At 40.3% G+C, this 72,089-nt stretch overlaps 1 protein-coding gene across 1 annotated transcript; it reads right to left on the bottom strand.

Moving 5' to 3' along the window:
- Nucleotides 1-39,169: 39,169 nt before the first annotated feature.
- Nucleotides 39,170-44,414, bottom strand: IFNG (interferon gamma). Its single transcript, XM_047787150.1, has 4 exons — nucleotides 44,198-44,414; nucleotides 42,983-43,051; nucleotides 42,705-42,887; nucleotides 39,170-39,887 (listed from the first exon to the last, which is right to left on the bottom strand). Exons 1-4 carry the CDS (start codon nucleotides 44,309-44,311, stop codon nucleotides 39,753-39,755), a joined length of 501 nt encoding a protein of 166 aa, XP_047643106.1. The 5' UTR covers nucleotides 44,312-44,414; the 3' UTR covers nucleotides 39,170-39,752.
- Nucleotides 44,415-72,089: the final 27,675 nt, after the last annotated feature.

The following is a 72,089-nucleotide window of genomic DNA, read 5'->3' on the forward strand; positions in this document are numbered from 1 at the left end:
GACTTCTTCTTTGTGTATGCATGGAGAAAGAGAGATCCCTGGTACCTCTTCTTAAAATGGTACTAATCCCATCAGACCAGAGCCCCACCCTTATGACCTCATCTAGCCCTACTTGATAAAAGACAAAGATAAATGAATAAAAGTTTCTATTTCCTCCCAAAGGCCCTATCTCCAAATACTATCACATTGAGGGTAAGGCTTCAAATGTGAGTTTGGGGGACACAAACATTTAATCTATAATATGCATGAGGCACATATGCCATCTTGTTCTTCTGGCCACTCTATATACATATTTTAAGAATACAAAATTCAGGAGTTCCCGTCGTGGAGCAGTGGTTAACGAATCCGACTAGGAACCATGAGGTTGCGGGTTCGGGCCCTGCCCTTGCTCAGTGGGTTAACGATCCGGCGTTGCCGTGAGCTGTGGTGTAGGTTGCAGACGCGGCTCGGATCCCGAGTTGCTGTGGCTCTGTCGTAGGCCGGTGGCTGCAGCTCCAATTAGACCCCTAGCCTGGGAACCTCCATATGCCGAGGGAGCGGCCCAAGAAATAGCAACAACAACAACAACAACAAAAAAGACAAAAAAAAAAAAGAATACAAAATCCAAGGTCCAAATAATTTAGACTGCTGTAAACATGTGTATATGTAAGTGTCTAGTCCATTTCCTTCAAATAATCTAATAAACACTGATTAAATGATGAATACTGTATATTTAAAATTTTGCAGGTGTCACACCAGAGAACCACAGAAGTGAAATTTTGCTCCAGGTCAAAAATCTGGTTGGTGACAAGGTCAGGCCTGCTGATTACTAGTCCAGAGCTTTTCCAAATAAACCATACCATCCCTCACTGGCATGAATGCATTGCTACACATCAGTCATCAGAACATACTATAATCTTGGGTCACATCGAAGTTTGAAAGGTAAACCCTAGGCTCTATACTACTGATCTCTGATAGTCTAACAGCTTACTCTTAGCTAAGAAAGAGGTCAAGAAAATGAACCCTATCCCATGATGCTACAGAGGGCTACACTGTCAGACGCACCCAGTGCAACTGAAGAGGGCTTTGAGCAAGTTCCTCAGAACTAATTAAGAACTCACAGCTGCTGCTGGAAGGTCCAGGAACAAGTTTGTTTTGAGTAGAATGGGACACATTCCCATTTTGAGTAGAATGGGAAACTTTGGAACTTTGCCCAAGTTCCAAAGAACCCAGAAGCCACTTTAAATGGAGACAGACAACAGACTCAATGGAAGCAGCCTGGTACTGGAAAAAGTTCCTGAGAGCCTCTGACACAAAAAGACTGATGGCATCTTCCAAGGGCTTGCAAAAGGCATGGGCAAGATTCAGAAATGAGCCAGAGTAGCAGCAGCAGATGACTGGTCAGGCTAGCAACCTAAGAACCTTGGCCTCGGTATTTTCTATTAGAGCACTTACCACAACTGCACTTTATTACTTATGTAATTATAATGGTGGAAGTCTGTCTTCTCAGCTAGATTATAACACTGTGAAGTCAGCAGTGGTTTCCATTATTTTCAATTTTTTTCTCCAGCACCTAGATTAGTATCTGATCTATTGTAACTCCTCAATAAACGGTGTTCATCTGAGGAAAAGGAATATCAACTACCTTTGCTAATGTCTTTGGAATGAAGACTGCACAAGGCATGGAGGCTAGAAAGAGGAAAGAGAAACTTAGTCTTTCATTACATTTTTCCTGGAGCAATTTGTCTCAAAATACAACGAAGTTGGAAGCCCTGAAATGGGTAAAACCTTGAATAACAGTAATACGAAACTCTAATTTACAACTTTATGGATCTTTATTCTTCTCAAGTAATATCAGATACTTATTATCATTTGGTTTTCATTATATAGCTGTACCTATTTTAAGATGAAGAGCTGAGCCTCAGGGAGATTATAACTTGCCCTGAATCACAAATCTAATTTCAAATGGAAATTTCACAATTCCACATCCAGTATTCTTCCACCTTCAACTACATTAAAATCAAAAATATTAGAAATGCTGATGTCTGAAATAAATGGAGGAAATAACCATTTTAAAATCAGAAAGCTCTTCTGTCTCCTAAACTAGAGATTTGAATTTATCTTTGTGGCAGACAGTTCCCTTGTTCTGAGAAAAGAAGCAAAACAAAACAAAACAAAACACTTTAGAGGGGCAGTATGATTACACAAATAGGGAGCAAATTCACCCTTCCTGCGAAAGAATAGAGTTCAGCGAAACATCCCTAAGGCCATATAATCTTTGTTCACTCTGTATTTACTAACTAGCGCTTGTGTGCTGGTCTTTGTTTAGAAAGAGACATCATGGACACATAATAATGCCACCTGAGAGTGTCCTCTAACAAATCTTTTTCCCTGTGAATTATGTCTCAGAGAGTGAAATGGTTTCCTCCCCAGTTAGCATCTTGTCTGCTCTATTTAATCTATATCCTCTTTGCAAGGTGGGGTATGTTGATGTTTGAGTTCTTTGTAGGAGCTGGGGTGTTGGGAGAAAGAGACCCACATGAGGAAGGGCAAGCTTGAACCTCCCTTCCTGTGGTATTGAAGGAAAGACCATGGAAAGGATACTGAAAATGTCTGGGGCCACGTGACCCAGGCAAGTGGGCAGAGTCCCACTGATAACTTTATTTAAGAAGGGTCCAGAGATTAAAAAGCATTAATGTCTTATTTGGGTGTTCTGATGATCTGGGGGAGCTAGAGGTTAAAACCTACACCCTGGCAAGATGAGATAGGATTTGTCCTTAAGTAAACTGTTACAGACAGACATTAATTCCAGTACAGAGAGTGTGACTGGGGTGATGGGCTCTAGATAGAACGTGGGGAAGTCTTTTTCCTATCTCCAGGGCCCGGGGGAAATCTGCAGTATTTCTGATGCTTGGGACCTTCCTTTAGGTAGGTGATGGAGAAGAGCTGGTCTCTGCTAGGTAGAGGCCAACTGGAAGCTAAGCAGTTTTGAGGGCTAAAGAAAAGCCATAGCTAGAAGTGATTTAAATTTTACCATTTATATATCTAATCATCTGTATCATAGGGAATCATGGAAGGGCTTGCCTAACAGTTCAGACAGGCTGGCAAACAGGAAAGCAGGGGTCAGGAAAAGAGAGGAGGATGGTCCCCAAGAGGTGACAGGTGAGATCAGAGCATTCAGGGCCAGAGAGTTCATGACTGCAGAGAGGAAGACAAGGTACCTAGTGGGGAAGGGGGAGGGTTGAGACGCCTCTCAGTGTAATAAAAAATGGTTTAGGCAGGGGGCATTAATTTCTAGCATCTGGGCCAAAGGAGGAGAGAGGGTTCATACTTTTATAATTTAGGCAGTTGGAATATTTTTCAAAATTAAAAAGACATCTCTATTTTGGGATCATACTAGTGAGGCCTCAGACATACGGGGTAAAGTCCTCTACCCCTAATAGCCACACCCTTCAGACTGCACAAGAGCAACAGGCCCATTGAAAATGGATTCCAATAACTCTGAGACAGGGTCAACAAAAGACCTTACTCATGATTAAATGTCATGTCTGAAATATTAAATTATGCCATTGGAGTAATTCACTTACTCTCAACTGTCTCTCCTGCTTAACTATTCTCTCCATGCCCCAGGACTCTCTGACAGGCTCTGTCTTAAAGAAACTCTGAGTCTTACCAGTACCAAGACCCAGCCTAGCCCACAGCAGCTCACATAGACCTGCTTCTCCCTCCCAGAGCAAGAGGTGACCTAAGCATCCCTGAACAGGGATCAACCACCTAAAAGAATGAAAGGGACTCATCTATCCATCATACGTAAAAAGACTGTAGTCCCTTCCTCATACTCCCAATTTAATCACAACTTAGTGTACATTTTCACAGTAAATGGACAAACTTTCATCTTTTCATCTTCTATTTTGTACATAGAAAATATCAGGAATGGGTATAGAAATCACATTTGCTGAACATTAAGAACAGTCTGTGTATTTCTATTCAAATGGCACTAACCCCTTCATAGCTTTCTAATTAAGGGCACAGACTTGAATCAGACCCCAGTCTGAATGTCATGTTCCACAGATGCCCTAGTATCCTCAGGATAGTTAGTTACTTCTTATCCCTAAGCCTCAGCTGCCCTGATTGCAAAGTGGACATAACAGCCCCTGCCTCAGACCGTGGTTGTAAGGAGTGACTTACTTACTACCTGTAAACACTTAGGAAAACCACCTGGCACCCCGTGATAAGTACTCAGTAAACATTACTCAGTATACATTTCTAAAATACTGTTTAATTCAGATGCTAATGCCTGGGGCATCTCAAAAGACAGACTTAGAAAATAACTAGTTAGATTCTAAAGAGCACCTTAACTGCGTTTTTGACTTCATTGCTTGCCACTTCCATTTATTGCTTTTTTGGTGGCAGGTTGGAAAATCGACCACAGTGCACTCTAACACCTACGCCCTAGAAGCTCTCTAAATCAGATGTTCTTAAATGAGTCAGCATACACCCAAGCACCTTGGTCACTCATCTGATATACGCAAGCTGCAGGATTCCAAGCAGACTCTCCGGCTGCTGCTCCAGTAAACATCTGCTGGCAGCCTGACAAGGATGCATTGGTGGGGGGAGGGGTACACAGATAGGCCCCTCCCCAGGATTTAGGATTTGTCATGTACAGGAACTGAGCTGGTGGCTGCATGGTTCCTGTGTCTGCTACAAAATAAGCTGAAGAGGCAAGGGTGGTGCAAGAATAGTTTTGCCCAAGCTGCCTGGAGGAAGCATCTTCTGCCCACATTCCGCCGCGCTGTAACCAGCGCTCCAGGTCCCACAGCTTCATGACCGCTAACTTTACACAATTGGCTAAGCTTTATGTAGAACTATTTCTCTCTGCTCCTCCCCATGTTTTTCTCTTTGAGTAACTGAACATGACATTTAGTAAAATCAGAGACGATATCTGACGAAAATGCTGGGAAGGCTGTGGGAAAAACTGGATGGGAAATCAGAAGATCTGACTTACATTCCTTGGGCATGTTGCTTACCTCCTTGCACCTCAGTCTTTGCACTAGTAAAGAGAAAATAGGAAATAGCCCATCTACCTCGCAGCGCTCAATTTCATGGTCCTTTGAAATGCTAAAAACAAAACTCCAGTGCTAAATAAAATGCAAAATTTCAATTAATGGAATACTCAGGCAAGAAAGCACCTTTGTTTTCAAATTAAGTCTGTTTTTAGCCCTTCATCAAAATTTTCCTAAAATACATTCACCCACTAAATAAGTACATTATTATGAAAATTTTTACTTTGAGAATTTAGGATGCTGAAGTCAATCAAAGACATTAAAAAGCACATGTCCGTTGATTTGTAGTCATTTCCAATTTCAAAACAAAATTCTTAAAGAAAAAACCTCTGTGAAGTTGGTTTCCAGTTAGAGTTTATATGCTGGATAATAAAGTTTTGCTTTGTTTTTCCGGAATGAGACTGAACTGAACTGAATTCTTTTTTTTTTTTTTTTTTGGCTGCTACTGCAGCATATGGAAGTTCCCCAGGCAGGGAACAACCCACACTACAGCAGTGACCCAAGCCTCTGCAGTGACAACACCAGATCCTTAACTTGCTGCTCCACAAGAGGTTGTTTTCCATGCACGAAGGTTGCAAATAAAGGCGGACCTCAATCTCCAGTCACTGATCACTAAGGGAGAGGTCCGGGAAGCTCAAAAAGTAGGGTACTAGGCATGACTATAAAGTGAATAGTGATGAAACTGGGTTTCAGAATGAGTTTATAAAATTTGACTTTAACAAGGTGTTTTTTTGAAAGGAATGGATGTTAAGGACCTGCATTAGGTTTTTAAAAAATTTCTGTCCACATCTTAGAGAGAAAGACCATGGCTTGCCTAGGTTTAAAAGAGAGAGAGGCTAGTTGACCATGCCTAAAATGAGCCACCAATACATGTAATGTTCTTGACAAAAAGCGGCTTTTCCCTAGCCGGACCAGCCTACTGCCCTGGATTACCACAGCTTGAAGAGCCCAGACAAACCAGATCTTTCTCTTTTTCAATTCTCTATTCAGCACACTGCTATCTAAGTTCTGTACAGCCACCTCCCCCCAACATCTCTAAAATTGTGACTGCCAAAGGTCACCCAGTGACTACAAATTGTCGAATCAGTGGACTCGTTTCCAGTCTTAGGACTCGTCTGGTTTCACATTTGACATCATTGACCACACCCTCACCCTCTTCCTTTGGCTTCTGTGATGATGCTCTCTTGTTTCTCCTGACACCGTGCCACCCACTGTCAGCCTCCCCTTCTCTTTCTGTTCTTCAGTGTTACCTGTAAATGAAGGTTCTAGTCTTTATCCCTTTCCTCTCACTCTACACATACTACCAAGTGATCTCAACTACTCCCATGACTTCAACTACCTCCTGGAGGATAAAAAACAAAAAAAAACAAAAAACAAAAAAAAAAACCATTATTCTAGTCCAGATGCTGAGCACCAAACCTAATATATCCAACTGCATCCTAGAGACCCATGCCTGCATCTTCCCACTTCTCCAGCTCTCCCATCTTGCTTCCTGTTCCTATACTCATATCTTGCTAAACAGCACCACCATCCATCCACTGGCCTAAATCAGAGAATTGAAGACCTCTTCAGATTCTCCCTATCCCTTAGCTACTACGCTGAATCAGAGACAAAAACTCTGCACCTCAGTTTATTTTCCATCACCTCTTTATCTCGTTCCCTCACTTTGTTCTATGATTTATGGAGAGATGGAGGCATCTTTGGTTCTTATGCCCTGAGGTCCAGAAAGATCATCTCTTTGACTGGCCGTCTCAAAAAATACACCATTCAAAGTCTCTGAATTTCATGAAAAATTTCAACTTCCTATATATTACTCTAGAAAAAAAGATTCTGATCAAAACTACTTGTAAAGACTGTAAGACTAATGCAGATAGGGAAAGAATAAAGAATAACTCCAATTCCTTGATTTTTAAAGTATCCTGTAGGAACCAATATTAAGAACTTCTCAAAAACAAAAGAAAAATGGCCATTATTTATTCTTTTTTTTTTTCCACAAAAATTCATTGACTCTTTTTTTTTGTGTGTGTGTTACTTGTTCTTCTGAGTGTAAGCTAGCCAAGCTGTAGTGGGCTGGGAAACAGATGATAAACAGCTAAACAAAGGAAATGTCAGATAGTAGTAAATGCTACTACAGAGTATAACAGAGTATAGCAGCGCTCAGTGCTATACAGAGCATAATAGAGAGTGACTTAGAAGCTACTTTAGACTGAGTAGTCACGAAACATATTTCTAAGGGAACACCATATAAACTGAGAATTGAATTATAAAAAGGAGGCAGCCATGGGAGGATGAGAAGGAAGAGCATTCCCTGCCAAGAAAACAGTCTGTGCAAAGGTCTGAAGGCACAAATAAGCTGGGCCAGTTGGAGAAATGAAAAAAGGAATGTATCATTGGAATGCCATGAACCAGGGATAGAGTTGGGTCACATATGACAGATATCTAAATAAACTTAAAAATAATCTTACAGGGGAGTTTTTACTATTCTCACCTCAAAGGTAAGGAAATGGTAGTTAAGAGACTTCATGCAGTGAAAAAGGAAGACCAGATTTTCCTTGGTGGTGTGTCTGATTCCAAAATGTGTTTCTTTCTCATGGAAAATGATTCAAGTAAACTCAAGATGTGTGAAATTCTGGAAATTTTCCATATTAGCCTAGCCTCAAATTCTGCCCCAATTTTGGCCCTTCATTGTAACAGTAACTGGTTTCTCCTGATCTTTTTATAAATAAAGAAGGGTTTTAAAAGACCTCTCATATTCAACAAAATCATAGAACATGAAACTTGGGAATCCCGAGGTTTTTTACTTTTTTAAAAACAAATTTGTGGGGAGTTCCCATTGTGGCTCAGTGGTTAACGAATACAACTAGGAACCATGAGGTTGCGGGTTCGATCCCTGGCCTTGCTCAGTGGGTTAAGGATCCAGCGTTGCCCTGAGCTGTGGTGTAGGTTGCAGACGCAGCTCGGATCCTGAGTTGCTATGGCTGTGGCATAGGCAGGCGGCTACAGCTCCAATTCGACTTCTAGCCTGGGAACCTCCATATGTTCTAAAAACAGAACTACCATATGATTCAGCAATTACACTCCAGGGTATATATCCAGAAAAAAAAAGACACGAATTAGAAAAGATACATGTACCCAATTTCCAAACAGCACTGTTTACAACAGCCAAGACATGGGTCCAACCCACGTACCCAATGACAGACACCTGGATTAAGAAGATATGATTTTACATATACAGTGGAATATTACTCAGCCATGAAAAGGAATAAAATACTGCCATTTGTAGCAACATGGATGGACCTAGAGAATATTATGCTTAGTGAAATAAATTAGAGAAACAAATACTGTATAATATCACTTCTATGCATAATCTTAAATACAATAACAAATGCATGTTAATACAAAAAAAAAATAGACTCACAGATATAGAAAATAAACTTGTGGTTACCAAAAGAGGGGTGAAAGGAGGAAAAGATAAATAACAGATGTGAGATGAACTGATACAGACTTCTATATATAAAATAGATAAGCAATAAGGGTATACTGTACAGTACATATAGTTTATACCTATTATCTTGTAATAACCTATAATGGAATATAATCTGCAAAAAATACAGAATCATTATGTTGTACACCTGAAACTAACACAATACTATAAATCAACTATACTTCAATTTTTTAAAAAAAAAAGGAATTTGAGGCAAAAAAAAAAGAAATAGAACATTATCAACAAGATAAAGCTTTTTAAATTCTCTTCTCCACTTCTACTTTTTCCTTCCCAGCAGAGGTAATCATTATTTTCAATCTGGTATTTGTTACTCCATGTATGTTTTCATGCTTTTACTCATTTATATATACTTTTTCTCAAATAGAAGAATAACTGAAGTGGAATAATTGACAAGCTGGTGAAAGGGAAATGAAGGCTAGTGGAAGAATGTGAAGCTGCTGGGAGTCCCAGAAGTTGAGGAAATAAGCACCATCTAGGAGGCACTTTCTCCATAAAGACCACACTGGGTGTTCCCATGAAATGTTAAAATTGTGCATTGTGAAACTCTCATACATTGCTGGTGAGAATGCAAAACACAGCCACTTCAGTAAACAGTTTGAGCAGTTTCTTACAAAGTTAAATGCACACTGACCCTATCATCCAACAAGTCACTCTCAGGGACCTATCTAGGAAAAACAAATACTTATGTTCCCACAAAATCTGTGTGCAGGGATCTATATCAGCTTTATTCATAACCATCCAATATTGGAAACAATCCAAAGATTCTTTACTGATGAATGGATAAACAAGCTGTGGTACATACACTTAATAGAACTGCATTTAGCAATAAAAAGCAATGAACTATTGATTTCACATAACAACATGGATAAATCTTAAATACATTTTGCTCAGTGAAAGAAACCAAGATTAAAAGGCTACATACTCACAATTCCACTTTTATATTGCTCTGAAACTACAGGGATGGAAACAGATAAATGGTTGCCAGGCATTAAAAAGTAAGGGAAGGGTCTGACTAAGAAAGGACAACAAAGGGAATGTGGGGAGTAATGAACTAGAATGGAAATGTGGTAGAGGACACACAACTCTGCGCATTTGCCAAAAATCACAGAACTGCACATCACTGAGAATAAATTTTGCCCTCCATAAACTAAAAACAATCAATCAGGATATGGGGAAAAACAGAAAGCAGACTGTTTGTATTACAAATGAGTAACATAACCGCAGTAAGGAGGATGGAGTAAAAAGAAGCTGATCTAATTAACTTTGGAAAACAGCATTTTGACTAGATACTGTAAGACCTAAAAAAAAAAAACAATAAAAATCAAACATTGTACTCTAATTGATAAGTTTGTTCCTCACAAGGGTATGGGTTTTTAATTCTAAAACTACTTTATTTGTATATTACTTTTGAACATAAACACACTGCAGATAATGAAAGGAAGATTTCTCGCCATTGTAGAGAAAAGTTAGAAATAAGGAAAGTGTCAAAGCTAGAATATGACTCATAGTATTATTTTTAATATATATTCAGATAGACAGATACAGAAATATATATGCATGCCTATGCATGAGTAAGTATACCTACATATTTCCTATATCTATTCACTGAGAGAAACTAGAAACAGTGATGTCTCAGTAGCAATCAGCATACCTAGCCTACTTGGTCTCAATACATCATTCTTCAAGACAAGGGGTGAAACCCTAGTTGATTCCAATGCTGGTACAGAGAAAAGTGTAAATGATATTGGAACATTACTTGGTAAAGAAGTGGTAAAAAAATCTAATTAAATTAATACAAAAAAAAACATATTGAAGGGACATAGCAGGAGACAACTTGAAAGAGCTCCCAACGAACAAAGTTAAAACAACAGCAACCAAATAAATGATTCTGAATTACAACCCAAGCAATAAAAAGCATTCATAAATCTATACTGATATTACCATATAACTAAATCAATAAATAAATGGAGGAGAAGGGACAATTCTTCTGTAGAGAAGAATTTTAAGTAATAATTAATTAACAAAGAAGGAATAAGAACATCACTAGAAATAAAGCATCACTAGAATATCATGGTAATAATTATCACAGGCAACTTCCACTGATAGAAGGCAAAATAAGTAAATCATGAAAGCACCACATGACAGTTTTAACATGAAGAGAAATCAATACAACAACTTTGAAAGTTTAAATAACTATTAAAGCACTTAAAAGATCATTAATAATGTTACTAACTTTCCTTGACACATACTATATTTGAGCCACCATACTAAGCACTTTACATGTGTTAATTCATGTAATCCTCCCAGCAATTTTACCCCATTTAACAAATGAGAAAGAGATTAGATAGCTTTCCCAAACTCACACGGTTAGTAAATGATGCATCTGTAATTTAAAGCCAGAACTTAGATGATAGATAACTGATAGATGATATTAAATATTATACATATATGTGAGATAAAGTATAGATATAGTTTTGTAATATATCTATACCTAACCTTGTTATGAACTGTAGTCAAGCAAAATAACATTGACCCCACAAAGAAAATACCAGGTGCTGAAATACAAAGGATGACAATGAGGAAATACTGGAACATCACACCTGGCTAGAGTTTTGTCTTTATTTTCTTTGAATGGAGAAAATGTTGGGACCAGTGAGGTGATGTGGGAAAAACTGAAAACTATGTTTTTTTACAAAAGTGAGAGCAGCAAGTGTGCCTTTTATCTGGCAGGGGGACCCAAATGCTTTGTTTTGAAGGTGGCCATCCTTTTTGGCAGATTAGAAGTAAACTAGAAGTCTCAGAGTGGTCAAGCAGCATAGCAGAGAAGAAAACGGAGGCTTACAAAAAGATCTCTACTCTCCCCTGAGGTTTCTGGGAAGTGTGGCAGTAGGAGCCGCAGCTACCATCGATTACACCGGCCTCTGAGCCATCCATTTGCGTGAGTTGCCGTCCTGATAAAATATTTCTTGCCTAATATCTTCAGAGTAAGAAGATGCCCTTCTGAGTTGCATTTAGTAAAAATAAGCTCAGTTTGGAGATGAAAGAGGAGTCACAACTTAAAATTTCATTTCGAACACATTTTGTTTTCTAAAAAGGCCATACTAATTTTATTTCACACACAATGGCATTGACTGCTTTTTTTTTAAGAAATTATTTTAATCTCTTTAGGTGTAATAATGGAATTGTGGTTATGTTACAGAAAGATATCTTGTATTTTAAAGATACATATTTATAATTAAATGACATTGTTTCTGAGATTTGTGTCAAAGTATCATGGGAGGGAGGATGGGAAAGAGTACAGATGAAACAAGACTAGCTGTGCGCTGATTATTGTTGAAGCAGAATAATGAGGTCATGAGCGCTCAAAATACCATAGCATCTATGTCTGCAAATATTTGAAAGCTTTTATAATAAAAAGCTTTTAAGAAAGAATACAGATTTGTCTATTATAACTGGGCGTAAGTGATATCAAAGACACCTCCAATCACACTCCAAAAACAACAGTACTTGCAGGGAAAAGATGAGGTAGAGGGACCACTGAGAGACCACTGGGAGCCATGCCACCTTGAAACCGGAGCGCCAAGGAATCTGCAACAATCCCATTAAACACGGCAACACCACTTTTTTAACGTTACATAGTCATAAACAAAGAAATATGAGGTAAAGATATTTCTCACCTTGAAAAATAATGAAAAGAAATTTGTTGCCAGGGCGCCATAAGGGAGAGTTGACGCGCTGTGAGGTGGTGGGAAACTGGACCGGGAGGGCGAGAACTGGGCAACAGCGCATGCGCTCGCAAGATGGCAGCCCTGCCGAGCTGCGCCTAGAAGAGGTGGGCGGTGAAGCGCACATCGCTCCTTCCACTGAGAGCGACACTGCGCGGGTGAGAAGCTCGCTGCGCTGGGCCACGGCCATACCGTGCGCTGAGCTGGTGGGGAAAAGCATGGATCTATTGGACTGGATTGTGGATAAACCAACACAACTTGCCAGAAACACTATATTATGTTACCCCCGCAATATAACAAACCAGCATTAGAAAAAGATGTCTTACGTAAGCAAACACGGTGTTAACTTAAAGGAATATTGTAAAATTTAATATCTTACCTTAGACGCACCTCTTTTCTCAGTAACTATTTTCTAGTCCAATCGATTTTTCATGTATTTTAAAATAATATCTTCCTATGGAAATAAAAGTTCTAACAGCACAGAAAGACAAAACATAGAGAAAAGTCTCCCTGTCTTGGGTCCCCTAATTCACACCTAGTTTCATACCCCAAAGAAAACCATTTAAATGATTTGTTTTCTAGTCGTTATGATTTTTTTTATAATTCTTAATAAGTGCTCATTATTTTTTTGGCCATGCCCACTGCATCCAGATGTTCCCCGGGGCACAGAATCAAACCCACTGCCATAGCAGTGAGAACTGCCAGATCCTTAACCCACCGAACCACAAGCGAAGTTCTAAATGCTCATTTTTCTGATTCATCTCATTGATCCATCACCTTCAAACAGAAATTATGAACTCCTTGATATGTGAAGATGTCTATCCACTTTTGCTCCCTCCTCCTCCCAATTTTTCTTACTTATTTCTACTTCTTTAATTGTTCATATTGATAGTTTTAAACTATATATCTATTTCTTGATCCATATTTAACTCTCATTTGTAAAATAAGATAATGTAACATCAACTCACCTTGCTCTCCTCCACTATCCAACCTCTGTTATCTATGCTCTATTTTTACATTGTCGAAGGTTATAAGATTTACAATCTGTTCTCTACAATAAGCCAGTTTTTCAGTGGTTAGTCCATGGGTTTATTCCAATTCATGTTCAAAATATTATAATCAACTCAACAAATAATAGGATTGGACTCAAAGAAGAACTGTTAACTCTGAGCAACTAAATATGAACCACTTGATGAATAAAGCTCATATTAGTTCTCTCCTTATAGCTCTGTAACTGCTCAATTTTGGTTTTCTTCATATTAAGCAATGATTTCTTTCGCACAACATTTTATTTGTATTGGAATGTCTAATCTTTCTTTTTCCTCTAATTTCCTGATCTTATTGTTTATTATAGAAAATCCACTCTCTTCTTGAAGTTGTTCTCTCACAGCCTATCACTTCCCGTTCAGTAACTTATCTCTAGCCTGCTGTACAACTGCAAATCTGGAATTTTATTATTTTCATGGCACTCTTGGTTAAATTCCCAGTTTATTGGATCCTATGCCTGTGTTTTCCCCAGGTTTCTGTTTTACTTTGTTAGAGTTTATCTCAAATAATGTTTTACAGAAAGGCTGTGTAGAATGTAAATTTTCTGGAGTTCCCGTCTTGGCTCAGCGGAAACGAATCCGACTAGGAACCATGAGGTTGCAGGTTCGATCCCTGGCCTTGTTCAGTGGATTAAGGATCTGGTGTTGCCATGAGCTGTGGTATAGGTCTCAGATGCAGCTCCCATCCAGCGTTGCTGTGGCTCTGGCTTAGGCTGGCGGCTACAGCTCCATCCAATTTGACCCCTATCTTGGGAACCTCCATATGCTGCTAGTGCAGCCCTAAAAAGCAAAAAGAAAAAAAAATAATGTAAATTTTCTGAGATCTAGGAAAACTGATACCACCATTTCATTACCCTAACTCCACAAGGCAGTCATTGTCTGAAAAGGTATACAATTCTATGCTTAAAAATTATCTTTCACAACTTCATGTCTTCTGGCTGATGAGCACTCTGATGCCAATCTGATTCTCATTCCCTTATAGTGACTTTTTTTAATTTCTAGAAGTTATACAATCTTTCTTTTATCATAGATTTCCTGAAATCTCATGTATGTCTACATGTAGGATTTTTAAATTCATAATACTAGCAACTCAGTGGGTTATTTTAATACAGAAATACATCAGATGTTGCCAACATTCTTACATTATTTCTTTAGTAATTGCTTTCTCTCTAATTTTGCTCTTTACTCATCAGGAAATCTTATTAAATTTATGCTGGACTTCCTAGATTACCCTTCTAGTTCTTTTAACTTTATTTCATCTTTTCTATCTTGTCATTTTGCATGGGAGATTTCCTTGAACTTCTGGTACCTCTTTGACTTTATTTTTAATTTCAGCATTTAAATTAATTAAATTTTATAAATACAATTTTATAATTTTTTGGAAATTTTATAAATATATCTTATGCTGATCTGAGGGTACTAATTAAAAATGTATAAAGTTTTTTTTTTTCTGGCGCATGGAGTCAGTTCTTCTATTTGATCGACTTGATTTTTGTTTGTATTCCTGACTTCCTCAAATAATTGACAATTCTTCATGTATTTTCAAATGTACGACTGGGGAACCAGGTTGATTAATATAAGAAGTTGGCATGTGTTTCTATCTAGGTGCCAACACTTTATTTACTCAGAAGTCTTTCCCCTTGAATTTGCCAGCTCCAAATGCTTTGTATGAGGGCAGGAGTATCCCCCAACTGCCTTTAACTTAGGTGCCCTGGCTGAGAGCCAGCCTGAACACTCCTCAACCCTAAATGTCATCTCCTACCCTACCATCCCGACCTCTCACACAGGTTATTTGACATAATATTCCCCATATATATTCAGCAAAGGGATAAACCTTCTCACCATATATGTGATGGGTAGAGGCTGATTTGTGCTATGTTCTCGTTGCAGCCTTCAATTACAATCTTTGATTTCTATCTCCCTCCCATTCCTCTTCTTTGTAAGTGCCAGGGGCAAACTTCTACCACCTACACAGTATCCTTTCTTGTGTTCTGGGCTGCATCTCTTTTGATCCGATTTATCTCATTATGATTCTACCTCCTAACATCAGTACCTTGTGAAAATCTCACATCTGATTTTTTCTCACTTTATCAGTGTTGTCATGAATTTATTCACCCTCATTCTTCCTGCAGGAAGGTAAATGTGGTGATGGGTCAGAACCAAAAGCTCACATCTTTTCCTCTATCTTCTGAGTATTCCCATGAAAAAGGTGTTGGACTGCTGCACCCTGGAAAACTACAAGCCTTGTAGTTGCCCATCCTTGAGACCAAAGAGAGAGCTGGAGACCAGCAGGGGATGTTGAGAAATCAAGAAAACAGCCGTCTTGAGTAGCCTGGTCATATATCAGCTAAATCGCAAAGGAACAATCTCACATTCTAAACTTCCATTATAAGAAAGAGCACATGTAAAAACAGAATCTGTTCCATGGTCAAGTAGCCTAATCTACTTCTTAACTGAGGGAAGATGGGAACATCATAGTTTTAACTGGCAAGAGTTCAAAATGAAGGTCACCAAAGCTAACAGCTCCATCAACATTATTTAGAATATGGAATGAGCAGAGAGATCAGTATAGCATCTGTAGAATACCAGAACGAAGAAGTTCAGCAGAGGTTTAGACTTCAGCATCTTCAAAACAGAATCCGAAGCAGATTGTCCTGGTGTAGGACAAGATTTCCTAACAGAAACATCAAAAGCAAGCACAGATTTCATGCAGTGGGAAGGGGTGACATGTTAGAGTGGAAGAAAGGAGCATTCACTGGGGCACAGTGAACAAGGGAGAAGACAGCAATAGAGGAGATCGTTGAGGCGGGGAGAGGGTCAGAGCCTGGGAGTCCCTGATAAACCACAGTAAAGAATTCTGATTGCATTTAAAGTGCAATGGAAGTCTACTAAGTGTTAGGCAGGGGGAGTGACATGATCTGATTTGTAAAAGTCCCTCTGGCTGCTATATACTGTAAGCCACAGGGGAAGTCCCCCCTTGGCTGCTGTATTTAAAAAAAAAAAATGGCTTGCGGTGGGTAAAGGAAGGCTGGGTGAGAAAAGGGTGGGTGCAGAGGCAGGGACATTGGTATAATAGTCCAGGGGAAAGACGATGGTGGCTTGGATAAGAGAATGGTCATGGAGATAAAGAGAGGTAGACAGTTTAAGAATGCATTTTGTCGGTAGAAAGAGTCAGACCTGCTCATGGACACAGTAACAGTAATTAGTAAAAAGGAGGAATTAAGAATGATACAGTGTTGACCTGTTTGAACACAAGCTGGTTGTGGTATCCTAGGAGAGGCCCGGTTTGTTTTCATTGTACACTACTCTACGAATGGAGCTCTTGAAACATAATAAAAATCTTCATTTTTACAAATGTAAAAAAAAAAAAAGAAAAAGAAAAAGAAAAGAAAAAAAAGAATGATACAGTGCTCCCGTCGTGGCTCATTGGTAACAAACCCAACTAGTATCTGTGAGGATGCAGGTTCGATCTCTGGCCTCACTCAGTGGGTTAAGGATCCGGCATTGCTGTGAGCTGTGGTGTAGGTCACAGCTCATATCCGCTGCTCCAATTCGACCCCTGGCCTGGGAACTTCCATGTCGCTGGTGCAGACCTAGGAAAAAAAAAAAAAAGAATGATACTTAGATTTCCGTCTAGGTGAACTTGACAGAAAGTGGTGCCATTTGCTACAATGGGGGTACAAAGAGTAATAGAATCCAAGATTCTATTTCAGACATGGCAAGTCTAAAATATCTGTTAGACATCCAAGGGAAGACGTGAAGTAGGCTACTGTCTTACGAATCTGGGACTCTTAAGAAAGGTGAGGCTAGAGAAATAAACCTAGAGTTATCCACACAAAAGAAGTCATGTCAGAAATCTGAATTTTTTACCTTGAAATTAACAAAAGGTTCCAGCTGTTGGCAATGACAAGGTTAAGTTGTGCGCATAGGGGTATGTGACTGAGACATTGTGAAGGTCAAGAGCATCAGGAGAGAGAAAGTTACAGAATGAGGCAATGAGAAATAAAGAGGATCCCCACCTAGTTCTCCTCCAGGCTCGAAGATTGGGGGCTTTTGAAACAGTGTCAGGAAAGAGGTATCAGCAGAAAGCCAGGTTTCAGTTCAAAAGCAGGAGAACATTCACAGAAGAGGCTGAAGATACAGGGCATGTTTTTAATGACTCACCTCGGGTTTCAAGGAGCACAGAGAATGGCCTTCAGGAGGGGAAGGATGGGACACAGAGTAAGAAACAAGAAGAGGATCCCAGAGACTTACAGAGATGAGAGACCGAGAGTTGAGATGTACTGAAAAACCAGGAAAGATATCATGATTTGTCTTTATAACTTAGCCATAAAAAAAATGAAATTCTGCCATTTGCAGCAACTTGAATGGACCCAGAGAGTATTACGCTGAGTGAAAGAAATCAGACATAGAACAACAAAAATGTTATCATTCATCTGCGGATCCTAAAAAAATAAAACAAACGTGTGAATATAATAAAACAGAAACAGCTGCACAGATGTAGAGAGCAAACTAGAGGTGACCAGTGGTGAGAGGGAAGGAGGAGGGGGAAGACAGAAGTAGAGGATTAAGAGACACAAACTACTGTGTAGAAAATAAAGAGGTGTGGAAAAAAATAAAAATCATTTTTAAAAAATTGACAGAGGAGTTCCCATTGTGGCATAGCAGAAATGAATCCAGCTAGGAACAATGAGGTGGCAGGTTCGATCCCTGACCTTGCTCAGTGGGTTAAGGATCCAGCTGTGGTGTAGGTCGCAGACTCGGCTCAGACTGGTGTTGTGGTGGCTGTGGCATAGGTTGGCAGCTACAGCTCCGACTAGACCCCTAGCCTGGGAACCTCCATATGCCACGGGGGTGGCTCAGAAAAGACAAAAAGACAAAAAAAAAAAAAAAGAACACTGTAAACCAACTATAATGGAAAAAAATAAAAATCATTAAAAAATAAAATAAAGAGGTGACAAGGATATAACATACAGACCAGGGAAATATAGCTATTATTTAGTAATATCTTTAAATGGAATATAAACTATAAAAATATCAAATCAGCCAGTTGTACAACTGAAACGAACATTGTAAACCAACAATTCTTCAGTTTTAGAAAAGAGAAAGCCTTGCCCAAATGTCTTATCTAGCCTCTTAGCAGTTTCTATTGATTAAAAAGTCCAAGAAGCCAAGTCGGCAACGTTTCAAAGATAACATTGGTGCTGTACAACTGTTTTACAAGGAAGAACTGGTTCGAGAAGAAATGTTGTGGTCCTTTATCTCCTGGAAGAAAGCAGGAATAACTGTTTTTACCATACGAATTTATGGCATCTCTGTCATTCTTGCAGGCCTTTGTTGTCTTTTATCGAAAAATGATAATCATGCTGCTACCATCAACTCTTAGAGTAACAGGGGAGGAAAAGATTCCTTAGGGGAAAAGGAGTTGGTTGAGACAGGCTGGATGACAATGATTTGTGACTGTATTATTTAGGTATTTGTCTTTTGTCTTTTTATCACCACACCTGCAGCATATGGAGGTTCCCAGGCTAGGGGTCTAATCAGAGCTGTAGCCTCCGGCCTACACCAGAGCCACAGCAATGCCAGATCCGAGCCGCGTCTGCAACCTGCACCACAGCTCACAGCAACGCTGGATCCTTGACCTACGGAGCAAGGCCAGGGATGTGAACCTGCAACCTCACGGTTCTTAGTAGGATTCGCTTCTGCTGCACCAAGATGGGAACTCTGATTTGTGAATGAAAGAAGCAGATAATAAAATGCAGTTCTCCTAGGACGTTATTCCATAGCACTTGAACTATCAATGAACTTTGTAGGAGCCTTTCAATTTAGGTTTTGCTTTTAAAAGTAGAAAGCCTTCCCATTAAATTAAGTGTTCCTTCAGGGCAGAAATCACCTGTTAGAAGACTCAGTCTCATCAGTGCCTGTAAGAGGGCTTGGTTATGTAGGTGCTCGATAAACTTCGTTGAATGACTGAAAAGCTAATTCATTGTCTTAGAGGCCTAAATCTAGTTGTGGGGATGGTGGCAAGGATTGGGGTTGATGGAATTGAATCTGTGAAAGTTCCCAAAGGATTACATCTTTGTGGTGGGATTGCCCTGGGTTATGTCCCTCGTAAAAAAATTTTTTTTTCTAAAATGACATTTTCTTGAATCCACAATGGGATGTTTGTTGAATTTCTTCCCTACATATTATGTGGTATAAGAAACAGATGAGAAATTGTTTCTGTCCTCACAAAACTGATAATCCATTTGAGAGAGAAAATAGAGGCTAGCACAAGATAGCATAAAACAAAATGCATTTCAAACCAGGCATTTCGTTCAAAAGGCCTGCCATAAACACCTCACAGCTTAGCATGGGAGCCGACTCATCAGTCACTGATGCCCTGCAATTGATGGGAGGTGCAAAAATATTCCCACTTCCTACTAAAGGGCATGAAGCTCCCCCCGCCCCCCGCTTAGTATTTGACTATTTTAGAATATCTTTGACACTCAGGAGTATTCTTTGAAAACATCGGCATCCCTAGGATAAGTCCTTCAAAGGCCTTCATTTAATCCGGCTCCTTAGGAAAAAAGTGCCCCTCAGATTTCTTCCAGCTGGGTGAGCCAGGTGGGGTATCACAAGGAAAAGCTGTTGCTGGGAGAAGGGAGGAGGGTGTGTGCTGGGCCCAAGGCCTTGTGGACAGAGGAGGGCAGGCCTAAGGGAACTGGCACGCTCGGAATCCTGGAGAGACAAAGGGCTTTGAGGTCCAGAACAGGTCGGGGGGTAGAAAAAGAGACTCAAAAAGAGGAAGTGAATACACACAGAGTACATGCTTCCTACTTTTCCCAAAGCTCTGGTTCTCACCCAGGTTCAGCTTCCCTCTGAAGCTGTCTGTGCAAACCTACGAGGCCAGCTCAAGACGCCTGTGATCACTTCTCCTATTCAGTGTCGTGCCAATGTCTGTTTCATTAATGCACCTGTTGTTCCTGGGCCCTTTCCAGACTCTTGGATGGCAACACCACAGGAACGAATATCACTTCCACAAGACTCTTAGACCAGCAAAACTTTTTATTAAAAGAGCTCTCTTGTACACAAGGGAGAAGTGGTGGTGGAGGGGGAGTGCCAGCTCCTTGTGTAGAAGGGGCAAGTTGCTTTTGGAAGAAAGTTGAGGGTGTCTCATAATCACTGATAATTTCCAGAAATCGTCAAACTTCTTTATCAGCAGCAGGCTCCATGGTGGCTGTCTGGAATAGGAAGTGCTTCTGTAAGGGGAAAGGAATGCATGAGAATTTTGTGCCAGATAGAACCAGAACAGATAAGGCTGAATTTCTCCACTTGTGGCGACTAGGTATACTCATTAGTGTAACAGTTAATCTTTTATTCCTGCAAACCTGCTTTTCCTTCTCTGGGACTCAGCCCCCAGGGCCATTGTTCTTTTTTTTTTTCTTTTTAGGGCCACGCGCACAACATGTGGAAGTTCCCTAGGCGAGGGGTCGAATCGGAGCTGTAGATGCCAGCCTACGCCATAACCACAGCAACTCCAGATCCCAGCCACATCTGCAACCTACGCCTCAGCTTGTGGCAATGCTGGATCCTTAACCCACTGATTGAGGCCAGGGATTGAACATGTATACTCATGGATACTAGCCAGGTTCTTGACCCACTGAGCCACAACGGGAACTCCAGGGCCATTGTTCTTTAGCTTACAAGGCCTGTTTGTCTAAGGTGGTTCCCTGGTCTTTTCCAAAATGGTTGTGGTCTTCTCTTCCTGTCTCACTGTGACGCATATGCTCAGTGCTTTTTCTGTTTTTCTTCTGATTTTAGTTAGAACCAGGAGCCCATGATGGCTGTGGGACTCTTCTCCATTGCTCTTTAAATTGTCCTTCGTTCATCTTATTAAATCTTCTCCATGGCAGCTCCCATCGTGGTGCAGCGGAAACAAATCCATCTAGGAACCATCAGGTTGCAGGTTCGATCCCTGGCCTTGCTCAGTGGGTTAAAGATCCCGCATTGCCATGAGCTGTGGAGTAGGTCGCAGACACAGCTCAGATCTGGCATTGCTGTGGCTTGTGGGGTAGGCAGGCAGCTATAGCTCCAATTAGACCCCTAGCCTGGGAACCTCCATACACCGAGGGTGCAGCCCTAAAAAGCAAAACAGCAACAACAAAAAACTTCTCCAGAGTTCCCGTCATGGCGCAGTAGTTAACGAATCCGACTAGGAACCATGAGGTTGCAGGTTCAATCCCTGGCCTTGCTCAGTGGGTTAAAGATCCGGCGTTGCCGTGAGCTGTGGTGCAGGCTGCAGACGCAGCTCAGATCCTGCGTTGCTGTGGCTCTGGTGTAGGCTGGCGGCTACAGCTCTGATTCGACCCCTAGCCTGGGAACCTCCATATGCCGCGGAAGCGGCTCAAGAAAAGGCAAAAAGACAAAAAAAAAAAAAAAAAAAAAAACTTCTCCATGAATTGCATTGATTCCTTTCCTGCTGCTGTGGCTGCTGCAACATTTGGCCAAGCTGCTTCCTCTCATCACTTCAGAGGTGGTGCCAGGGAGCCACAGGACCCAGGACTGAGGGGGAGGGCTGTGTGGAGGGCACATCCCAGCACAGTAAAAGGCTACTGGCCCTAGCCCTGCAGAGCCCCTCTGCTCACAACTCCTACCTGGGCTAAAGGCTTCTCTGCTATGTAGCATTTCCTCTTCCTCGAGTGTACTTCCAGGATTTGCTGCCCAGACACAATCCCTCAGCAGGTGCCAGAATCCTCCAGTTCCTGAGAGTTTCTTTTTCTTTCCTAAAAAAAATTCTGCTGGAGAGCATGAATTCTGGAGCCAGGCTCCCTGGATTTGAGCCACTTCAGTCTAGTAAGTGGATCACTCTGCCACTTACTAGCTGAGTGATCTTGGGCCTCAGTTTCCTCATCTGTAAAAGGGGAATAGTAATAACACCCCCTCTTTGAGCTACTTATGAGGAGTTTAGCACCATTTCTGGCACATATTTAGGCACAAAATCAATGTTTGCTACTAAGTCCAATTAATTATCCAATCAACAAGTGTTAATTAAGAAGCTATTTTGTGCCCAAAATGGGACAGAAATAACACCCTCCTCTAAAATGAAAAACGGTAATGATGAAAGAATGACTTTCCCTTATAGGTGCTTATTTTGTGCCAGCCACTGTGCTAAGGATTTTTAGGGACTTGCATTATCTTCTTCACTCTTCCAAACCGGGAAAGAGCTGGGGGCATAAATGCATTCCTAGCAACCCCATTTTTTTTTTTTTTTTTGGCCGTGCCAGTGGCATGCAATAGTTCCCAGGCCAGGGACTGAACATGTACCACAGCAGTAACTAGAGCCACGGCAGTAACACCTGATCCTTAACCCACTGAGCCACCAGGGAACTCTGTTAGCATCCCCATTTTATAGACGCTTTACATAAAGTCCCACCTGCTCCTCCTTCACTACAGCCTCCCCCAGAGCTGGGAGCCATCTATTCCAACCAACCATACCATCCTACCCGCCCCTCTCTCCTGTCCGGTGCTGTACCTAGAGCATCCTAGTCTCTCTTTTACTTATTCTCGAATTTTCTACCAGCCTGCTTTCCTGTCTCCCCCACCTCTCCCATCTAATAAATCTAGACATGGCCTCTCATTTCACTTCTGAAAAGCCATTTCCTGTCATCTTTTCAAAGACTACCTCTTTCCCACTGACTGTCACTAGCGAGGAGCAGAAAGCAAACATGTAACCCTCCTCATCAGCAGAATCTGGAGATGGCGTCGCCTCCAGCCACACCTGAAGTCCCTGCCTTACTGGGAGCAAGTCCCTTCATGTTTTGCCATTTGGGGTGTTAACTGTTTTGGCGAATCGGTTTTTAACACCAACATTCTGGTCTAGTCTGTGAGAGAGGAAAAAGATGAAAATAAATATGTTTTCACATTGTAAGGTAGAAAACCCAGTCTGCGGTTTCCCTGGCAGTGTTACGCCATTGAGAACATCAAGCCATTCAGCCCTACGGGCTGCAATTTTCCTTATTTGCTAACCTGGTGTTCAACATTTAAAAAAAAAAAGTAAAAAACCAGTTTCCTTAGTCGCATTTGATTTTGATTTTACTGAAACTCATGTGGTTAAAAACATTCTTAGACTAATAGCTATGTGACCTTTAAGATATTTGGCAGGGAAAAAAAAAAAAAAACTCATGAAAATAATAGAGCCTTGTTTCCCTACCCAGTCTCTCCTCACTTCAGAAAAGGACACCTTGGAAACAATCCTTTTCCTCAGTGTGCCTTGGAATCTTCTCTTAGTCCCTCTTGTCTCCCCTTTGCACTTCAAAAGGGACTCTGAGTCACTGTTCCATCAAGGAAAAGGTGGTCGCTGGTCAATAAATAATTCTCTAGGTTTCAGAGCTGAACTGGTTGTTTTTGGGTCGCCCCATCTGAGCTGTTGGGCAATGGGGGTGAAACAGCAGCCCTGCAGCAGCAAAACGTACCTTTTTTTTCTTTTCTTTTCTTTTTTGGCCCTCCCATGACATATGGAGTTCCTGGCTAGGGATCAGATCCAAGTCACAGTTTCAACCTAAGCGACCGCTGCGCCAGTGCCAGATCCTTGACACACCATGCCAGGCCAAGGATCAAACTTGCCTCCCAGTGCTCCCAGGATGCCACAGATCCCATTGTGCCACAGTGGGAACTCCAAGACTTATCTTTAAAAGCTGCAAAATTATACTTAAACAGAAATCAAGCTAGAATTCACTGAGACAGTTCATTTCTCTCTGATACGCACATAGGTTGAAAATCTTGTAACTTGAAGTCCTTGGAAATGTGCCAAGTCCCAGTGTCAAGACCACTGTCTGAAAGTGGTCTTGCACTTCAAAAGGGCCCAACCATTTTGGGAGGTTGTGGTTGTTCGCTGATTCGTGGTACTTTCTTCGTTTTTGCTGCCTCCTCTGAGTTGGTATTTTCAGCTTTTCTGATTCATCTGTAGAAGGCTTGAGTCAGGAATTAAAGCAGAAAAAGAACTCAAGGAAACAAAATCATTGCTCTTAACTACATCATAACAAACTTCCTTTACTGATGTTATTCTATAAATTGATCAGTGTCTCAGTGTCCTGTTCTCATATAGACATGGGCAGCCTTGCAGACTGATAGGACTTTGGGATCTGGCCTATTCAGTTCTGTCCAATTCAACCCCAGTGCATTAGCCTAAAGAAACTGATGATGGGGATTTCCTGACTCCTGAGCCAAAGTTTCCAGTGTGTCATTTTCCAATGATGAAGCATTTTCTACTCTAGTCATGGTTCTTCAACTTAATGATAAAAACAAAAATAGCTGAGAATCAATTACCCCAGATTTCTGGTGTCCCCCAGCTCACACAATATCAGTTACTCAGATTCATGATTCTTATTCCCCTGATGTTTTCAGTGCCTTGTACTGCAATGTATATTACTCAGTGTATAATGCTGTCAAATAAATGAAAAAAAAAAAAAACGAAATGGAAAATGCATGTAATGGTCTGGCAAACCCGTTGGAGGATTAATCACACATCATTGATTAGAAACGAGAGAAAGGCAAGGATGCAAAGTATGGTTTCATACATGCACAGATCTGAAAGGCTCTTTAAATTTTAGTTAGTTCAATGGTTCTAAGGCTAAATGAGTGGTACCCACCCCCCTCCACCAAAGTAATTTTAGAAATGTAAAGGGGAACACTGCTTGTCACAATAATTCCAGGGGTTCTATTAGAATATCATGGGTGGAGAGGCTAAGAATGCTAGAAGTCTTGGAATACATGAGACAATTCTGTGCAATGAATTGCCTTATGTCCCATGCAACTTACATTCATTCTCTCCCTTAATTTATACAGTGACCCTATGGGGACTCTTTTATTTCCATCCAATAAATTATTCTGGAGGCTAATCCCTCCTAAATGCTTGAAAGTCTCTATCCCTAGACTTGATTGTTCTGCTTCAACTTATCCAGACATTATTCCTCTTTCAATTCCTTTTGCTTGTTCCTATCCCGATGGGTCATGTGAAGATCCATTCTAGAGACCCTCACTGAAACATCAAAGAAGATTCACAACCTAATGTAGTAGGAAATCATTTTGGTCACCAGAAATCTCCTAGAAAGGCTCAAAGATTGATCACTCATATTTTTCTTTTTTTAAAGAGATTCTAAAAATTGAGATGTATTTGACATATTATTTTCAAGTGGAAAGAAATATTCTTGGTAAAGTCTGAGAAAATTCCTTGAAAGTTCATACAAAGCTCACAGTTGTGTTAAGGTAATTTAGAGCCAACCTTACCTGGGATCCACCTCCAGGAACTTTCTTTCAAACTTCTTTTTAAATCACAAGGTAAAACCTTGTGAGACACAAAAGATTCATTTCTTTTTCTTCTACCAACTTAAAACATTTCAGTTTTGTTTACTGCATGTATATGTGAACAAATAGTCAGTGCCTTGGTAGGTTTTCTTTTCTTTGAGAATGATGGGGTTGAATCACTGAGTAAGCAATAAGCCTGAAGATAAATTGTTTTCATGAGAGCATATGTATTAGGACAAATAGTGAGTTCTATTTGGTTTAACCAGGAAATAACTGTGCTCTTTTAATAGCTTACAGTGGAAAAGTTTTCCCATTCCCCAGGTTTTTGGAAGTTGCATGGTGTCAGGGTGCTTAATGAAACCCTATGGTCAAGTATAAGTGTTGTAAAACTACATAAATTTGAAAAAGAGCAATAAAAATGGAATCCACTCACCCACATACATCTTAATGACCAAACACTGTCATTAAACTGAACTGGGCAATTGCTATGTTGGTGATTAGTAGAAAACTCCCATTGAATTGATTGGTCCTCTTCTCACCCCCTCACGAGATGTGAGCTGGATTAGGGCCCCCCCCCCTTTTTTTTAACTTATAGACCAAAGAGTTTGCTTTTCCCTTGAATCAGCTTACTTCACTTTCCCACGTTTGAAGTCTGTTTCTGCTGAGACCTCTTTGTTTATTTTATGTATCTGCTTTTCAAAGGTAAAGACAATTCTTAAGTCAACAGTCTAAAGTAGGACCACCCACACAACCATGTATCACTACCTACACTACTATATTTGTTTAGCATTGTTTTTTAAAGTTTCCATAATATGCAAAATTGGCTCATTTTTCCTAACCCGAAGGCCTACATTATAGAGAGTTTTTATGCTAGGTCTCTCTTAGCTCATCAATGGATGCCTTACTTTTCTGAAAGATTTCCAGTCCTATAGGCAAAGAATATCTGAGCAGCAAAGAGGATTAGTATATCTGGAAAGACTCTAAAGTAATATACTTGGATGCTGAGGCTGACCAGGCCCAGTGGATATGTTAATAACCAGTCCTTTCTAGAGAGCAGCAAGCTCACCTTCTTAAAGCTAACGCTGAGCAAATAATAACGGTGAGTTTAAGCTTGTGCTGGCAGGTGTCCCCAAGCACTGTGGATGACAAGAGAAGATTTACAAATAATCAGTGCTGTTGAATTGTACTAAAAACATACTCCAGCCCACAAAATTTCTTCTAGCCCTAAGAATGGTCAGATTTCTATCCATAATTTTGCTGTTGTTGCTATCCTGTTCTCCTATACATACTAACAAATGCTTCGGTGTGTATAGCAATATGTGTAAGTTGCATAAACATACAAAAATTTTATTTTTCACTAATCATTAATATCATTTTTCTCAAGGTTAAAGAACTATTACTTCATTCCTGTTCTTGTGTGCTTGCATTCATTGTACTCTTCTTCAACGGCTGTTGTGGCAATGAAGGAGAAGAATATCACCCATGTTTATTAAAATATAAACAGAAAAATAAAATGCAAAGTCATAACTAGTGCTTGATGGAATCTCAGTGGATTTTTCTAGCCTGAAATAGAGTTGGTCTCTCAGGATTTCTTGTGAAAAATCAAGGACAAAGTCCTTTGGGAAAACATTTGTGTGAGTGCAGGTGATGTGTAGTTGCTTTGTTCAAGCAGAAGCCGGCTGACGAGATAGAGAGTCTATTCAGGGCCAGGTTATTCAGATTCTCTGTTACCCCAGAGCTCACCAACTTCTCCCCATCACCTTATTTCTAGCTCTCCCTGTGCCTTTTAGCCAAAGCCAAGCTCTTGATGTTCGAATAAGCTTCACTCCTCTAACTCATCATGCTTTCTCTCTCAATTTGTTTGTCTATATCATAAATCTCTTTTCTTTTTGAACATCCTAGGCTTTTGAAACTCAAGGGGAGACTGTTTTTTCTCTATTTTCCATTGACTTTTCTATTGCAACAAGCATAGAAAAGCCTATTTCATTGGGACAGAAGGCCAAGGTCAAAAAATACAAAGAAAACAAATGAGTTAAAGATTCAAAACAGCTCCACTACACAGTCTTAAAGTGAACCACAAATAGTAATAGTCGTATCATCATATATCTTCAACAGCTTAGCAGGGATCTGATGCAATAGGAAGTTCTGACACACTTGAAAGTTCTCAAGCCCCAAGGCTTCCTGCCCTTGCATCTTCCCAAGTTGTCCCTGTGCAGTTGACCAGATATCCTGATCCATACCCCAACCCTCCTCATCCTTGTGCCAGCATGCAGAAGTTCCCAAGCCAGGATCAAACCCGCACTACAGCAGCAACCTGAGTCACAACAGTGACAATGCTGGATCCTTAACCCACTACAGCATGAGGGGACTCCCACAAATTTTTCTTTCTTTCTTTTTTTTTTCATTTAGCTATATTTTAACATACATTCATCTGTATTTATTCACATTTTCATTTAGCTATATTTTAACATACATTCATCTGTATTTATTCACAAGTTAGTTACAAATTTTTCTTAAGGCAAGTTTTATGAGTAAGAGCCAACGAGTTTTAAATAATTTCAGAAATTAGAATTTAGTTGATTTTTAAGCCCCAAAGAAACTCAAGAAATCAAAAATATCCTATATTTCCTCATTTCCTATAGTTCATGAATCTTTGCATCTAGAAATTCACAGAGTTCCTCCCAGCAATTGTATTAGCATTATACTAACTCATGTTTACATAGAACTTTGAGATTTATAGTCTTTTTTTTTGGCTTTTTTTTTTTTTTTTGGCTTTTTGGCTTTTTGCTATTTCTTTGGGCCGCTCTCGCGGCATATGGAGGTTCCCAGGCTAGGGGTCTAATCGGAGCTGTAGCCACCAGCCTACGCCAGAGCCACAGCAACGCGGGATCCAAGCCGCATCTGCAACCTACACCACAGCTCACGGCAACGCCGGATCATTAACCCACTGAGCAAGGGCAGGGACCGAACCCGCAACCTCATGGTTCCTAGTCGGATTCGTTAACCACTGCGCCACGATGGGAACTCCGAGATTTATAGTCTTAAACAATGTGTCATATGGTCCCCCCAATATGTTTTGAGTTAGTCAAGACCACACAACTGATGAGTGACAGTGATAGATCTTAAAAAATACTTGGTATTTCTGAAAAGTAAGTGTCTAAGAAGAACCATAATCTTGGTCAAACAGGGTTTTTATCCCAATGGGCATTGAGTCATCTGAACTTCTGACAATACTCTTCCTGATTTATGTTTCTTTTCTCTAAGGCAGGCTGTCAGGTCCCTATTTCGGTCTTTCCCAGCTCTCTGTGGTTTGTCTCAGTCTATCCATACCTAGGGGCCTGACCAATACTGACACAGGCAGGACGTAATAGTCATGTCATCACATATCTTCAACAGCTTAGCAGGGATCTGATGCAATAGGAAGTTCTGACACACTTGAAAGTTCTCAAGCCCCAAGGCTTCCTGCCCTTGCATCTTCCCAAGTTGTCCCTGTGCAGTTGACCAGATATCCTGATCCATACCCCAACCCTCCTCATCCTTGTGCCAACTCCCTGCTGAGGATGAGATGTTGCTATGGAGACCAGCTCCCCATTGGGGATCCAGGCTTTTGTGGGCAGATCTCTGAAAATTACACTTGCCACACCTGCCTGCAGGATTTGGATTACACTCTAGATGTTGCCTACCTTCTTCCTTCAAAACTGTCATGTCACAGCCTCTCATTGCCTTCCAGAATGCTCTGCACCTTCCTGACCCAAGTCCCCTAAATTAGGTCCATTTTGTAAGCCTTATACACTCCAGTACCAAATTTCACTTTTCTCTGATGACTCAAATACATGAAAACGCACATAAATTACACATTAGCCTAAGTAATGATACATGATACCAATGGATCCACAATCCAAACAAAACAAAATCAGTGGCTTCTGACTGACTAACTTCTTTGCTGCTTGCTTTCTCTAGTCTTCTAGAAGGGGAAAATTCTTCAGATCAAGAAACACTAAAGAGAACTTGTCATGGTGGGAAAGCTCATAACAATGATTCATTGATTTATTCAACAAAGTAGCATTATTAATAATGGTATCGACAAAGCATTTTCTCTTTTGTCTTGCATTTAAAAAAAATTAATCCTCACAATGACCTTACAGTCCCCATTTTACAAATGAAAGAAAAGAGTCTTAATGACAGTCAATAACATTCCTAAAGTTTTGCAGCTAATGAAATCTATGTCTAAATGAATCCTGAGCAAGGGCTCTTAACTGCAGCACATGTTCACTAGTCACTCACTAGTATTATTTGTACCAGCCTATTGCACATCCCTGGGGGTGGCTGTACCCAGGATGGCATTGGTTCTCTGATGTGGCTTTATATCTGTAGCTCAGATCCTCATGGCACTTTCATCTTTGATCCTCTATCACCATCTGCCCAAAAGACGCCATATCATGGGGTTGCCAGGTATTCTAGGTAAAGAAAGCAGGCTAAGAAACATTTACCTTTGTGTTTACTCCTATGAGCATGATAGAGTCCAGGACATGATACATCCAAAATACGCCACCTTGATACACCGACTATTTCAAGCTGAAGGAATTGGAGGAAAGTCATGCTTAATTAGCAGGACTGAGACCTGAGACTACTTGGGTCAAGGGGGCTTAACTATTTGTTCCTGGAAATTCCTTCCCCTGAAAATAAGACTATAAACCAGTAAATAACTTCACTGTTTGCTTTTTGCTTCAGGAAATTGTTGAAAGTCAATTTATCTAAAAAACAGTTTCTTTCATTGTTCAAGCCACCTCCTTTTTTAAGACAATATGTTGTTCTCCTGAGGAAACAGATTGTCAAATAACTATATATATCAAGATTTTCTTGAAGAATTTTGCCTTGTTATTTCCACTAGACCAAAGCTATTGGTTGATAACAATTATCACAAAATCTCCTGAACTCCATCTCCCTTCATTGAAAGACTCTCCTCAAACCCCCTGAACCCACACCTCTCAAGCCCAATTAATGTCCACCATCGATCTCCCCTTTTTGAGATATTAAGACTGTCAAGTTTTCTCTCTCTTACTGTGGTAGGTTTAATAACCTTGGCTTTGGTCAATCAGCAGGTGATTTTTTTAATAGGGAAGTCAAGCATCAACAGTAATAATACAGGGTGCAGTATAAATCCTGGCCTCTATACCATGTACTTAATAAATGAAGCAGCACAAATTCTACTTGCATAGCTTTTACAAGAATATGGTGATAGCAACAAAATGTTAACAAATAACAGGCTACAAAATATCCTGAACTCAGCTTGAATTTTTCTATCCCAAATAGTGTATCAATGTATTTTTTTTTTAAGCCAGCAAGTTGAAGGTAATTTGTTACAGGCACAATAAGAAACTAACACATTGCTACTGACAGGAAGTCTGTTGTAATTCTTACCTTTGTTCTTCCATAGGTAAAGTGTTTTTTGTTTTTGTTTTTGTTTTCCACCTCTTTCAAGATCTGTTTTTCTGAGGTTTGAATATGATATTCCTAGGTATAGTTTTATGGGAATTTGTTCCCCTTGGTATTATTGAGAATCTGTAGTTTGGTTAGATCTTTTGAAATTGTCCCCCAGTTATGGATGTTCCATTCTGTAGTTGCTTTCTTTTCACTGTTTGTCTCTTTGCATTTTGGTTTAGAAAGTTTCTGCTTATTCATCTTCAAGGTCCCTAATTCTTTATTTAGCTGTGTCCAGTCTATTAATTAGTCTGTCAAAGTCATTCTTCATTTTTTTTTTTTTTTGGCCCCACCCATGGCATGTGGAAGTTCCCAGACCAGGGATCAAACCCATGGCTCAGTTGGGAACTTATAGCATTCTTCATTCTAGTTCCTTTTTTTTTTTTTTAAATAGCATTTCCTTTTGCTTCTCTCTTAGAATTTCCACCTTTCTGCTGACATTGCCCACTTGTTATTGCATGTTGTCTACTTTTTCCACGAGAGCCCTTAAGGTTTTAATTGTATATCTTTTAAATATCTGGCCTGATAATTCCAGCCTCTATTATATCTGAGTCTGATGCTTGCTGTCTCTTCAGTCTGTGTTTTTTCTTACCTCTTGGTGTGCCAGAAGCTTCAAATTCCTGTAGAGCCCTTGATTTTTTTCTCCTGTCTTTATTTTTTGCTTTATAGTCAGTTTACAGCCCTATCTTTATTTTTATTCCTCTACGTGCCACCACTCAGAGTGAGTCTGTGCCATGCAGCTCTTTCAGCTATAACCCGCCATTATTATACTGGAGTCCTCATAGAATGCAGTAAGTTTTGGGGAAATGAAAGAGTGTTCTGTAATCTTCCCATTGCATTTCAGTGTCTTAGTAGGCTTGTGTCTCAGGACTACAAACTTCAACAACTCTTTCTTCTTGTGTAGCTTTAGGTGAGAAAAGACCAGAGGGGGCTGGAGTTGGCAAAGCACCCTGCATGGTTCTCTTATAAGATTCTGGAGAGAAGGCTGTTGTTTCTGGAGATACTTCACAAGAATTACTTTTCCCCTCCCCCTGCCAGAGCCATAGGTAAATCTTTCTCAGATCTTTACTACGAGAATCTCAGTTCTCTGATGAAGCCAAGAAAAGTCATTGATTTTAATTTGCCCAGCTTTTCCTGGTTTTAAGGACTAAAGTATCAACTTCTGAGCTCTTTATACGTCAGGGTTGAAATTGGAAGTCTATTTTTTTTTTTTTAAATGACCAAGCAGCTTGATGCCTGAGGCCTCAGCTAGAAAACTCAAATGCCTGGAGCTAGAATCATCTGAAGGCTTGTTCATGCATGTAATTGGTGGTTGATGTTGGTGTTGGCTGGAAGCTTGCTGGGACTGGTGGCCAGAAAGTCCCTCCTGGCTTCCCGGTGCAGCCTGAACTTCTCCACATGACAGTGGGTTCCCAGGCCAAATGTCTCAAGAGAAGGAAAAAGCCAGGCATAAGCTGTTTCCTAAATTTAGAAATCACATAGCATCACTTTCATCACACTCTACTGGTAGGGTATTTTCACTCCAATTTTCAGTGATAGGAATGCCAGTTACTTTGTAAGAATAACATGAGGATGGGGTGAATACATAGATGTGGTCATCTTTTGAAAAGTCAGCCTGTCACAAGTATAAATGGGGGACTCTATGTTATCTGCTATGATTGGAATACAATAACTTAAGAATTTTAGAGCCTATCAGCCTTTGACTCTGGAATAATCTCACAATGGCTCTTTCATATTTTTGTTTTGAAACAATCGCCAACTTACAGAAGAGTAGGAAAAGCTTTATATTTCCTGAATCATCTCAGAGTAAGTTGCTGACTCAATGCCCCATCACCCCTAAATAGTGATCATTTCCTACACACAAAGGCATTTACTACATAGCCATGATACAACCCTAAAAATCAGAAAGTTTACACTGATGTAGTACTACTATCTAATTCACAGACCCCATGCAAGTGTTATCATCAGGTTGTTCTGAAAATGCCTTTTGTAGCTAAAGGATCTACTTCAGAAACTTGCATTGTATTTAGCTTGCCATGTCTCCATAATCTATTTCAATATGACACAATTCCTCAGGCCTTGGTCCTAAGTCCTTAATTTAGATGACATTGATACTCTGAAAACTGCAGACCAATTATTCTGTAGAATGTTTCTCAGTTGTGTTTGCATAATGTTTTCTCACGATGAAAATATGTTATGCATCTTTCACAGAAATATTACAGAAAGTGTGCTGTATTCCATTACATCCTTCCAGGGAGCGCACAATTTTCACTTACCCTGTTAGTAATAAGGTTCACTTTTATTCCTTGATTAAGATGATGTTGGCTAGGCTTTTTCACTATAAAGTTATTCTTTTCTGATTGTAATTAAATATCTTGTAGGGAGGTATCTTGCATCTATATAAATATCCCATTGATCATCAAAGTTTCAAAGTTATTAATTTATATTTGTATATTCTCCTGTGTTTTCTATTGTATTAATAGGTTAAAATAAATTACCATCACTATTTTGGCATGAAAATTTTCCTATATTTAGCTGTTGGAATCCCTTCAAGCTGGTTTCTGCACATTTTGACATGCCTCCATCATTCTCTGAGCATGATACTTTCTAGCGAATAAGTCACATCTTATTCTTTCTTACAACAGCCCTCGAATCAGTCAGTTCTACAAAAGTCCTTCATTCCTTTCAGTGGGGAACAAAATTTAAATATCAAATCTGGGAACCATGTATCCTCATTATAATTGGGTTGTCCCTGCTCCAGGCCATCTCAATGGACAGAATTGGGGAATATACATGAAAATAAAGATTTATTTCTATGTTTTTCTACATGTATCCGTACATATCAAAGACCATAGGTTCTTACCAATACATCCAATTTCTATTCAATATCATAGGGTTTATTCCAATTCTCTCCCTTTTGAAACTGTTACTTTCTTCTCCAACAGTGAGAAACTTGTCTACCATTATCTTTAATATATTTACTTAGTTAATCAATCCTTCATAAGTAACCTACCTCCCATGTACAGTACCTATGCCTTTCCCTGTGTGGATGCCATTCTTATTTCACTCTGACTCCCAATGCTGAGCCCCCAGACTATAAAGATATCCTCTGATCTTGCTTGAACTCTGACACCCCACTTCAGGCCATCTTTCCACATGAACACTCTCCTTACTCTGCTGAAGTTCTAACTCCCCATAGCAGTCTGACTCCTGTAGTAGCCCGAATAATGGTCCCCCCCCCCAAAAGATGCCCACATCCTAATTCCTGGAATTCATGAATGTTACTTTTTATGCAAAAGGGACTTTGCAGATGTGATTAAGGTAACAATCTTGAGATAAAGACATTACTCTGAATTATCCTAGCAGTCCCAAAGTAATTACAAGGACTCCTATAAGCAGGAGACACGAGTGTCAGAGTCAGAGAGAGAGATCAGAAAAATGCTACACTGCTGGCTTTGAAGAAGGAAGAAGGCGCCAGTATCTAGGGAATGCAGGTGGCATCCAGAAGCTGGAAAAGAAATGGAAAAATATTCTCCCCTAAAATCTCCAGAAGAAATGCAGCCTTGCTGGATGCCTAGTTTTCTGTTTGTTTGTTTGTTTGTTGTTTGGTTTTTGGAGGTTTTTTTAGAGCTGCATGTGTGGTATAAGAAGCAGTTCCTAGGCTAGGGGTCCAAACTGGAGCTGCAGCAGCCAGCTTATGCCACAGCCACAGCAACACCAGATCTGAGCTGCATTTGTGACCTATGCCGCACTTGTGGCAATGCCGGATCCTTAACCCACTGAGCAAGGCCTGTAATTGAACCACACTCTCAAGGATACTAGTTGGGTTCTTAACCCTCTGAGCCACAATGGAACTCCTAGATGCCTGGATTTTAGCCCACTGAGACTAATTTTGGACTTTCAACCTCCAAAACTGTAAGATAATAAATGCGGGGGATTTTTTTGGCTATGCCTACAGCATGCAGATGGATTTTCCAAGGCCAGGGCTTGAACCCATACCACAGCAGTAAGAGTGCTCAAACTTTAACCACTAGTCACCAGGGAACTCCAGAAATGTGTGATTTAAGCAACTGAAGTTATGGTCACTTTTTACAACAATGATAGAAAATTAATGTACTCCTCCATGTCTTCTTGAACATTCTCCTCGTTTTGCTCAGGCTCTGACACTTTTCACACCAGATTTTCCCTCTGCGTGTACATCCTCTCACCTTGCTCAGAATCTGACTCCCATAGTGGGCAACTATGGATGCCTGCTTTATTCTAATGCTCCTAATTCCTTTAGGATTATATTGTTCAGATTGGAAAGGAAAGGGAAGAGTGAGGAGAAGAGAAATAAGAGGAATATTCATTGACTCTTGCTGCTCAAGTTCTAATCACCTAATAGCCAAAGTCACCCTGCCAGCAAGGGTGTACCAACTATTTCTGAAAATCACAAAGGGTGAGACTTTTTACAAGAGTGTTATCCCACTCCAGGCCCCAGCTGCTGCCCCTCCCGCTCATGAATCTAGAAAGATGACTGCTCCTGCTGACTCCAAGAAAGGAATAATTCTTGTTCCCTCCACACAGGCTTTCCCTTCTCTAAGCCCCATAATGTGAGACTATGGTGTACATAAGGGAAGGAACATACAACATAGAGAATAATTAGGCCAATCTCAACTCAAGTTCTCTCAAAGGATCTTCCTGTCTTAGTCCCAGCTTCCCCATCACCCAGTACAGTCTGTATCTCTCCATGTCTAGAAGCCTGGGCCAAACTAGTACCAACGTCAGAGAGGTCTACCTAGACTAAGTCTCCTGGGGCTTCATTTCTCATTTTAGGATTAATCCCCTCTCAAGATGATTAGCTGAGGGAATTTCCAAACTCTTTTGCAGAGGCATGATGTTTCCATGGTCCAGATAATATCACCTTACAGTACCCTCCGCCTGTAGATATCTTAGGGTTTGCACCAATTCTTAAATACTAACAAGGGTGCAGACCCCCAGCAGCAGTTCATATAGTTGCAGTTGTGTCAAGATCAGCCCAATTCCTTTTCAAACCTGCCTCATTAAAGATTCAGAAGTTTGGGGATCGAATTTCACCCAGTGTTACTTAGCTAATAACCCAAGAATCTTTTGGGTTATAATAACCAAAAGATTATTTGGGGTATAATGACCAATAATGACCACCAATTATTGTCAAAGACTAAACTGACCATTTTACATGAACTATTTCGCTTAACCCTATTGCTGTGGGAGCATTAAATAAAATCACTGAGAAGGAAGCTCCAAACACCCAGCCATTTCTATCCTTGATACTCTCTATCTTGCCCCCATTATATTCCAGTAGAATTAATTTCAGTGATCATGAGAAGTCCCAGACTCATAACACTTCCCTAAATACATTCCCTTATATGACCTCTTCTCCTACCCCTACACACTGGGTCTGGAATTCACAGTCCTGCACTAACCAAATTCATCCTATCCTCAACTTACTCATATTCAAAAGATAAACTGATTTTCCTCTAAAGACACAGCTTCTCTTACTTCACCCTCAAATGGTTGCTTCTTTCTTGTTCATCTATTGGGCCCAGAGGTGGGGAAGATATTCTTTCATGTAATCACTTCTTTACCCTCCTTCAGCAACCCTGGTATATTCTTTCCCCTTCTTAACTAGCTGAGAGTTCATTACCAATTCACTAGCAATTATGAGAACAGCCTTTTATGTCCCCATGAATTCCCTGTCTTCATTACCCCTATCCTACTGGCTTGGCCAAATCAAAGCCTGCTAAATGTAATTGTCTGCCTACTCTCTAACTTCACCCACAGCTCTGTATGGATGGAGACAAACACTCAACTCCAGCAACTGGTGTCTCTAAATGTCATGACCTTAGACCTTAAGTGGGTCCTTAAATCTGCCTTACAATCTACAATGGCCTCTCCTGATCCATTCATTCTTCTGCTTCTCCCAAGCCTCCAACACCTCTTCCCTGAACCTCACTCTCAACTCTCTATTTCACAAAGAAAAAATAAAACCACTGGTTAAAATTTCCAAAAGTTCCTACCACCACATTTACTCGACTACCAACATCAGAACCCACATAATCTACCTTCCTGCCTAATAAAAATAGTTTCTGTGCACCTACCTAAAGTCAATTCCTTCAGTGTCTTCAGTTCACCTTTCTTTCTTACTCATGGAAGTCCTCTGCCATTCTTTCGTGTCTCTTGTATCATCTCTTAGATTATTTCCATCAATACATAAACATATCATTTTTCTCCTGTGTTAAAATCAATGACTAAAAACAAAACTTCTTTTGATGTCTTATCCTAACAATTACCCCTTTCTTTGTTCTCCCTTTTGAAAAAAAAAAAAAAAAAACAAAGACAAACTTCTGGAAAGAGTTATTCATGTTTATTATCTCCAATATCTCTCTTAATCCATTGTAGTCATGCTTTCACCCTCAGCATCAGAATTGCTCTTGTCCAGAGTCTCCAATGGTCTACATATTCCTATATCCAGTGTTCAGTTTTCAAGCCTTGGACTAGACTTGACTGCATTTGACATAGTTATTCCTGAAATGCTTTCCTCACTTGGCTTTCAGTACTTCTCATTTTTTAAGTTGTCCTCTTATTTCACTGGCCATTTCTTTTCAGTCTTTTTTTGTTGGTTTCTCCTTAGCTTCTTAATGATAACATGCCCTAAGACTCAATCTTTTGCTTTCCTTCTCTTAACTGTGTAAACTCATGACCTTTGTGAGTTCAACTAGTATTAGACTTTTACATACCTACTATCCCCTCAACTCCTAAATTTATGTTAACTTTCCAGAGTTCTCTCTCAACTCCAGACTTATCTATCCATTTGCCTACTCATCATCTCCACTTTGAAACCTAATGGACTCCTTCAATTTCTGATTTTTCCACCCAAAACCTGCTCACTCCAGTTTCCCATCTCAGTTAATAACAACTTTCTAGTTGCTCAGCTTAAAAATTAGAGTTATTCTTGACTCATTTTGCTCCAACCACAGTGGTCTGCTGGCTCTTGACAGTAAAGTCAAGTTTCCACCTTACAGCCTTTGCAAAAAAATGTTTCTTTACCTAGAATCCTCTCTTATCTCTTACAAGTGCTTCCTCAAATGTTATGGAGCCAAGTATGATTACACCATTTAAACCTCTAGCCTATTTGCTTTGTCCTATCTGTAGCTTTCCTGGTTTCTCCATTTTGCTTTTTTTTTTTTCCCATAGCACCTATGACCTTCTTATTTATTTATTTATTTATTTTTTGGTTGCTCCCACAGCATGCAGAAGTTCCCAGACCAGGGATTGAAACCTCTCCCCAGCAGTGAAAATGCCATATCCCTAATTGCTTAGGCTTCCAGGGGACTCCTATTACCTTCTAACATACCATAATACTAACATATTATGCATTTTGTTTATTTTCTGTTTTCCCCTTGCTGCATTCTAAATTCCCCAAGAGCAGAGATCCTTGTTTGTTTCATTCGCAAATGTATCTCAAGGCCCTAGAGCAGCACCAGGCACATAGTAGGTGCTCTAGTAAATATTTCTTGTGTGAAAGAATGAAGTCTCACCACAATAACATGAGGAAGGCACAATTATTCTTCTTCATCCGATGAGGAAACTGGAGCTTAGAGAATATAAATGTCATAGTACTTGTAATGGCAGGACCAAGATTCCAACCCAGGCTTCTCTCCCAAGAGTCCCTACTCACGATTCCATAGATGATGGTCTTTGCCCAAAGTTGCCAGAGGAGATGGGGGGGAGGGTACCAAGATGAAGGATACAGTGGAGAGTTGAGAGAGGAAGAAATAAATCTTTGTGTGCCAAGTTAAACAATTTGGACTACTTTCCACAGTAGACACTCTGAAGTATATGATGAAATAATTAAATATGTATTTTGGAAAGATAACTCAGACATCTACCAAAGAGAGCAGTGGAAGCCAACAGATCACCAGTGGCAATACCACTTTTAACGGGGCTTCATCCAACTCTAATTAATATTTCCACAGCTAAAAATGTCTCTCCTTCTACTAATTCCTTAGTCTGCTGTTCATTTAACCCAGTCTTCACTTAGAAAAAGTCTGACACAACATAAATAGTGCTGAAATTATACTTTATTTGTGCATATTAAATATTGATAAACAAGTGTATTATTTTCCATTGGGTGAAATCACAGTTTTCAGCAATATTCTGAGGCACCAGGCATGAGATGAGATGCTATGTTTTTATCAGGGTACAAGTCATATCACCTGACACATTCAAGTGCTGTCTGACATGCCATCAAAGCAGTGGCTCAGAAGACAGACATAGTCTCAAATAGGCAGCAATGGGATGGCATCATTTCATTTATAAACATTCATTATTCCATCAAGTGAAATAAACACACAACCCACAGAGTCTTGCTTAGGTCAGCTACCTAGTTGACCCCTGAGAAAAAGCCTTGTAAAACATAGATTTGCCTAGTTAATCAGAGAAAATAGAGGGTCAAGTGAAATAGTCACAGGATACAGGAATCATAAATAACACATATGTTAATAGATACCCATTTTCATCACATAAAAGTTACATTATAAATACTTTGATCAATGAATCAATATTCCCCATATAAATAACGTAAATTATTAAATATTAATAAATAGATTGAGATTTAAAAATTCAAATACTGCAGGCAGGATGACAATTATTTCGATGCTCTCTGGCCTTGGAACACAGTCTGACTTCTCTTCCGCTTTCTTAGGTTAGATCTTGGTGACAGATCATTCATCACTTTGATGAGTTCACTGATGGCTTTGCGCTGGATCTGCAGATTATCTACCTGTTGGGAGAGAAAACAGCAAAATTAATTTCAGGCATATGAGCCATCAGGATATTCTGCTGTCATGGTCCATAAAAGTGGAAGTATTCCTTTAAAATAAATTATTTTCACTAGCAATACATTAGCTTAATATGAGATGTTGATTTCTTGATTAATTAAGACTAAAATTATAATTAAATTGCTAGTTGTGCTGTTACATCATGGGAGACATCACATATCCTTAAATTTACTGCTATGGAATGCTGAAAATTATATAGTGAAAAGAGCCCCAAAGTAGGGTGAGGGACCAAGAAATGTGGGTTTGAATTCTGTGTGCGCAATACGTCTAACTTTAAACCAGTCCCTTAACCTCTCCAAATCTCTGTTTTTTCCTCTAAACAATGAGGAGGTTGTTCAGATGACCTCCAGGTTCTCTACCACTTCTATCACTTTGTATGTAGTCTGTGCCATAAGCATCAAACGAGTTACTGTAGGCAATGGCACTCAATTTTGGCGTGCAGCAGAATAACCTGGAGACCTAATGAAACACTCAGAGACCCAGAGGCATGAAATTGGACTGGGCCTGGGCCACTGCATAGTTATTAACATCACCAGATGATTCAGACACCACCAAAGTTTGAGAACCACTGATATAGATTCAGTACTTCGTAAACACCAAGTCCAAGGCAGATGAAAAACATCATTTTTAATTTCTCCCAAATTAGGTCAGTCTTATCATTTCCACAATGCAATTAAAAATAAATACTGATCATATTTATATGCAATAATCAATTGCTGGTATGTAACACTTTAGGAATGAAAGCAAATTTCCCTACACCCTGCCTTCCATTCCAGCAAATTGAACTGTTTTCTCACTGTTCAGTTAGTTGGTCCTGTTCTCCAATAGGACCATTTAGGTGAATCTATGTTTCATAAAATGAAGACCACTTATTTTCATCTTTGCTTTGCTACTATATTTCTTTCTTTCTTTCCTTCCTTCCTTCCTTCCTTCCTTCCTTCCTTCCTTCCTTCTCTCTCTCTCTCTCTCCTTCTTTCTTTCTTTCTTTTGTCTTTGTATTTTTAGAGCCACACCCACAGCATATGGAGGTTCCCAGGCTAGGAGTCTAATTGGAGCCACAGCTGCCAGCCTACACCACAGCCACAGCAATGCCAGATCCGAGCCACATCTGTGACCTACACCAACAGCTCATGGCAACGCCAGATCCTTAACCCACTGAACAAGGCCAGGGATTGAACCCGAAACCTCATGGTTCCTAGTTGGATTTGTTTCTGCTGCACCACAACAGGAACTCCTACATTTCTTTCTAAAGCTGGGTATACTGTGGCCACCTTGCCAGTTTCTGAGAATGACTAGGAGATCCTACGTTAGCCTTAAATATGTTAGCAACTGAGCAAAAGACAAGGGTTGAGAGTCCACTCAAGATTGTCCATCATGAAGGAGGAGGCTTGGAGATTCTAGAAGATGGGACCAACAGATTTTTTTTTCAAGGCCCAATTATAGCAGAATAGGAAAGTTTCTACCAGCTGTGTGTTTGCAAGTGATAAATTTTACTTTCTAGGGTTCAAAGCATGAATGGCATGCCAAGGGCTGCCCTGGGTTAGGAACAAGTGCTTTTTTATTTTCTAGCCTGCAGCCAATGGAGATCTGTTGGACATTGCAAAACATGACCAGTGGAAGTAGTAATGGTCTTATAATTGTTCCAAGCCACTTTTGTCCCATTTAATCTACCAAAGACTAGAGAAATCTTGAAGAGCAAGCACTTCTTTCAGTTCCTGGGAGCTTATGAGAGATTGGTGAGAGGCAGACCCAGTTATAGTGAGAGCTGGGGCACAAATCCCAAGAGCACAGTCATAGCGGGAACCCCTCCTCTTCTCATTCAAACCTATTATATCAAAGCTCACCCCCATCCCCAAGTCTTAAGGCCTTCATCTCTCAGATGAAATTTTTGAAAATATGACTTGTCTTTATGCTTCAAAGTTATCTTTCAGCTTCTAGATATCATAACTTTAAAGACAAGACAGTTTAATAAGATAAAGTTTGGGACCCTAAAAATTTCTCCAGCTGAAATACTCTGGTATCCAAAAGTGGATAGGACAATTTTTTCCTAAGGTATAAATTCTACCTATTTTCTTTTCTAAAAACTAACATTCTGCCATTACTTGGGCTGTACAATGTGAGAGGATGACCAGAGTCTGGCAGAAGGAGGCCCCTTGTCCCCTCCAAGGTCATACCTTCTTCCTATCTCATTCTCATTTTCTGTCTATGGCACTGCAGACTTTAGAGCAAAGGAGACCATAGAAATTATAGTGAAGCCAACAGACACCTTTTAAGATGAGGAAACAGCCCCAGCCAGGCCTGTGATTCATCTGTGGTCACACAGGTCTCTGGTGGCTTGAACTGGGAGGAGCTCACATCTTCTCCACCCCTCCCACTGTTCTTTCCATTAACAAGTGCAGCCTGCTATTCAAAACAAGAGAATTTCCAACACACAAACAAGGGGCAATGGGAGGACTGCTTTCCAACACTGCCCTCAACTTCTTCACTACTTCCTTCTCCCTGATTTGCTCATTCACCTGTCTTTGTGTGGTAGGCATAATGCCAGCCTTTTCCCAAATCACAAATGTGAATGACTCCCACAAATGACTTTACCAAGTCACCCAAAGCACAAACATAATTACTAAAGAGGAGTTTTGACTACAGGCTCATTCCATAGCTTTAACAACTGTATCCAGTAACTAATTTCCATTTTTACTGGAATGAAGTGTTTTGCAAGAGCCTTTGCAAATGAAACAAAAAAAGAATTAAGCTCATCTCACCGGAATTTTAATCAGCTTTTCGAAGTCATTCAGTTTCTCAGAGCTACCGTTTAGGAACCTCTGAAACATGTCTTGCTTGATAACATCCATGCTCCTTTGAATGGCCTGGTTGTCTTTGAAGATTTCAAAGAATTTGAAGTAGAAGGAGACAATTTGGCTCTGAATTATTTTTTTGTCACTCTCCTTGGGAGAAAAGAGCACAAAGAGAGAGTGATGTGAATTTATCCAGTAGAAAATAAGCAACAGGAAAATCAGCCAAACAGAAATGTTCAGCTTACCTCTTTCCAATTCTTCAAAATTTCTAAGAAAAGAGGTCCACCATTAGGTACATCTGAGGTGCTTGCATTCTGGGGGGAAAAGGTGGGGGGGGAGGGAGGATTAGTTTACAAATAGTCCATAAATTGCCCTAAAAATGTACTTCAAGTTTTACTGAATTCAGATGCCAGCAATATCCACTGATTTTCTCTTCCACCCTCTGTTTGGTTCTACCAATAAGTATTCTTAAAAACTATCATGTTAGATATAGCCAAAGACTATCATGCTATTTTAGCTTTCTTATTTTCTAGTATAACTCTTAAATTGAAACATCACAAATGAACTCAACAAGGCTGATGATACTTCAATTGTCCCAAATAAGTATAATAAGGAAAAGAAAATATTTTTAAGCCAAATTTAAAGGGGGAAAAAAAAAAATCAGCAAAGCCATCTCACTACAAAACACTGCCCCCCTATGGTAAAGGTTTCTATTACCTCTACCTGTGTCCTGTAAGTTATTGTGTCAACTATAATTGCCCCAGCTATAATTATAACAGCTAAATTTTGAACATAAAATATTTTAAGTGCAAAAACTATTTTAATTAACCGTAAGTGAAAAAATTAAGAAATTCATAAGACAAAACAAAAGCAATTTTAAAACTATAAGATTATTAACTCCTACAAAAAAATCTCAGCAAGTGACTGAGTCCAAGAGTAATTCACAGACAATATAGATGGAATAGAAGAATTTTAAAACTACTTTTCAGAGAAAAATACCTGTAAATTATTTCTTAAGCCAAAGCTTTAAGGACCTCACCTTCTGTAATTGATCAGTTATTTCATAACCATTTTTAATGCTAATCTTGACCTTTGACTGTTACTGTCCTAGTAGCCTGAGAAGTCAGAAACTAATACCCATTTTCTCAGTACACTCACTACTAGACATCCTAATTGAATGGATTCTCAACACAAAGATTTATACCCATACTATGCTCATCTTTTGGAGGATTCATGAACTCTCCCTTAAATGTCTATAGCAAATTGAACAGAGGGTTAAAACAATAAATATCTAGCTCATCTAGTCAAAAAAACTCATCCAGCCAACAAACAGTCACCATAACACCAAGTCTTCTCAAGATGACTTGTGGATTAGAGACGAGAGTCCATCATAGACACAATTCCAATTCAGCATCAGTCCACTCAACTACAAGCAAGTATTATTAAAAGGTCATACTTACAAAATAGTCCTTTAGGATCGTTATTTCTTTAAAAAAGGGCGCCTGGCAGTAAGAGCCAGAAAAACACAAAGTCACGCAAAGCTGAAAAGCTAAGAAATAAGTTGTATAACTCATTGTTGCGGAGAGAGTTAGACAGAAGTGGTTGAAATCAGAAGCTCCTATATACAGTCGATCAGGCCCAGAGCTCTTGGCTGACCTTTCTTCTGCAATAGCTGATCTGAAGATGATCAGAAAAATGTACTGTGTCTCCTCTTGCTTCTGGTATTTATACCTAATTGAAGTCTCATCAAGATTACGTATTTTCACAAGTTTTTTAAGATGAGATGGTGACAGATAGTCGGAGATGCTAGTTAGTTGGTATTAATAACTCTGGTTTTGTGGCATTTTGGTGTTGTAGTTAGAGTTTCCTCTCAACTCCTTGGGTCTTTTGACGAGGAGACAGACCCATTATGCCCACTGTGCCACTCTTGTGGGATCCTTTGAAAGCACTTTCACTTCACACCATCCAGGGATTGGAAATTTTTGTGCACCTCCTCCCTTGGCCCTTGTGAAATGTTGACTCCTCATCCAGATTACATTGATCATTTGCTTGTGGTCGGAAGCGAGTACAAAAGGAAATTCTAGGGCCTCTCAAATCTTTTCAGAGGGGGTGCCTCTTAAAATTTTTCTTGCAAATGACCAGAAAGCAAGGAAAGAGTGTGGTTAGAAGGAAGTCCTTCATCAAAGATGGTTAGTATAACATCCACCAAAACTTTACGTTGCTCTGACCAACACTCCCCCATAGAAATACAATGCGATATAATTTTCTAATAACTCCATTACTAAAAGTAAAAAGAAACAAAGAAAAATAATTTTAAAATACATCATACTTAAACCAATATATAAGCCAAATGATATATCCAAGATATCATTTCAATATGTACCACACGTACTATTATTAATAAGATACTATACACTTTTTTTGTCTTTTTGTCTTTTCTAGGCTGCACCTGTGCCATATGGATGTTCCCAGGCTAGGGGTCTAATCTAAGCTGTGTCTGCGACCTATACCACAGCTCACAACAGCGCTGGATCCTTAACCCACTGAGTAAGGTTGGGGATCGAACCCGCAACCTCATGGTTCCTAGTCAGACTCATTAACCCCTGAGCCACCAATGGGAACTCCAAGATACTACACATTTTTGTCATACTAAATCCTAGAAGTCTGGGGTGCATTTTATACCTACGGCACATCTCAGTTTGGACTAACCATATTCAAATGTTCAATAGACACATGTGGAACGAGGCTACCATACAAAAGAGCAAAGCTCTAGATGATCAATTGTCCAAAGTAATCACTAATAATGGAGCTTCTTTTTTAACTTTTAAATTTCTTTTCCTTCCAAATATAAAAAATAGCATTTTTTTCTCCTCCCTTATTAATTTATTTATGAAATACAGCACTTAGGGATGGCACAATAGACCCTCTACTATTTGGTTTCTGCCCACCTTGCATTTCAACCTGCAGTGTATACACACTGGAGTATTGCAGTTATGAATGCAGACTTGAATCCTGGCTCCCCTGCTATCTAGCCATGCGATCGTGAACAAGCTGCTTCTTTATATCTATCTATCTATCTATCTATCTATATATCTATCTATATATATAGATAGATAGATATATCTATAGCCATGTGATTGTAAACAAGCTGCTTCATATATATATATATATATATATTTTTTTTTTTTTTTTAAGGCCACACTAGTGGCATATGGAAGTTCCCAGGCTAAGGGTTGATTTGGAGCTGCACTTTCAGGCTACACCACAGCCACAGCAGCACCAGATCTGAGCCGAATCTGCAACCTTCACCGTAGTTTGTGGCAATGCCAGATCCTTAACCCACTGAGTGAGGCCAGGGATCAAACATGCATCCTCACAGACACTATGTCGGTTCTTAACCCACTGATCCACACCAGAAATTCGTTGAGTAAGCTTCTTAACTCTTCTATGGCTAGGTTTCCTTATCTTTAAAATAAACCTAGTATTCCCTTCCCGGCTCCAGTTGAAAATTAAGTCAGATGATACCGATGGAGCGCTAAGAATTTTCCCTGTCAGACCATAAATACTCAATAAAAGTGATCTATTGCTATTCAGGCATGTTGGGTGACATTCCTAAAATAACATACCCTGAACCTTCACTCATACTATTCCTTTCTTGATTTCCCACTTGTGTGCCTATCAAAGTGGCTCCCATCCATCCAATCCCAGCCTAAAAACCATTTTCTCTATAAATTCGGTCAAAATTATCCTTCTTAAAAGCAGCCTCAATTCTCTACATGGGTCCAGGAAACTGGTTCTCACGATCTTAGAATCCCGGTCCCTCAATCTCATGTTAGAGTTAGTTACTCATGAATGTTCTCCCATGTTAGACTCCCAAAGATCAGAAATCATTTCATTGCTTCTTTAACACCATTTTCTCCCTACCTAAAAACACTCAGCATGGAGGTTTGTCTGTAGATACACTGAATAAAAGTGAATTTGAATACTTAATTAAGAACCCACTTTTCTCCCAGGTTAATAATTCCAATGCTCTCAGAACTAACCTGTAGGAAACTCATTTTTAATCCAAGAGGGCTCATGATTAATTTCAGAAACATGATGCTATGTCTGTTTAGCCAACTCCTGCTTCCTGGGAAAATTACTTTTTTTTTTTTCCTTTTTAGGGCCGCACCTGCAGCATATGGAAATTCCCAGGCTAGGGGGTCGAATCAGAGCTATAGCTGCTGGCCTACACCATAGCCACAGCAACTCGGAATCTGAACCATGTCTGTAACCTACACCACAGCTCATGGCATCGCTGGATTCTTAACCCAGTGAGTGAGGCAGGGATTGAACCTGCATCCTCATGGACACTAGTTGGGTTCATAACCCACTGAGTCATAACAAGAACTCCCCACATATATTATTTTACATGAAAAAGGCCAGAAAACTCTTTGAGAGCCTATCTTGCCAAAGAACAAAGAAGATCAAAATGTATTTGCAGGAACAAAACCTCAGGGGAAGCAAGTGAGAAGTGTAGAAATTATACTCTTGCACACAAAACTCAATTGCAGAGCTCCTTAAGGAAAAGTAGGCCCAGATAATGTGCTTATAGGGTGAGACAGTGACAAGAAACCCTTTTCAAAGTTTTAAGACAAGGGCAGTCACTCATTTGTATCCAGGAAACCTATGACCAAACCTCAAATTCTTGCAAGGAGTATTGCCAACTTTCTGAAAATAAGTAAAAATTTGTTACACCCATCCCTTGGTTTATCCACTGGAGTATGGTGTTGGGGGTGAGGAGTTACAAACAGTGGGATCCATAATGGGAAACTGCACATTGTCTGGGGGTTTGTAAACTGCAAATGCCTATTCAAAATTATAGCTGTAAGGAATATGTTTACAACATGGCCAGACGTTTGGGATTAGTGAATACATGGCTGAAATTCAAACTCTAATAACTTTTTTGTTTTGTTTCCTTATTTTTTGGCCACCCCGAAGCATATAGAGTTCCCAGGCCAAGGATCAGATTTGAGCCACAGTTCTGACCTACACTGAAGTTTTGGCAATGCCAAATCCTTAACCCACTGTGCCAAGATGAGGCTCGAACCTGCATCCCAGCAGAATGCCACCAGTCCCGTTGTGCCACCGCAGGAACTCCAGCTGTAATAACTCTTGATGGCATGACCAAGCATAGCACAGAATTAGGGAATTACAGAGGTTATCTATGGCCTATTCCTTCATTTTTTAGATTTGTAAATCAAGACGCAGGGGAAAAAACAAAGTGCTGTGCTTAAATTCATTCAACTGGACAGTGATGTGCTAAGCCTAGAGCAAAGACCTTTTCCCTAATCTACCTGTCCCCAGTCAATAGCCATCAAAATCACTGTATGTGCCAATAAGTACATCAGATATGTGCATTCAAATAGTTATCTCCTATCAGGCTTTGATTTCTGGATTTTTTTTTGTGTAGAATTTGTGAAACAACAATCATTTTTTAATTTCTTAAAAAACTAATAAGGCTGCCAATAAATGTTTTGAAATTATTGGTGAGACATCTCAGCAGGCCCAGCTTCATGGACATAAGACCTGTACAGTCTATTAGGACCCTGCTCTTAGAATAGCCCACATTTGGTTTAACGCTCTGTTGTTAACCTTGTTGAAATTCCTAACGATTTTTTAACAAGCTGCTCCCATTTTCATTTTGCACTTGTTCCTGCAAATTCTGTAATTGGTCCTGCATCCCAGGCTATAAGTGAATCACATGCTATGAGATTTTCATTTTTTTCAACATTCGATTTTTTTTTTTTTTTTTGGTTCAGAATCTTGTCACTACAATAGTATATTCTTTGATGATCTTTTCCGGTCTTGTCAATTTTACCAAAGATGTTTCTCTCTCTTTTCTGCCTGTAAAACACCTTATGTTGCACATGCAAACTAGAGGTTTCACACTTTGTTGGTTCAGCCAACACTGAGACTGCAGAATAATTCGCCACCAACATATCCTTCACAAGTTTTGCAAACTGTGTGACCAAATGACTAAAACAAAGGGACTGAAAACTTTCTTTTTTCTTTTCAGCTACACTTCTTTCTGAAAACTGGCTAAGGTTATGCATTAAGCGTCAGCAAGATTTTAGATCATATCTCATGCGATCCTCAGGTCTCATTAAGTAGGTAGTTGTAAGACAAAACTTACACCTTTTTTGCCCTTTTTCCTCTGTGGTCGCAGTCATATCCCTAACACTCACAATTGAATTATCTCTTCCAGACTTTGGGGTAGATTTCTTCCACCAAGTATGAGTCAATATTGGATCCATTCCCCCCACGCTACGTTGACTCCTGGAACTCCTGACATCACGCAAGCTGAGCCTACGGAAGAAAAAGATATACAGAATGGAAGTCCACGCGGAGTCAGAGTTTCCCCGCAATTTGACTCAAAAATCCCGTCTGTTAGAGGAGTTTTCTGAATCCCCCTTTTTCTTTCAGGCCATCTGGGCAAATTTGAGAGTTGATTCAAAGACTATAGACGACACTCTACTTACGTAGCATAGTCATCAACTTCCATTATTCTCAATTTTGTTTTTTTTTAATACATTTTATCGGATTATAGGTGACTTGGAAATTTGTGTTAGTTTCAGATGTACAGCAAGGTAAATCAGTTATACATATATCCTTTCTTTTTTAGTTATTACACAGTATTGATTATTCTCAATTTTGTGTCGGATGAGATTGTACACTGTCCCTCTAGGGATCCATGGTCATGCTTTGAATGTCCTATTTTTATTTATTTTAAAAATTTTATTTGGCCATATCCATGGCATGTGGAAGTTCCCAGGCTAGGGGACCAATCAGAGCTAGAGCTGCCAACCTACACCACAGCTCATGGCAACACTTAACCCACTGATCAAGGCCAGGGATGGAACCTGCAACCTCATGGATCCTAGTCAGGTTCTCTAGAGCCATGAAGGGAAATCCCAGAATGTCCTATTTTTATTCCACAAGGAATTTCAAAGCATCTACTAAGTGCTAAGTGCTGTGATTGACCTAGGATTACCAAAGAAAGATGGGAGAGTTCTGTTGTGAAAATATTGGTTTCTAGGCTAATTTCAATCAACTAGCAAGTCTTTATTGAGCACCTATTCCATGCCTATAGCTTTAGAGGTTACAAAGAAATCAACAGTGAGACAATCTGGCAGGAGTGTATGACACCACGTGGGGAGCTAGGCTTGACTCCACGGCTCGGGTTACTGGGTAGGTATCTGTATCCTCCATATATGTACATCCTTTCTAGGGGGTTCATACAACTGAAGAGAACCAATTATTGCATGGAGAGAAAAACACATCCAACATATGTATCGCATTCCCTCCTCCTATAGCCATAGCTGTTGTCACTAGGCCTTCTTTCCTACTATGTTTAGATGTAGCCTCTGAATCCTTTCAACACTGAAATCTACAGTTCATTAGTGTTACATTATCTATTTGTTTCCTTGGGACAATGGTTTCTTCTTTTTCTTTTTTTCTTTTTTAGGGCCTCACCAGAGGCATATGGAGGTTTTCAGGCTAGGGGCTGAAATGGAACTGTAGCTACTGGCTGATGCCACAGCCACAGCAATGCTAGATCCAAGCTGCATCTGCCACCTACACCACAGCTCACAGCAATGTGGGATCCTTCATCCACTGAGCAGGGCCAGAGATGGAACCTGCTTCCTCATGGATACTAGTCGGGTTGATTACCACTGAGCCACAACGGAACTCCTGTTGCTGTGCCTCTTAGTGAAAAGAGTTCTTACAAATTACAAAGAAGTAAGTATATGTGATCTCCTGTCCTCCAAAAACATTAGTATTAGAGAAAAAAAAATTACAATTCATGAGGTAATGTAGGGGAAAGGCCCTTAGCCTAAGAGGAAAGAGTCCCAAATTCTGATCCTACAACCTACTACTGGTATGATATGGGATTTTGAGCAAACATTTACCCATGCCTTACATCTTATCTACAACATCTTTACAAGAAGAGTTGGCTCCAATGAACTGTGTTTCCTTCCATTTATAGCTTTCTATGTTTCTATGACTGTGATTTATGAGGAAGATATTACCGAGAACTGATATTACCTGAAGAAGAGATTTCAACAGACTTAGGAATTCAAAGCCAAATACGGTCGTGCTTCAGTATCACAGAGGATTGGTTCCAGAACCGTAGTGACTACCAGACTCCATGAATGCTCCAGTCCATTTTATAAAATGGGGTGGTACATCGGGCCATCCATATCTGTGGGTTCCACATCTGTGCATTTATCCAACTTATGCAGTTATAGAGGGTCAACTGTAATTGTCCAAAAGATAGAAAAGTTGAGGAATTTCATGAAGGGCTTGAATTTTGATTTCAGTTGAATTTGAGCTTTTAACTTTAATTGAGCCTTGAAAGATGTATAGAATTTGTAAGGACAAATGTAACGTTCACTGTTTGTACTTTACCCTCCTGGCTATGTCCTTCTTTTCTCAATAATCTCAAAAAAGTGAGTCGTCCTCTGGGTGGCCTCTGAAATGGCACTAAGCTTTGAAAATATGTGCAGCCAAAGGAGACCTACGCTTCTATCACCCAACATAAAAGTTCTATACAGCAGACTGGCAGATTTAGATTTCCCCCAGGCTACCTGGATGAGGAATTCAGAAACCACAACCTTCTGAGGAATAATAATTTTATTCTAAGCCAAAGTTTTGAGAAATCATTATTATTATGTCTTTAGTCCTTAAGCCAATTCATTAAATACCTGAACCAAATTCCCATCTATTAGTTTTTCAAATGGAGATAGTTTTTAATGGTTATAAAATTATGTGGGATTTTTCAAATGAAGAATCATACTATCTGGAAGAGCACAAGAAAATAAAAAAAAAAAGTCTGTGATTTCACTATTTATAGGAAAATACTGTTCACATTTTGACACAGATTCTTTCATATTTTTTCTGTATTCCTAACACAGTATCTGGCTGAAAATTATACCTTAATAAACTTTTGTGTATTAATTAAATATAAAGAAAAATAGCCCAGTAGTTATGTCCAAAGGCTCTGGATTTGGGCTTCTTAGATTTGGTCATGACTTTGCTCTACACTGTTGAGTTCAACTGAGATATTTAACTTCTCTGTGCTTCAGTTTCCTCATATATAAACAGTTGATAAAAACAGTAGCCATCCAAAGGGTTATGTGAATATTTTATTTTATTTACTTATTTAATTTTTGGCCATGCCTGGGGCATGCAGAAATCAAACTCAGGCCACAGCCGTGGCACAAGCTTACAGCAGTGACAGTGCTGGATCCTTAATCTGCTGAACCACCAAGAAACGCCAGGATTACATGAACATAAATTAGGTTAATATGTGCAATAGCGCAATGCCTGACTTATAGTAAGAATTCAAATGTGTGGTTAACAGAAAGAGTGCTTTCCAATATTCAGGTCTAATCTTCCTGGTGCACAAAATAAAACACCTCACAGGCTCTTGCATTTGCATGGGATCTTGTGACTTTTTCTGGCCAGTCTATTTGAAGTCTAGGTAACATGTATCACTTCTGGGACAAGACCAAGTAAAGCCCCTGGGAAGCTTTCCAGTGCTCTTCTCCCTTGCTGGAATAATGGTAGAGGTCGTACATTTTGAAAACATGAAACATGGAAGATCAGATACATATGTTCCCTCTACTTTCTTTCAGAACCCCTAAAGGGATAAAAAGGTTATAATGTCTCAAAGAGAAAGAGAATAAAATAAAGGTCAACAAAGTTGTGAAAGATGAAAAAAGAATGAGCCAGCGATAACTCACCTTGGCTTTAGATTTCTCCTCTGTGCTAAGAACAACAAGCTGAAAGGAATTCAACAAGATGAAAATCAGCCCTGAAGAAGATTCAAGAATTTGGCTATCAACCAGCCCTGAAAGAGGAAGCTCAAGATAAGATTGAATAGAATAACTGGTTGAAAATAGATGCACATTAGAGGATGTAATTATATCCCCTCTGGCCAATTCAGCCAGGCCTCTAGCCCAGCCGCATTTTGAAGATCAAAAGTTTACTTTTCAGAAAAGTTTTAGATCTCTAACACAGCTGAGGGGGAAGTTAAGTGTCTTGGTACAATTAGGATTTATTTATTTATTTATTTATTTATTTTGTCTTCTTTTTGCCATTTCTTGGGCCGCTCCTGCGGCATATGGAGATTCCCAGGCTAGGGGTCGAATCGGAGCCGTAGCTGCCAGCCTACGCCAGAGCCACAGCAACGGGGGATCCGAGCCGCGTCTGCAACCTACACCACAGCTCACGGCAACGCCGGATCCTAACCCACCGAGCAAGAGCAGGGATCGAACCCATAACCTCATGGTTCCTAGTTGGATTCGTTAACCACTGAGCCATGACGGGAACTCCCAATTAGGATTTAATTAAGAGTCATCATATTGAACAGCGAGACCACAAGGTTTCCAAAATTCTTCCTATTAAGACATATCCCCGAGGTAAACGACTAGAAGATTCCTCTGGGCAGAAAAACTGCCCAGCCCAAAGGAAAACACATCCTGACATTTCCTCTCCCCAAAAGCACACCGGTTTTAAGTATTATCCTACGAGGACGCTTATAAGTCAAAAAGCTCCATCTACACATTTAATATACCTATTCTGATAATGAGGACTTCACTGTTAAACATGAAAACCCAAATGACCACAAAATACTTTAGAAAATACATTAGGATAAAAGATAAAATTCAAAGAAACAAATAGAAATAAAAAATTTTTTTGAGGAAACGGAGACAAAGAAGAGAAAAAAATGCAAAGGAAAAAATTTAAAGAGAAGTTTCATGAGGAGTTCCCATCATGGCTCAGTGGTTAACGAACCCAACTGGGATCCATGAGGACTTGGGTTCGCTCCCTGGCCTCACTGAGTGGGTTAAGGATCCGGCATTGCCATGAGCTGTGGTGTAGGTTGCTGATGGGACTCGGATCCCGAGTTGCTGTGACTGTGGCGAAGGCCGACGGCTACAGCTCTGATTCAACCCCTACCCTGGGAACCTCCATATGCCTCGGGTGCTGCCCTAAAAAGATAATAATAGTAACAAAGAATTGAGGAATTCTGGAGGTCTGTCTCCAAGAAAAAATACTTAATTAAATGTGTTTGCTTATACGAGAAAAAATTTCATCTCTATCAGAGACTGGAGTGAGGAGATGGTGAATTAGTGATGGGTACACGCAAATCTGAGAACACCAACCAAACAATGCCACTTATTAACTTTAGGCAAAACAAACATTATGGAAGAAAAAAATGTACAGAAACGTGAACAATAATTATCGAACCACAATAATGTAAACCTTTACTCTGAAAAAATGTAACATAGCCATAATGGGAGGATAGCAGAGAGGGGAGGCCAAATGTGTGTACACAGGGTAAAACAAGTCAATCCTAATCTTGCATAATAGAAAGCAGATCGACGTTAAGATGGGAAAAATGCAATGTAAGACATTTTTAGTGATACAGAGGTAAGCAGAAATTGAGCTAAGAACTGACACTAAATGAGTTGAAAGTGATAGTCTCAGAGAGGTGGGCTTCAGGAATAAAATTGCATGGATCATAGAGCTGCCGACTTTTTGTCATAAGATTTCCAGCCACTTGCACAGCTTTATAGTTCCCAAGACTAGCTTCATTTCTGACACCTATTCCAACTTCAGGGGTCCCCAGTTGCTGGAAGCATTCATGCTACTCAGAAAAGGCATTATATTCATGATCATGGTTTATTACAACACACACACACATACAAATTAATATCAGCAGAGGGAAAAGGTCCATAGGGCAGGGTGCAGAGGAGACCTATGCTCAGAGCTTCTGTGAGTCCTCTCCCAGTGGAGTCACAAACAGTACAAACTTTTTTTCAGTAATGGTGTGTGAAAATATGCAGAGAATATGGTCAACCTGTGGAATTTATTCTGATTCATACTGGATTTTTCTCAGCACATTAATCAAGTACAATCAACGTCATCAAGGACAGGTTTTCTCACCATTAGGAGAAAGTCTTAGCAAAATTTGAAGACCTTAAGGAAAAAGTCCAAAGTTACAGAAATGTTTTACTTTAATGCAAATAGTGGTCAACTTTCTACTATCTGGGCAGCAGCAAATGCAGATTAGGAGGCTAAAAAGATTTTCTCTCCTGTTAATAAACAATGGGTTAATAAAAATGACTGCACCCCAGATAGCATTTTTTTTTGTCTTTTTGCCATTTTCTTGGGCCGCTCCTGCAGCATATGGAGGTTCCCAGGCTAGGGGTCCAATCGGAGCTGTAGCCACTGGCCTACGCCAGAGCCACAGCAACGTGGGATCCAAGCCACGTCTGCAACCTACACCACAGCTCATGGCAACACTGGATCCTTAACCCACTGGATTGAACCCGCAACCTCATGGTTCCTAGTCGGATTCGTTAACTGCTGAGCCACGATGGGAACTCCCCCAGGTAGCATTTTTAATTGGGATGAAAATGTTCTCCATCAAAAGCAAATGTCCTTAGGCCCTACATCTCTAAGGAGGAAGCTGCAGCCCAAGTTGTAAGGCTACAAAGGATGGAGTCCCTGTGATGGGAGATGAAAACTTCCCTAGAGATTTAACACTACTTATATTTTGGTTAGAATTTTTATGGTTTTTGTTAATGCTCTGGTTATAAATGTTGACAGGTATTGAATTGATTGTCCCAAACCTAGTTGTCCTCCTAGACCCTGTCATTTGTTGTTTGAGATTTTGCAGAACATGAGGTTTTTCAAGAACGTGCAACATGTTAAAGCAGCAATGCCCTTTATGTGTATTACTTTGATAAAAGTAAAATCATTTTAAAAACTATTCTTTAAATGACAGGTGTATTCATTATTGCTACTTTGCTGTGGTTGCTAAGAGTGGAGCCTCACCTACATGTTATAATTTCTCAATTTAGCTGAGGTCATTATAAGCAGTCAGTATGTAAATTGAAGGCTTCTAGCCTCAATGTGAAAACCACAAAGTCCAAGAAAATCTGAATAAAGCTGTATTTAGTCTCAGGGAAGTGGAGCTTAGAGATAAGACTTGTACAGCCAAATATTTCTGCCAGTAAAAATGATGGTACCTAATAGTAAGTAATAGCTACCCACAGGAAGTGCTTTGTGTACATAATCTCCTTTAATTATGACAGCCACTTAAGGAAAATCAATTTATTTTTATTCTACAGAGGAGAAGAATTAAGCTTATAGAGGTTAATCAACTTGTCTGAGGTCACTGAGCTAATAAGTGACCAAGTTAAGTGTGGGTGAATCCACTGCTTGGGTTCTTAACCATTGGTTTCTACCTGCTCCAGGTAGAAATTGATCATGGAATATTGACTATTAATTTGGTCCTGAAATTTTGATGCATCCAGTAGCATATCACTTAAGGTTTTTGTTCACATGTCTTAAAAAAAACGACTCAAATATTAGTTAAAAGGTAACACTTATTTAAGGTGTATAGAGGAGCTTATGGATGGATGAAGAAGCTGAAGACTGGTATTCAAAACAGATGATCTGTACTTGGCAATCCCAAAGGTTCTCAGCCCCCAAAACTACTCAATACTTCTGCAGGGCACCATGAAGGAATGGATCATTAAGCTTCAATGCTTTTGTTTCATCTTTGCAGCCCTGCCCCAGAATCAAACACTGAGGGGGTAAGTCAAATTGGCTCATCGTGACAGTTAACCCTTTGGTAGTCAACCCTATAGGAGTGAGGCAGAAAAAGATCTGGTAGAGAATCTTCCAGGTATTTCTTTGAATTTCATAATGAAAATATAGGAAGCTCAAACTTACTAGCCCAATTATACATATTGAGGATATGAGATTCTCCAAAAGAAAGCAAAAATGCCAAAAGAGGAAAAATAACCTCTCCAGGGCATTTCAGAGGACCTCATGGGATGGCAGAACTTTCAGTGGAATTTATGAAATCTTTCTTTTTGACATTCTAGGACAATCCTTGAAACTTCTAGTACTTACAAGCAAGAACAAAGAGACTCATCACTGCAGTGACTGCTCAGATACTGAATTGGCTTGTGTCCATTCCCCCTGGGGAGAGTACTGGGGCTAAGGCTGACTTGACATTCATCAAACCTGTGTCCTCTTCCTGGCACAGAGCTCATCTACATATCCCAGCTTTCCTTTCAGGTATGTGTGAACATATGACTGAGTTCTAGCCCATGGGATATGAGTGGAAGTGATGTTTGCCACCCTCATGTTCAGTTTTCCATGCACCTTCTCAGATTTCCAGCTTGATCCCAATGTGCACAGGGACCTCACAGTCCAAATAGTGAAGATGATGAAGCCATAGAACGAAAGGATCCCAGTCCTGCAAGAAGAAAGTGAGAAGGTGACCTGATGCACTGATACATACATTTTGGACTTTACATGAGCAAGAAATAAACTTCTATTAGGTTCCAGCCATCTTACATTTGGAGGGGCATTCACATCACCTCAACTAATGTAGCTACCGAAGCCCTGTATCTTGACCACAGCTTTTACCTAAAGAAAGAAGTGTGTATCTCCTATTGTAAAATAGAAACTTTTATGCATTCTAAAGGCATTAAAGCAAACACTGTCACTGCCTATTCAGACTTTTTAAATCTTAAAACCCATTCTCTTCACTTTGAGAAGCTGAAGAGGCCTTTCTGTTTATCTGCTATTCAACACGCTTTCTAATTTTTTTTTTTTGGATTCTAATAGTTTTCTTTTTTGCTTCTTTTTTTTTGTTTGCTTGCCTGTTTTAATGTATTTTTCCTAGTTCCACAGAGGATTTGAGGTGACTTGATACTTTAAGTTTTTGCCTATTCTTATAATTTTGAAAGGCGATGGGGTACTACACTGCCAAGTAAGAAAACCTAAAGTGCTCATCTTTTTTTTCTTCTTCAAGTCATCTTGCTTCTTTCCAATTATAGCAGATTTATTCCTCCAGACAACTCTACGCATATGTCAATGTCTTTAATTAAGATTCGGTCTCCCCTAATTTGATGATATATGATTTGCCCTTGTTGAAAATGAGGAACATCCTTTGCTAATTAGAATCATTGATCATGACTTATATTGTGGTCACACTTCTGACTCCACCAGGAAATTTATTAAACACACACCAAAAAAAAAAAAAAAAAGAGCATGCCCTGTATCCTCTCAGATTATCTTCTTTCAAAGAAGAAGAAAAGGTCAATCACAAGAGGGGAAATCTAAATGACCTATTACAAGGCACTCGGTCTATGCTTCCATTAGGAAAGTGAAAAGACTCAAGATGGAAATATTTCTTGTCACTCCAGGTGTAATTTGAAGAAGAATTTTTCTAGCCTGCTTTCTCAGCAAGTCTGCTCTGTTCTTCTGGCCTGTGGTCGGGGGTTTCCCCCAGGGTGCCTTCCACCCCTTGGCAATAAGCAGTGACTTGGTGGGTTGGGTTTTCTTTTCAGTCACCTGATAGGATTTCCCAGGACAGAGGTGTCAAGCCGATTTGACCTGACTTCCTTTCCCCTTCCTGTGGGTCACCCTGAGAAAGAAGGAAATTGCTCTTATGCCCCACCTGTCATGATGTCATACTTCCTCTCTTCAGCCCAGTGTCTTGGTGCACTCACAGACACTTCAGCCTCTGCAAGAGGACAAAGGCTTTTGGTGACAGCGTTGCCAGGCAGCATTCTCTGTCGCGGGGTCGGGAGGCTGTTTGACTTATTTCTACTTAAAGAACTGTAAGCAAACCACCTAGAGAGCTCCCAGGGCTGCCCCGTTTCACCTTCCCTCTTCCGAGGTGACCACATGCACTATCACAGCTGTAACAGCTGAAGCCAAGGAGTAGGAACTGGGCCAAAGAGTCTAAATCCGTATGAAACTGGACACTCTGCATAACCTCTCTGGAAGGTTTTCTCATAAAAGAAAAAAAAAAAAAAACCAAGTTATCCTCACATACCTGTCTCACCCATTCAATGCTAAGGCCCTAGAGGGCATGCACTGTACCTTAGTCTCCTTTATCTCTTTCCAAGTGCCAACTTTGCATGAGTGTCCAACAGCCTCCAATGACTATTGATCACCACCCTGGAGGATGAAGGCATGGAGGCCCCTTGACCAGGGCTGCAAGCTCAAAGAGACCTCAATTTTTTAGCTCCAAACCCATATGGGGAAGGGTACACATGCGGATTTTTAGCTTTACGCTGTACCTGCCTTCTGTTTTTCTAAGAGCTGTATTACCGCCAATCATAGAGGTTGCTGCTAATGGTCTTTCACTATGACTTACTAAAGACAAGTGACTCTCATAAACAGTGATTGACTAATGTAGGATTTAGAGAAAGTGTTCGTGTCATAACTGCACCTATTGAAATGGTGACCCTTTCTCCCTTAAGAATGCAGTAATCTCAAATGTCATTTTATATATATATATATAATGATGTAGTATATATATACTATACACTATATATAAAATATGTATAAAATATATAGCATATATAATTAGACATAGTACATACATATAATTAGATATGGTACAATATAATATAATATATAATGTAGTGCAATGTAACTACACACAATATATTTGTATACAATACTTGCTTGATGGCATGGTATTAATTCATACGGGGAGTAAGAACAGGAAGGAAGGCTGCTGAGAAGATAAGGGCAAGGCGCCCACCCTCAGCCCCAACAATGGTAAATTCTATTCACATGCAATTAATTATTCCCTAATCATTGTTTTCCAATTTTATTACACCCTTCATTTTTCAGTCACAGCCACAGTACACTGACATGTTCGTTGCATTTGTCAGGATTCTGTGGGTAGCAAGGGATAGAAATCCCAGCTACACAATTTTTAAAAAAATTAAAACAGAAGAATTTATTGTAAAGATACTTCACAGAGCACAAGGGCAGGAGGGGCTCATGAGGGATTTACGCCCTTGAAATATTTTTAAAATTTTTATTGAAATATGGTTGATTTAAAATGTGTTAGACAAATAAATTAAAAAAAAAAAAAGGAGTTCCTGTCCTGGCGCAGTGGTTAACGAATCCAACTAGGAACCATGAGGTTGTGGGTTTGATCCCTGGCCTTGCTCCGTGGGTTAAGGATCCAGCGTTGCCGTGAGCTGTGGTGTGGGTTGCAGACGAGGCTCGGATCCAGCGTTGCTGTGGTTCTGGCGTAGGCCAGTGGCTACAGCTCCGATTCAACCCCTAGCCTGGGAACCTCCACATGACGCGAAAGCGGCCCAAGGAAATAGCAAAAAGACAAAAAAAAAAAAAAAAGTAAATTACAGCGGAGTTATCAGAGCCCAGAGGGAGGAGGTCAGGGGGAGATATTTTTTAATGGTACATAGTTTCAGTTTTGTTAGATGAAAAGAGCTCATTAGAGGCATGGGAGTGATGGTTGCATAACCATGTATATGCATGCACTTAAAACCTCTGAACTATCCCGACAAAACTCTACTTAAAAGAGACACATGCACCCGCATGTTCATTGCAGCACTATTCACAATACCCAGGATGTGGAAATGTCCATCAACAGATGATTGGATTTGGAAGATGTGGTCTATACACACAATGGAATACTACTCAGCCATAAAAAAGAATGACATAATGCCATTTGCAGCAACATGAATGGAACTAGAGAATCTCATACTGAGCGAAATGAGCCAGAAAGACAAAGACAAATACCATATGATATCACTTATAACTGGAATCTAATATCCAGCACAAATGAACATCTCCTCAGAAAAGAAAATCAAGGACTTGGAGAAAAGACTTGTGGCTGCTTGATGGGAGGGGGAGGGAGTGGGAGGGATCGGGAGCTTGGGCTTATCAGACACAACTTAGAATAGATTTACAAGGAGATCCTGCTGAATAGCATTGAGAACTATGTCCAGACACTCATGTTGCAACAGAACAAAGGGTGGGGAAAAAAATGTAATTGTAATGTATACATGTAAGGATAACTTGATCCCCTTGCTGTACAGTGGGAAAATAAAAAAATAAAAAAATAAATAAAAATAAATAAATAAAATCACAGCCCGCAAAAAACAAAAACAAAAACAAAAAAACCTCTGAACTGCACACTCAAAAAAAGCAGCTAAGATAGTTTTGTCTTATATGTATTTTACCACAATTAAAAAAAAACATTACCAGAGTTCCCATCATGGTGCAGTGGTTAACGGATCCGACTAGGAACCATGAGGTTGTAGGTTCGATCCCTGGCCTTGCTCAGTGGGTTAAGGATCTGGCACTGCCGCGAGCTGTGGTGTAGGTTGCAGATGCAGCTCGGATCCCGAGTTGCTGGGGCTCTGGTGTAGGCCGGTGGCTACAGCACCGATTCGACCCCTAGCCTGGGAACCTTCATATGCCGCGGGAGCGGAACTAGAAAAGGCAAAAAGACAAAAAAAAAAATTACCATCACCTTCTCCTACTTTACTTTTTTTCAAAGAATAATCCCTTCCTGATAATAATCCCTTTGTGATCCAGTGTTGCTGTGGCTGTAGAGTGGGCCAGCACCTGCAGCTCCAGTTTGACCCCTAGCCTAGGAACTTCCATATGCCACAGGTGGCGCCCTAAAAGGAAAAAATACATAAGATTTTAAAAAATAAAAAATAAAAGCGAGACACGTATCCTATTAACACAGCACCAATGTGTAAATGAAATACATTATTACAGCTGTGAAACTCCTATTTTTGGAAGATAGGACTGAATCCTCTTCCTAAAATTAACAAAATCTATGAAAATATTGCTTTGGTGATAATATCATTATCTTATAAGTGCACATGCTAAAATTAATTGGTAATTTTGAGTCTTATACTCTATTACATAAAAATACACAGCATTTTTTTGTTCTGAGGGTGTATAACCATTCCTGATGCCTGTATTTAACCACTCAGCAAGTATTTTTATATTAAAAAAAAAAAAACCTGAATATAATCAAGGCTTTGGACATAACCAATAGTTTGCAGGAAGAAGTAGGGGAATAGAAACCTGTTAAAAGACACCATGGGACTACAACCAGCAAAAGTCAGAATGTGAGAAATGATTCATCAAGAGAGAGAGGAGAGAGAGTCAGTCAGATAGAGCCAGATTAAGATATGAGCCATTTCAATTGCCATATATATGGATCTTGATTTGAATTAATAATAAAACTTTGAAAAAATCACAATCAAAAAAACAAACCAAAAAAACCCCCAGCATTCTCAGAGCCAAACACCTCCACAACAACAAAAACTAAGCTCAAAACTATTACTAATTGTACTGGAAAAGGAAGTTCAAAATCAGATTATTTTCATTATTAAGTAGCACATGCCAAAAATCAAGGCCTGGAAAGCATTCTTGCAGATAAACATACTTTAATATGTAAAACACTTATCAAGTAAGACATATTTGTCTGTATTATTCATCCTCCCAACTTCATTTCACAGTATAATCTGATTCATATGTATACACAACAGTAATTTTCCTATTATTTATTTGTGTGTGTGTGTGTGTGCCAGCACTACGGTGTTGTAACGATCCATTTAAAACTCTTTGATGGAGTTTCTGTCGTGGCACAGCAGAAATGAATCCGACTAGTATCCATGAGGTTGTGGGTTCCATTCCCGGCCTCACTCAGTGGGTTAAGGATCTGGCGTTCCTGTGGCTGTGGCATAGGCCAGCAGCTGTAGCTCCAATTCGACGTGGCATAGGCCAGCAGCTGTAGCTCCAATTCGACCCCTAGCCTGGGAACCTCCATATGCTGAGGTGTGACCCTAAAAAAAAAAAGAACAAAGCAAAAAAAAAAAAAAACTCTTTGAATATCCACGTTATCATTCACCTTTGAGTGAAATAACCATTGTCTGAAATCCTCCATTCTCAGTTTTATTACTTCCACATACCTATGACCTCTTAATCTCTACCTGCATCAGAGACTTCTCCCTCCAGGACCTCTGACCCACCCATCCCACTGCTGCCTAGTCATCACTAATTGGGTACTTATCTTGCTTAAGATGCCTTTACTTAGCCTGACAACCCAAGCTATCTTAAGAAGAAGAAAAAAGAAAGATAATTTGCTCTCAGAACCCAGGTTTTGCTCAGAAAAGCCAAGCCAGGAAATCCAGCCATGGTTCAAGAAATCTCACCCCCGCCATTGCCACCCCCTGTCCCCCGGCTCTCTGACTGCAGGCGACAAGATTCCTAATCACCTTTCTGTGCACACTTGGTTTTGTCTCTCTCTTCCTGCATATTTGTCTCTTCTTTCCCTCACAAAGCAAAAGCAAAAGATGGGCACCTCACAGCTCTAGAGTTTTTACTTGTCCTGTGGTTCTAGCCAGAGGCAGAGACTCGACTGTCTCTGAATCATAACTCAGAATTTCCAATGGAATTAACCCCTCCATCAGGATTGCCTGTTGTCGGCCTTGCAGAACCCAGGTGCCTTCTAAGATCTCTCTCCTCTGGGATGCAGTGAGGTCAGAAATTACATTTCTCAGCATCCTCTTCTCTGTAGAATCCTTGGTTAGGTAGGGTGGGCAGGTTAGGGCATATGCCCGAGACTTGGAAGGTAGACGAGAAGGAGAGGCCGTTATTCTCTTAAGGGAGACACATGGACGGATTTGAAGCTCAAGGCAGCTGCTAAACAAGCTTCCTGAGACTTTCCCGCATCCGTTCTGCAGCCTGAGCTGGTCCATAGGTTTTTGAGCTTCACAGCAGCTTCAGGGCCAGTCTTAAAAGCCACACAGCTCGATGCAGCTTGCCTGACTCAATCTCCCAGGGATGACTGAGTCAAACTCGAATTCCTGTCATTAAACTTGGTTCCCCGAAATACCTAAAGCAGCTTCTCTTTTCCTCAGACCTGTTGTTACACCTGTGAAAGCCAAACCATGGCTGCCAGGTGCAGGGAGGTTCTCAGGGGACAGCTGAGAGTGGGGAATATACACCCGAGTTCACCGTCACCCCAGACAGAGTCTATCCACCCTAAGCTGCCTCCTCTTGTGTTCCCTCTCTCTGCGGTGGTGGCAGCCCCTTTGCCGAGAGACATCCAGCATCTAATCGGTCCCTTAGGCCTTCTGACTTTATCTCCTAAGGTCATATTTTTATGTTATTTATTTATGTATTTACTTATTTGCCACACCCAGGGCATGTGGAAGTTCCCCAGCCAAGGACTGAACCCATGGCACAGCTTTGACAACTGCTTTAATCCCCTGAGCCACCAGGGAATTCCATGTCATATTTTTAATCTCTGGCCCATTCTTTGAAAACAGCTTTGTTATCTTTCCTAAACCCCAGTAGCTGCCTACCCAGCCCCTAGTCTCTGCTCGTGGTCCTCTCAGCTCCACTCTCCAAACAGACCCTCTTCTCCAGGATGAGTGTGATCACGGTACCCCTTCCTTCGAATAAGAACTGCTCTTCCCTGCAAGATACAGGAGACCATCCCTGGGCTTCCGACGCCCTGGCCATCCTCGTCTCTGCATTCCCTGACTCACATTTGGAGCTCCAGCATCACCCAAGCGATTTCACTTTCCAGCTCACGCTGAACCCTCTGTCACCTGATAATGCTGCTTTTTTCGGGCTCAGCTTGAACATAACCTTTTCTAGGAAGCTTTCAGGGACTCACTCAGGCTGAAGACGGTTCTCTCTTTCCGTTCTCTCAATCTAGGGTATACATCCCCCTAGTTGAATTTATCAGACTCTATTACGATTTTGTTGATAGGTGTGTTTTCTCCACTAAGCCAGGAGGTTCTTCAAGACAAAGAAGGGCTTATTTGGTAAATATTTCATTCTTAATCCTTTCTCTTTACCCCTGTATTATTTTCCCACGGCAACAATAACAAATTACAAACTAGATGGCTTAAGGCAACAGAAATTTATTCTCTCACAGGTTTGGAGGCTAGACGTCTCAAACTAAGTGTCAGCAGGCCCATGCATTCCCAGAAGTTTCTACAGAAGAATCCTTATTTTATTTATTCATTTATTATTATTATTAGCATCATTATTATTTGCCTCTTCTGGCTGCTGGTGGTTGCCAGCAGTCTTTGGTGTTCCTTGGCTTGGGGCAACTTAGCTCCAGTCTCTGCCTCCCTCTTCGCGGGACTGATTCTCTTTTGCTTTTATCTGAGTCAAAATTCCCCTCTTCTTAAAAGGACACCAATCATTGGATTAGGGAATACCCTAGCCCAGCATGACCTCCTTTCAACTTGATTCTGTTTTCCATGCTCTTATTTACAAAGAAGCTCACATTCACAGGTTCCAGGAGGCCATGAATTTGGATGATGGGGACCCTAGTCAACCCAGTGTAACTACCTCCCGTACACACACAGCTGGTTTCCCCACCAATTTCATGCTGTAGTGAGAACATTGCCTCTCCTCTAGCAAGAGATTACAGTGACACATAATTGTCAAATTAGTTAATAAAGGCTTACTATAAACCATTTGCATGTATTAGCTCGTGTAATCCTCTGGCAGTTCTATGAAGCAGGTACTATTTTTATTGCCATTTTGCAGATGATTAAACAGTCACAGAGTCAGTCCAGGACAAACATCACCATTATGCAGAAAGAACAAAAAATAAAGAGAGTAGCAGACATTTTGTACTTTGATAACTTAAAAGGGAAAAGCTGTCATTGCCATGGAATGGGTCTTGGGGCACAGGAAGGTCACTGAATGCATGACGGTACAGATGCTGGAACCAGTTCTGAGTGAGTGCTTCCAGGGCCAGGAAGCACCTGAGAGGTGGCCAGGTGTGGGGGACAGAAACAACTGAGCATTAAGAGCAGCAAGCCTGGAGTTCCCATCCTGGCTCAGTGGTTAACAGATCTGACTAGGAACCTTGAGATGGCGGGTTCGATCCCTGGCCTCGCTCAGTGGGTTAAGGATCTGGCGTTGCCGTGAGCTGTGGTGTAGGTCACGGACATGGCTCGGATCCCGAGTGGCTCGGATTCCGAGTTGCTGTGGCTCTGGTGTAGGCCAGTGGCCACAGCTCCGATTCGACCCCTAGCCTGGGAACCTCCATGTGTCATGGGTGCAGCCCTAGAAAAGAAAAAAAAAAAAAAAAAGAGCAACAAGGGTGAAACCAAAGTTGTGGCACCTTAGGCAGTTCACCACAGTGAGCACAAAACCACCAGCCTTACAGCGTTTTGGTGACCTATGCAAGGATCTTTGCCACCCACGCCCATCATACAGTGTAGGGTCACTCTTTAGCAATGACACCAAGTGGCAGCAGAGGAAACAGCCACACAGGACAACTTCATTGCACAACCACCTTTTTGGATTTAGGAGTTCCCAGGGCTTTTGTAAGAGGAAGTTTGAAGAACCTGCAAGGAAAGGGAGGAAATGCTGGATTTCTTGCTATAAGTTGAGTGACCTTTAGACTTTAGCATAGCTCCCAGTAAATAACAACATTCCTCTTTTCTTCCAGGCTTTGTGCCAGTTGGAAAATATGACCAAAAAAAAAAAAAAAAAGAAAAGAAAAGAAAAGAAAAAGGGAACAATGGAAGAGCAAAATATTGTTCTTTTGCTATTTGAGCTGATATTAGTGAAGGGGACTCAAATCTGTGGGCAAGAGGGAATCTCAGAACTGAACCTCAGAATTAGAGATTTACCCAGTCAGCAGTGCTAGACAGGGTGGACACACCCTTCAAGCCCGTGGGGAGAAAAGAGAACCTAAGGAGGTCACTCCCAGGAGGGAAAGAGGAAGGGACAAGGATATGTACACCCTGGTTGCCCTCCCAAACGTGGGGTCAGATGAGATGCCGCACCACCCCGGGGCAGAGTGAATGAGAGGGTGGAGAGAGGCCAGGAGGGTTACACTCATGGAGCTCCCCCAACAAGGTGGAGAGAGACGTTCCACCCCAACAATGGGAGCAAAATAGAGAAGGAGAAGAAACATCATAGCATCTGCACAGCAAGTTCACAGAGCATTTCATGCTGGCTGCATGTAAAGATAACTCTGTGAAGCCACTTTCAGGGAACCTGATGAAAGTGCTTGGAGTGCTGACTCCCTACAAGGGTTGCACAAAGTCCTACAAAAAGATAAATTTTACCCCTAAACTTGAGAAACTGCCATCGGGTGCAGAGCTCAGGGTAGGAAATAGAATTGGATTTGGACATAATTGAGGTTTTGCCAGGAAAGTATGAAGAAGGAAGAGAAGGGTAGATGACTGACCATGAAATTTAGGCTGGATATTCAGAGAAGTAAAGACATAAAGGGAGCAAGGGGCTATGAACAGAGGTTAGGGTTAATATGGATTTTCAATCTCTTTGGGGTTGAGTGATTGCTGGAATGGGCACCAGAGGGGACAAATTGAGCTGCATCTGAGCCCTGTTTATTTTTTTTCTCCTGGTACAAAATGATTCAGTTTTATTAATTAGCATGATGCATCTTAAAATAGAAGAAACATGGGGTTCCCGTCTTGGCTCAGTGGTTAATGAATCTGACTAGGAACCATGACGTTGCGGGTTCAATCTCTGGCCTCGGCTCAGTCGGTTAAGGATCCAGTGTTGCCGTGAGCTGTGGTGTAGGTCGCAGACTCGGCTCAGATCTGGCGTTGCTGTGGCTCTGGCGAAGGCCGGCAGCTATAGCTCCGATTAGACCCCTAACCTGGGAACCTCCATGTGCCACAGGTGCAGGCCTAGAAAAGACAAAAAATAAAAATAAAAATAAAAAACAAACAAGCAAAAAGACAGATGAGCTACCAGAACCAGGGGTGCATCTCGGACAATCGCAAAAGAAGAGAAGTGGATGGGGCTCAGGAAGTCATAAAATAGGATTCATGAAATAGAAATAATATGGGGAGTGGGGACTGCTGTTTTTATGATGTAAGTTATGGGATCTGTCCATGGGAAAAGCTGGTTGAGGAGGAGGATAAAAGGCATGATCTCAGTGGAAGGGAGATCATGGAATTTGGAGACCAGCATGTTTGAAGCACCATCCATACAGATACTAAAGTTTGCATTAGGAGTGGTGCTGGAGAAAACGATAGTAAAGCCAGAGGTCAAATCTTTCCAGAATGAGGAGTGACTGAAGGCTCTGTATGATGACCACCAGAGGACTAGAGGGTGACATCGTCTGATGTGATATTTAAAACAGGAAGAAACTAATGAGTTTTGGAAGAAGAGGAGAATGGCACAGACGCCTGTGATGAAACATTAAGTGTAGTCTCTGTCCACCTTCATGCCTAGCGGTATAGGAGGAAAGGGAGGAAGAACAGCAACATCTCAGGAGAGCTGCAATGAAGCCAAGTCAGTTTCAGCAAGGAGGCAAAGTTCGGGGAAAATGTTAAATGTATAAAGGGTTTTGTTGGCAACTGATGCTAAGTTCAGAGGCCACGATGGAATGGTTCCAAAAGTTGGAGACGAGGTCAGAGAAAAGGAAGTGCAAGGCCAATACGGAGACAAAAGCCTGAGAGTGAGAGGGGACCTGGGGGTGTGGGCTTCTTGTAGCATCTGTCTTAAACAGGGATAAAGAGCAGCATGGGATTATCCCTGATGGTCTCAGAGTCCTGAGTGGTGCAGAGGCTATAAATGTTGAGGATCCTACCAAGAACACAGAGAAATGGGTCTTCTTTCCACTCCTGCCAATGGTTGTAAGGAGGTTGAAGGAGCAATGGTCTTCTTTCCCAGGACAGGAGCTCCAGGCTCCCTCTGGACCACCTGAGGAAGAGGATGTCATGTCTGCATCAATACCTATAGATGGAGCCATAGGAGGAAGGCCTCCTAAGACAGAGGAACCATAGAAAGACAGATCTAGGAAGGAAGGAATGAAAATGATGCATATTCACGGACCAGCATGCCTGACACCAGTAGGAGATACTAAAGCTGTGAGGGAGCTTTGTAGTCTCTGAAATGAATATCTTCAGTTCAGTGAGCAGGAAACTGGAGTTCAAGGAGGTAGAGTGAACCCATGTTAAGCAGAGACCTGTGTAATATATTTTGAAAAGCTCACCTGAAAAATAATTATCCAAAAATAAAATGGTGACCCACTTAAAGGAGAATTGATTTATTACTTGGGAAATTTGTTAGTGGGAAATAGGCAAAATTTGTTTTAAAATGTTTATCATGGAGCCCCCATTGTGGTTCAGTGTGTTAAGAACCAAACATAGGCGTTCCCCTCATGGCTCAGTGGAAACTTTTTTGACTAATATCCATGCGGACGCAGGTTCTATCCCTGGACTTGCTCAGTGGGTTAAGGATCTGGCGTTGCTGTGGCTCTGGTGTAGGCCAGCAGCTGTAGCTCCAATTTGACCCCTAGCCTGGGAACTTCCACATGCCACGGATGCAGCCCTAAAAAGACAAAAATTAAATGATAATAATAATAAAGAAGAACCCAATATAGTGTCCAGGAGGATATGGCTTCACTACCTGGTCTTACTCAGTGGATTAAGGATCCAGCATTGCCACAAATTGTGGTGTAAGTCACAGATGTGACTCGGATACAGCACTTTTCTGGCTGTGGCATGAGCTTGCAGCTGCAGTTCCCATTTCACCGCTAGCCTGAGAACCTCCATATGCTGCAGATGTGGCTGTAAAAAGAAAAAATATATAAATTAATTAATTAATTCAATTTAATGTTTATCATAATCCACCTAAAATTTCTATTGGCAATATTATTATTGGCAGTTGCTTCAATAGTGGCACTAATAACTCCTTATTGCACAATGGTAGTAGTTGATTATTCTTGTATAATTTTTATTAGAGTCACCAATTATGGACTCTGAGGTAAAACGTCATCACATGACAAATTTAAAATAATGAATTTTAAGATTGACCATTATGATACTTTTTGAGATTATTTGAAAGACTATTGATAAAATAAAGATCCCAGTGGATTATATGCCTAAAATCTTCCTTTTAAGTGATGCTTCAGAGGAAAAAAATATTATCCTAAGATTTTTAGAAATTATACTTTACTAGTGTAGAAATAGTTAAAGGAAACCCAATATATTGTTAAACACATTTTGTTTCAGCAGTATTTGTGAAATTTGACAAACTAATTGATAAATCTGTATTTTCTTGAAGGCTCTCAATGAAAAGATATTATTTTCTTTGGACCTGTCTTGGTTATTTTGATGCTCTTCACTCTTTAATATTAGCTAATAGCTTTCTAAACTGCAACTTTGAAGCCCCAAATTGTTCCCATCATCCAGAGTGCTTTTTTTTTTTTTTTTTGTCTTTTTGCCTTTTCTAGGGCCACTCCCGTGGCATATGGAGGTTCCCAGGCTAGGAGTCCTATCTGAGCTGTAGCCACCGGCCTATGCCAGAGCCATAGCAACTCGGGATCCAAGCCGCGTCTGCAACCTACACCACAGCTCACGGCAACGCCAGATCCTTAACCCACTGAGCAAGGCCAGGGATGGAACCCGCAACTTCATGGTTCCTAGTCAGATTCGTTAACCACTGCACCATGACGGGAACTCCCATTCAGAGTGCTTTTGAAACAACTTTTAGAAGGCACAAAATGATTCTATACCTAGGATTTGTTTTGAGTTGTTTATAACATATATATGCATATGTACATATATTTTATGTTTTAAGTATATTTTACATACATATGTTTAATTACATAATTTACATGTATGTTTATTTACGTAATTTATAAGAGTGGATCCTTAACCCGCTGAACAAGGCCAGAGAGTGAACCCAACACTATGTTGGGTTCTTAACCCACCAAGATTTCTCTTACCAAAAAAAAAAAAATTCAATCCCTGTTAACGTGTGATAAGCAATTGGATCATTTAACTTTTGCCACAACTCACACTTATCCATTGATTTGGAAACCACATTCAAAGTAATCCTCTTTACCAAGAACTGGCCCACTGATGTAGCAGCAAGGTGCCATTAACTATCATTTCCACCAACAGCTGAGGCTGTGGTTTTGCTTTCGGCACTTTTTTTCCTTGTGTGGAGTATAGCACAAAAGATGTTCCCAATGTAGTAATGTGAGTAATCATCCGATTCTGTGGTTACTACTACCATGAAATTTTTCTTTCTCAGTAGGAAAGTGTCATTGGCCATTCCCAAGATGTTACACCTGAACAGAAAAAAAAAAGTGAATAATATTGGCTCTTACATTTTTGTCTAGGAAATAAAACTTAGTTCTTCACTTGTGGTTAAGGGCAAGTTACTGTGGTGACACACACCATTTTTTTCATTAAGAGATGAGTTAAGCAGGAAGCAGCAACTTGAGATGTATCGTCAGTGGATTTTACGCCTATGCGAATTGCTTTGTTTTAATAATGCAAAGAGAAACATAAAAATTATTTGTCTATACTTCTTAAATTTTCTCCTTCATATTACCTCAAAACAGCGCACATAGTGTTACTGTTTTGCTTTCTTAAATGATTTTTTTTCTTTGAAACGAAATCCAGTAGATTTTTTTTCCTCTTCATCAATGGTACGTCAATTCTGGTTTCCTACTCAGCTGGTGTCTCAAAGAGACAATGAGAACTATCCTCTCTGTTTCTAGAACCAGGCTTTGTTCCAGGGCTAGGATAGGAGAACCTCATCACAATATACTGGGCGAATTTCAAATCAAGAGTCCCATAAGACATGGTTCCTAGATAGAAATGATGGCTCCAGTTTGGAAAACCTACACCCTGGGCACCCCAAGTCTTTCCAAAGCTCCTTAAATCCGCCATTCTCTCCATCTGCACTACCTCTTCCCTGGTCTAAATTGCCACCATTGCTCAACTGCAAGTGCCCCTTCATTGCTTCTTAAGTTCCTGCCGTTGCAATGAGGGCTGAGAATTGGTGAGTAAGTCTGCTGCCCACTGTGGTTGGTCAAACCCCATGACACAGTTTGTTAAACATTTTATTAGCCTCCCTGCCCACAAATTTTTTTTTTTTTGGCCACATATTAGCCAGAGCGCTCTTTACAGTATAAATCATGGCTTGCCACTCCCCTGATTGTAATAATTTCATCTGGCTGACAATACCTGAAACCACTGATCTATCTTAACATCAAGAAAAGAAACAATCAGGCATTACGTGCTTTCTGAAGTGGTGCAATAGGCAGGTCACAGCATCACTGTGAAGTATTCATGCCAAAAAACTGAAACTGAATCTGATCATGCCTCTGCATCTAATAACCGGTTTACAGGAAATGCTGGGGATGAGAGAGGCCTGTTCGATGTCACTGTGGGAAAACGAGTAGCAAAATGCAAAGTTGGAACATTGTATAGGACAAATAATCTGGTTTCTTCAACAAATGTTAAGATTGAGAGAGAGAGAAGTGTGGATGGTTATCAATCTGAGAGATATATCTATCCATTTGTTTTGTATTTGGATTCAAACAAACCATCTGTAAAAAGACATTGTGAGATGTTCAATTTTGATATTAATATTAATATATTATCATCAAATTTTGAATTGTCATGGAAATATCCTTATTGGATATTTTTCTTAGAGATTCTGAAG

This window comes from Phacochoerus africanus, chromosome 7 (genome assembly GCF_016906955.1).
Source record: "Phacochoerus africanus isolate WHEZ1 chromosome 7, ROS_Pafr_v1, whole genome shotgun sequence".
Lineage (NCBI taxonomy): Eukaryota > Metazoa > Chordata > Mammalia > Artiodactyla > Suidae > Phacochoerus > Phacochoerus africanus.

Excerpts from the sequence above, each read along its gene's own strand:
- IFNG (XM_047787150.1), bottom strand. The coding sequence starts at position 44,311 with ATGAGTTATACAACTTATTTCTTAGCTTTTCAGCTTTGCGTGACTTTG. Across the intron at positions 43,052-44,197 it reads CGATCCTAAAGGACTATTTT|AATGCAAGCACCTCAGATGT; the intron begins GTAAGTATGACC and ends TTTTCCCCCCAG. Across the intron at positions 39,888-42,704 it reads AAAAGCTGATTAAAATTCCG|GTAGATAATCTGCAGATCCA; the intron begins GTGAGATGAGCT and ends CTCTCCCAACAG.